This window comes from Triticum urartu, chromosome 1 (genome assembly GCF_003073215.2).
Source record: "Triticum urartu cultivar G1812 chromosome 1, Tu2.1, whole genome shotgun sequence".
NCBI lineage: Eukaryota > Viridiplantae > Streptophyta > Magnoliopsida > Poales > Poaceae > Triticum > Triticum urartu.
In genome coordinates, this window is record NC_053022.1 from 567,998,655 (window position 1) to 568,070,743 (window position 72,089).

Genomic DNA, 72,089 nt, shown 5'->3' on the forward strand with positions numbered 1-72,089 from the left:
CTTTTCCCTTGGGTTTGCAGAGCCCGAGGGTCATCTTATTTTAAACCCCCCCGGGCCAGTGCTCCTCTTAGTGTTGGTCCGAACCAGGCAGCCTGCGGGGCCACCTCGGGGAAACTCGAGGGTTGGTTTTACTCGTAGCTTGACCTATCTGAGTGTGCCCTGAGAACGAGATATGTGCAGCTCCTATCGGGATTTGTCGGCACATTCGGGCGGTGTTGCTGGTCTTGTTTTAACCTGTCGAAATGTCTTGTTGTACCGGGATACCGAGTCTGATCGGAATGTCTCGGGTGGAGGTCTATTCCTTCGTTGACCGTGAGAGCTTGTCATGGGCTAAGTTGGGACTCCCCTGCAGGGATTGAACTTTCGAAAGCCGTGCCCGCGGTTATGGGCGGATGGGAATTTGTTAATGTCCGGTTGTAGATAACTTGAACCTTAAATTAATTAAAATGAATCAACTGAGTGTGTTACCGTGATGGCCTCTTCTCGGCGGAGTCCGGGAAGTGGACACGGTGTTGGAGTTATGTTTGCGCAGGTTACTCTCTAGTTTCTCGCTCGCGCTTTGCCTCCTCTTCTCGCTCTCTATTGCGAATAAGTTAGCCACCATACTTGCTAGTCGCTTGCTGCAGCTCCACATATATTTACCTTACCCTACCTATTAAGCTTAAATAGTCTTGATCGTGAGGGTGCGAGATTGCTGAGTCCCTGTGGCTCACAGATTACTATTACACCAGATGCAGGGCCAGATGATACAGCTCCAGATGGCGCGCTCGAGCTCAAGTGGGAGTACGACGAGGACTCTCAGCGTTACTATATTTCTTTTCCTGATGATCAGTAGTGGTGCCCAGTTGGGGTGATCGGGACCATGTCGCTTGATGGGTTATCTTTTATTTTGGCGCTGTAGTCGGGCCATGAGTGTTTGGATGATGTATGTTATTTATGTACTTGATTGACATGGCGAGTGTAAGCCAACTATGTTATCCCTTTTCATTATCTATATTACATGGGATGTTTGTGATGATTACCCGACTTGCGACCTATGCCTTCAATGCGATTATGCCTCTAAGTCGTGCCTCGACACGTGGGAGATATAGTCGCATCGAGGGTGTTAAGCTTCCTCAAATGCCCTAGGTCTTCGTGAGCAAGCAAGTTGGATGCACACCCACTAGTTTTCTTTTGTTGAGCATTCATTTATAGCTCTAGTGCATCCGTTGCATGGCAATCCCTACTCCTCATGTTGACATCAATTGATGGGCATCTCCATAGCCCGTTGATTATCCTCGTCAATGTGAGACTTTCTCCTTTTTTGTCTTCTCCACACAATCCCCATCATCATATTCTATTCCACCCATAGTGCTATATCCATGGATCACGCTCATGTATTGCGTGAAGGTTGAAAAAGTATGAGATTATTTGAGTACGAAACAATTGCTTGGCTTGTCATCGGGGGTGTAGAATTTGGGAACATCTTTGTGTGACGAAAATGAAGCATAGCCTAACTATATGATTTTGTAGGGATGAACTTTCTTTAGCCATGTTATTTTGAGAAGACATGATTGCTTTGATTAGTATGCTTGAAGTATTAATATTTCTTTTATCAATATGAACTTTTATTTTGAATCATTTGGATCTGAACATTCATGCCACAATAAAGAAAATTACATTGAGAATTATGCTAGGTAGCATTCCACACCAAAAATTCTGTTTTTATCATTTACCTACTCGAGGACGAGGAGGAATTAAGCTTGGGGATGCTTGATACGTCTCCAACATATCTATAATTTTTTATTGTCCCATGCTATTATATTACCCCTTTTGGATGTTTGTGGGCTTTATTTTACATATTTATATCATTTTTGGGATTAACCTACTAAACGGAGGCCCAGCCCGTATTGCTGTTTTTTTGCCTATTTCAGTATTTCGAAGAAAAGGAATATCAAACGGAGCCCAAACGGAATGAAACCTTCGGGAGCATGATTTTTGGAACGAACGTGATCCAGAGGACTTGGAGTGCAAGTCAAGAAGCAATCGAGGCGGACAGGAGATAGGAGGGCACACCCACCCCTCCTGAGCGCGCCCCCTGTCTCCTGGGCCCCTCGAGCGGCCACCGACATACTTCTTCCTCCTATATATACCCACGTACCCCGAAAACATCCAGGGAGCCAACAGAAAACAATTTCCATCGCCGTAACCTTCTGTATCCGCGAGATCCCATCTTGGAGCCTTCGTCGGTGCTCCGCCGGAGGGGGAATCGACCACGGAGGGCTTCTACATCAACACCATAGCCCCTCCGATGAGTTTTGAGTAGTTTACCACAGACCTTCGGGTCCATAGTTATTAGCTAGATGGCTTCTTCTCTCTTTTTGGATCTCAATACAATGTTCTCCCCTCTCTTGTGGAGATCTATTCGATGTAAACTCTTTTTGCGGTGTGTTTGTCGAGACCCGATGAATTGTGGGTTTATGATCGAGTTTATCTATGAGAAATATTTGAATCTCCTCTGAATTCTTTTATGTATGATTGAGTTATCTTTGCAAGTCTCTTTGAATTATCAGTTTGCACTAGTAGAAAAGGGGGCAATGGCTCAGGCCGGTTCAGCCCATTAGTCCCGGTTCTGATACGAACCGGGACCAATGGAGGTATTTGTCCCGGTTCGTGAGCCCAGGGGGCCGGCCGGGCCACGTGGGCCATTGGTCCCGGTTCGTCCGGACCTTTTGGTCCCGGTTGGTGGGACGAATTGGGACCAATGGGCCTTGCTCCTGGCCCACCACCATTGGTCTCGGTTGGTGGCTTGAACCGGGACCAATGGCTTCCCTTTAGTCCCGGTTCATGCCACGAACCGGGACCAATGGTGTTGCCTATATATACCCCCCGCATAAGAGCAGAGCACACTGCTCTGTTTTTTGTCTTAGCCGAGGGCAGAGGGCTTGGTGGTGCTCTAGCTCACCTCCTATGCACACAAGGTGTTCGATGGAATGCCCGAGCCACACTACTTAAGCTTTCTCCTCTCCAAGCTCGACCTCGAAGCTCCATTTTCCTCAATATTTGTCTAGGTTTAGCGGTCCGTCACGCCCCGTCCCTGTCTTCACCGCCGTCGATCACCCGCGCCGATCTCATCGCCGGCACCACCGTGGTGAGCCTCTTGTTCTTATCTTCTTTCTGAAAGGAAAAATATTCTTACTTGTATGTTTAGATAGATACTTGTATTATTTTCTTACTTTTATTATTGCATCTTATATAGTGCGATGGTTTTGGTATCCGCCCCCGTCGGCCCTCGTCCTGTCTATGATTCGGATGTGGTATATATTATCTTTTCATAACTATTGGTTCATTTATTGTTTATGAAAATTATGCCGACCAACGTGACATAGATTTTATTTATCTAGGAGGTTGTTGAACCGGAAATTCAAACCGACCCTATTGTCGAGAGGTTAAATTTAGTTGAAGAAGAAAACAATTTCTTGAAGGAAAAAACTTGAGGAGGAGAAGATGATATTGGAGTTGCTTGTTGCGGATTTCGTCGATGATCACAAGATCAAGATGGATGCAATGCGCTTGAAGATTAGAAAGATTAGAAAATATGCCATTCATACCGAGGCTTGGTATCATTATGTCGTTGGATCAGTTGTTACCTTGGTTGCGATTATGATCGGATTTGTTTTCGCATTGAAATGTTTTACATAGTTTCAATGTATGGTTTAATTAATTTAGATGCTCTGCAGAGCTTTATGTTGTTAGATGAGAACTATATATGTATGTACTTTGGTTTTGATGTGATGATGAACTTCTATTAATTTGGTCACTTAATTATCTATTCATGATGTTCTGTAATGATTTTTGACACACTTAATTATATATAATGCATGTAGATGAACCGGCAATGGATGTACGGTGACAGACACACCTCCGAATACATTAAGGGCGTGCATGATTTTCTCGAAGTGGCTGAGGCAAACAAGCAGAATGGTTTTATGTGTTGTCCATGCCCTATATGTGGGACTACGAAGTCTTACTCTGACCGGAAAATCCTTCACACCCACCTACTTTACAAGGGTTTCATGCCACACTATAATGTTTGGATGAGGCACGGAGAAATAGGGGTTATGATGGAAGACGGCGAAGAAGAAGAGTACGATGACAACTATGTGCCCCATGAATACGGTGATGGTACTGAACATCAAGAGGAACCAAACGATGTGCACGATGGTGCTGCAACGGGCGAAGGTGCTGAAGATCAAGAGGAACCAGACGATGTGCCCGATGATGATGATCTTCGCCGGGTCATTGTCGATGCAAGGACGCAAAGCGAAAGTCAAAAGGAGAAGCTGAAGTTCGATCGCATGTTAGAGGATCACAAAAAAGGGTTGTACCCCAATTGCGAAGATGGCAACACAAAGCTCAGTACCGTACTGGAATTGCTGCAGTGGAAGGCAGAGAATGCTGTGCCTGATAAAGGATTTGAGAAGCTACTGAAAATAATGAAGAAGAAGCTTCCAAAGGATAACGAATTGCCCGACAGTACATACGCAGCAAAGAAGGTCGTATGCCCTCTAGGATTGGAGGTGGAGAAGATACATGCATGCCCTAATGACTGCATCCTCTACCGCGGTGCATACAAGGATCTGAACGCATGCCCGGTATGCTGTGCATTACGGTATAAGATCAAACGAGATGACCCTGGTGATGTTGACAGTGAGCCTCCCAGGAAGAGGGTTCCTGCGAAGGTGATGTGGTATGCTCCTATAATACCACGGTTGAAACGTCTGTTCAGAAGCAGAGAGCATGCCAAGTTGATGCGATGTCACAGTGAGGACCGTAAGAAAGACGAGAAGTTGAGAGCACCCGCTGACGGGTCGCAGTAGAGAAAAATAGAGAGAAAGTACTGGGATGAGTTTGCAAAGGACCCAAGGAACGTATGGTTTGCTTTAAGCGTGGATGGCATTAATCCTTTCGGGGAGCAGAGCAGCAATCACAGCACCTGGCCCGTGACTCCATGTATGTATAACCTTCCTCCTTGGATGTGCATGAAGCGGAAGTTCATTATGATGCCAGTTCTCATCCAAGGCCCTAAGCAACCCGGCAACGACATTGATGTGTACCTAAGGCCATTAGTTGAAGAACTTTTACAGCTGTGGAATGGAAACGGTGTACGTACATGGGATGAGCACAAAAAGGAGGAATTTCACCTAAAGGCATTGCTGTTCGTGACCATCAATGATTGGCCCGCTCTCAGTAACCTTTCAGGACAGACAAACAAGGGATACCACGCATGCACGCACTGTTTACTTGACACCGATAGTATATACCTGGGAAGCTGCAGGAAGAATGTGTACCTGGGCCATCGTTGATTTCTTCCGACCAACCATCAATGTAGAAAGAAAGGCAAGCATTTCAAAGGCGAGGCAGATCACCGAAAGAATCCCGCCATGCGTACCGGTGATCATGTACTTGCTATGATCAATGATTTACACGTAATCTTTGGAAAGGGTCCCGGTGGACTAGCTGTTCCGAATGACGCTGAGAATCACGCACCCATGTGGAAGAAGAAATCTATATTTTGAGACCTACCCTACTGGAAAGACCTAGAGGTCCGCTCTTCGATCGACGTGATGCACGTGACGAAGAACCTTTGCGTGAACCTGCTAGGCTTCTTGGGCGTGTATGGGAAGACAAAAGAGACACCTGAGGCACTGGAGGACCTGCAACACTTTCACGAAAAAGAGGGCATGCCTCCGAAGCAGTATGAAGGTCCTGCCAGCTACGCTCTTACGAAAGAAGAGAAAGAAATCTTCTTTGAATGCCTGCTCAGTATGAAGGTCCCGACTGGCTTCTTGTCAAATATAAAGGGAATAATAAATATGCCAGAGAAAAAGTTCCAGAACCTAAAGTCTCATGACTGCCACGTGATTATGACGCAACTGCTTCCGGTTGCATTGAGGGGGCTTTTACCGGAAAACGTCCAATTAGCCATTATGAAGCTATGTGCATTCCTCAATGCAATCTCTCAGAAGGTGATCGATCCAGAAATCGTACCAACGCTACGGAGTGATGTGGCGCAATGTCTTGTCAGTTTCGAGCTGGTGTTCCCACCATCCTTCTTCAATATCATGACGCACGTCCTAGTTCATCTAGTCGACGAGATTGTCATTCTGGGGCCCGTATTTCTACACAATATGTTCCCCTTTGAGAGGTTCATGGGAGTCCTAAAGAAATATGTCCATAACCGCGCTAGGCCAGAAGGAAGCATCTCCATGGGCCATCAAACAGAGGATGTCATCGGGTTTTGTGTTGACTTCATTCCTGGCCTTAAGAAGATAGGTCTACCTATATCGCGGTATGAGGGGAGACTGACTGGAAAAGGCATGCTTGGAAGGGACTCAATAATATGCAGGGACGGACATTCTTGGTCTCAAGCACACTACACAGTTCTACAGAACTCTACCTTGGTGACCCCGTATGTCGATGAACACAAGAACAGTCTGCGCTCCAAACACCCGGAGCAGTGCGACAACTGGATTACATGTGAACACATCAGGACTTTCAGCAGTTGGTTGGAAACACGTCTCAGAGGTGACAGCACTGTTTGTGATGAGCTATACTTGTTGTCCAGGGGACCATCTTTGACTGTAATGATTTGGAAAGGATACGAGATAAATGGGAATACATTTTACACGATTGACCAAGATCAAAAGAGTACCAACCAAAACAGCGGTGTCCGCTTTGATGCAGCAACCGACAAGGGAAAGGACACATATTATGGTTACATAGTGGACATATGGGAACTTGACTACGGAGTAGATTTTAAGGTCCCTTTGTTTAAGTGCAAATGGGTCAATCTGTCAGGAGGCGGGGTCCAGGTAGACCCACAGTACGGAATGACAACAGTGGATCTAAAAAATCTTGGGTACACTGACGAACCGTTCGTCCTAGCCAATGATGTGGCACAGGTTATCTATGTGAAGGACATGTCTACCAGACCGAGGAAAAGAAAAGATAAGGAAGCGAATACATCATACGATGAACCAAAGCGCCACATAGTTCTTTCAGGAAAAAGGGACATCCTGGGAGTGGAGGGCAAGACAGACATGTCTGAAGAGTATGAAAAGTTTCATGAAATTCCTCCCTTCAAAGTCAAGGCTGACCCAAGCATCCTGATAAACGATGAAGATTATCCATGGTTACGGCGCAATAAGCAAATGACACAAGCGAAGAAAAAGTGAAGACTTTCTCCCGCAACTATTATGATGATACCATGCCAACTTTGTAACAGACGAGAATGATACCATTGTCCGTTTTGTACATGCACATGCTATGCCAACTTTTTCAGAGTTCATTTGAAAACTATGCGGCTCTCATGCATATAGGTACATCTATGTTCATATATTAGTCCCTGGCCCATGCGGCTCGCCCCTGGCCCATGACCATTAGTCCTGGTTTGTGCCACAAATCGGGACTAAAGGGTTGGTCCTCGTTGCGCTCAGAGTTTAGTCCCACCTCGCCAACCGAAGGGCGCTCACACCGGTTTATAAGCCCATCCCTCTCTACCTTGTTGAGCTCCTCTCAAAGTGAAAATAGATGCCCCTATACAGGGAATTTGACCTAAATTCATAGTGAATTTCTCTGAAACTCATAGAAATTGATTATGAATTTAGGTTCAATTTTCTCTATAGGTGCATCTATGTTCATTTTTTTAGTAAAGTTAATCACAAACTTGTGATTCACACAAATATCAAAGAATTCAAATTTTAACTATTCAAATTTGAAAACTAATGGCACAAACAGAAAGTTTATAATTTTTCTAAAACTAATGGCACTAACAGAAAGTTTATAATTTTGTTGACCTAAAAGCAAAAAGAATTAAAAAGTAATGCAAAAAACCAAAAAGAAAATAAATAATGCAGAAAACAAAACAAAAAACTAGAAAAAAAATAAAAATAGCAACAATAAGTATTTTGTTGTAAGTAGAAACAAAATAAAATAAATAAAGCAACAAAGAAAACAAAAAAAGTGTTTACAAATTTGAAAACTAATGGCACTAACAGAAAGTTTATAATTTTTCTAAAACTAAAAGCAAAAAGAATTAAAAAATAAAGCAAAAAACAAAAGAAAATAAATAATGCAGAAAACAAAACAAAAAAACTGGAAAAAAAAATTAAATATAGCAACAATAAGTATTTTGTTGTAAGTAGAAACAAAATAAACTAAATAAAGCAACAAAGAAAACAAAAAAACAAAAAAAGTGCCACCTACTGGGCACCCACAACCTGAATACGACTAGAAACCCTACCATGGGCAAGGATTCAGGCCCGCGGGAGGCCCAGTAGGCCCACAGGCACGTTTTGCACGGTTAGGCCCGAAAGCATGCTTTAGAGAGGAGCTCGAGAGGGAAGGCGCACCGCACCTTATAAACAGGTGCGGCTCCCTCTCAACCAGCGAGGTGGGACTAAACATTTGGGCGCGGGGCAGCACAAGGCCTTTGGTCCTAGTTGGTGGCACCAACCGGGACTAAAGGGGGCATTGGTCCCGGTTCGTGGCACCAACCAGGACCAATGCCCCTCTTTAGTCCCAGTTGGTGGCAACCAACCGGGACCAATGCCCCTCTTTAGTCCCGGTTGGTGCCACCAACCGGGACCAAAGGTCGCCGCTTCCCGCCCTTTGGGCTGCTGAAAAGAGGCCTTTGGTCCCGGTTGGTGGCACGAACCGGGACTAAAGGGGGCATTAGTCCCAGTTTGTGCCACGAACCGGGACCAATGCTCTTGCTATATAAGCCAAGACTTAGGAAATTTTCACATTTCCCTCGCAGTTGCCCCCGACGACGCCGAGCACATCGACGCCGCCAGGCTGCCCCGACGCCGCCCGCCGTCCCCGCCGTCACCGTCGCCCGCGCCTGTCGTCGCCGTCGCCCCCGCCGTCACCGTCACCCGCGCCCTCGCCGCCCGCCGCCCCCGCCGTCACCGTCGCCCGCGCCCTCGCCGGTCGTCGTCCGTCGCCGCCCTCGCCCAACGCCGTCGCCGCGCGCCGCCCCTGCCCCGCGCCATCGCCGCCCCGGCCCACCCCCGTCGCCGTCGCCCGCGCCCCTGCCCCGACGCGCGCCGCCCTTGCCCGCCGTCGCCCGAGCCTCTGCCCCGACGCCATCCTCGCCGCCGACCCCGCGGTCCTCTCCTCAGCTTGGTCCGGCCGCCGGCGCCCTCCCTTTGCATTTTTTTCATATATATTCTTGTTTTATATATATATATGCTTGTTTATATATATATGCTTGTTTTTTATATATATGTAATGATTTTTTTATAGAATATGATGATTTTTTCATAGATGATCACATATATGATGTATGCACGAATGTGGATGAAATATAATGTTTTTTTGTTCATAGAACATGATGTTTTTTTAGTTCACATATTTTTTTGTTCATGAGAGAGGCGGGGACGTTGAGGGATCATAGATGTATTTTTTCAGAATTTTCTATCATGCATAGACGGATTTTAGAGCACGGGAGCACCCCCTCCCTATCATTGCAAAATTTGCTAAGTGATATTAAGAAAGGAAGGAAAAGAAGGATAGGAAAGAAGAAAATAAGAAGAGGAAAGAAAGAACAAGAGGAGAGGAAGAAAAGGAGAAATAAATAAGAAGAAAAAAGAAGAAAAAGAAGAGGAGAAGAAGAAAGGAATAGTGGAGAAGAATAGAAAATAGAATATTCTATTTTCTCTTCTTCTCCACTATTCCTTTCTTCTTCTCCTCTTTTTTTTCTTCTTTTTTTTCTTCGATCTTCTCCTCTAGCTATTCCTTTCTTCTTCTCCTCTTTTTTCTTCTTCTTCTTCTTCTTAATTTTTATCGGGAATGAGGGTGTCGAGGATCGCCAAGGGGTCGAGGGTCGGGAACTAGGGTAGAGGGTCGAGGGTTCGAGGGTTCTATAGGGTCGAGGGATCGAGGGTCGAGGGTTCCAGGGTCGCCTAGGGGTCGAGGGTTCTAGGGTCTTCGAGGGTTTGAGGGGTCGAGGATCGCCGAGGGGTCGAGAGAGGTTTCCTAGTGTCAAAGTATTGAAGAAATCCATGGCTTCATCATTAGCCGGAAGTAACCAGGGCATGATGGTACGAAGTCCTCCAAAGTTATTCTGGAATGGAGTCCCGGATAGGATAATTTGCCTTTTTGTACGAATTTCAGCAAAGGACATCCAAATAACGATATTTGGAAGGTTCTTGCTGAACTTTGTACCAAAAAGCGAATTATCCTATCTGGGACTCCGTTCCAAAATAATTTTGGAGAGCTTCGTACCATCATGCACCTGTTACTTTCGCCTAATGATGAAGACATGGTTTTGTTGAATCCTTTGACACTAGGCAACCTCCCGACCCCTCGGCGATCCTCGAACATGAGAGAAAGAAGAGGATAAAAAGAAGAGGAAGAAGAAAAAAAGGAGGAGAAGAAAGAATAGAGGAGTTAATAGAGGAGTTCTTCTCCTCTATTCTTTCTTCTCATCTTTTTTTTCTTCTTCTTCCTCTTTTTTTATTGGGAACGAGGGTCGTCGAGGGTCGCCGAGTGGTAGAGGAAACCCTAATTAAATAGCAAGTATCGTCGGTGTGAGATACATGTGGCCGTCGGTGTCGGACACTACATCCACGTCCCACAAGTGACGCGGGCATCGATGCCCATGTCACTTGTGGGACATAGATGTAGTGTCGTCGTTGTCGATATACCCCCTCCCGATAGCTTCAACACGTGGGGAGGGGTCGATATTACCCCCTCCTTGAAGCGTTCTCGAGGCCACCCCTAACCCTTGAAGCGTTGTCGACGCCACCCGAAACCCTAGAGAAGCAGCGTCGAGGCCACTAATTAATATGATTCCTTATTGTGATTAGCTAGCTAGCTCTACGTTTGCCACTAATATATCCATATCTGTCATGTTTGAATAATAATTGCCATGTTGTAAATATTTGTAGAAACTATGGACACCCCGCCCCAAGACGAAGCACAAGAAGCGTTGTTGAGGGACATAATCGCAGAAGGAAGTGATGCCGTCTGCTCGATGATGTTTCTCAACGACACCGATGGTCTGGAAGGAGAGGGTGAAGAAGCAGCTGGCTATGATTATGATGGCTCCGATGACCCAATGCCGGTGCAAGAAGGAGAGGGTGAAGAAGTAGACCATGAGGACGGCTCCGGTGATCACCAAACCGAGTCCGGCCAGGTATATATATTAGTTAAGCATGTGCTGACTAGCTAATTGATGCATTCATTGTTTTGGTATGTACACATATTAATTAACTCTCGTCTTTGTTTCTTTTTTCTAGCCCTCCAGATCGAGTACAACTTCGGTAAAGAGACAAGGCCCGAAGAAAGAGTTGAGCTCGGATGAAAGGTTTGAGATCATAGCAATCGCGCGCGATGGCCAACCGATTGAACCCATCCGGACAAAGAAGGCATTTGTTGCTCAATGCGGGGTTTTGGTTAGGGACAAGATCCCGATCAGCATCTAGCAATGGTATAAGCCTAAGAACGAAGACCCTGAGGTGTCTTATGTCAATGATCTACAGAAAAATGATATTTGGACTGAGCTGAAGTCAAATTTCACCCTACCGCCAGAGAATGATCCGGAGAAGCCAGTTATAGAGCCATTAATCAAGTCTTTTTCTCTTAAGAAGATGGCAGACCTATTCAGGAATTGGAAGAAAGACCTGAATAGGTTTGTCGATAAAAAAGAGACCCCAGAATTTAAGGGCAAATATGAAACGATCAGAGATGACTGGCCCGCATTTGTGGCCCACAAGACATCGGAAAAGAGTAAAAAGATGTCGGCGACAAACAAGCAAAATGATGCAAAGAAGAAGCTTCACCAACGCATGGGGTCAGGTGGCTACCTCATAGCCCGGCCTAAGTGGGCCAAGGCTGAGAGTGATCTGATTGATAAAGGGATCGAACCAGAGACAATGAACTGGCCAGACCGTTGCCGGACTTGGTTCTTCGGGGCTGGCGGAACCTTGGACCCTGTATCAGGGAAGTGCATTTGGACGGACGATCAAATGGACATACCAATCAAGAGGCTTCAGCAATATATCGAAGCAGCACAGCAAGGGACGTTCTTTCCAGACAGAGAGAAAGGCTGGTTTTCCGGACGCAGGCGGTTACAAATGCCAAGAGAGGAAGAAAAAAGTGCAGCAGACCGAACTGCAGGCGCTGCATGCAAGGGTACAAGCGATAGAGGAACGAGAAGCAAATCACAGCAAATGACCTACCGAAGCTTCCCCCGAAGCTACCCCGCCATCTCAGCGGAGAAGCAGCGTGGCTTCCACCGAGCTGCTTCAGCCGGAGCATGCCTTGACGGCTCCTGCCGGCTATCCCGTGGATTCTATCACGGAGGCTCAAAATTGCCACCTTATGGCGGAATGGAGCAATTTGATGGTCAAGGCAGTTGTTGGCTCTGTTTATCCTACTAAACTCGACGCAACTTTTCACTGCCGGCCGATTCTAGAAGGATATGCTAGGGTGATGGTGGATGAAATAACGGAGGGATTTGAGGACCTCCGGCTTGACCACCCTACCGGTGAAGGGGAGACTCGGCTGGGTTCTGCTCTGAAGACTCCATGCCTATGGCGGAAGGATCTCATCAACCTCCCGAACTGGACGCCTCCGCCTCCTCCTCCTCCTCCGGTGAGTCAGGGCACTCTGCCTCCTCCACCGCCTCCTCCTCCTCCGGCGAGTCAGGGCACTCCGCCTCCTCCACCGCCTCCTCCTCCGGCGAGTGATGATCAGGGCACTCGGCCAACTCCTTCTCCGGCACGTGGCGGCACTCCGCCTCCTTCTCCGCCTGCGCCGGCGCGCCCGAGCAGCCAGCCTCCTCCTTCTCCGCCTCGTCAGCAAGGACGGAAGAGACCCGCCGCCGCTCCGGCTGCTCCAGCGCGTCGTAGTCCTTCTCCTCCGCCTCGTAAGCAAGGAAAGAAGAAATCCGCTCCGTCTGCTCTGCCGGCGTCTAGCAGTACAGCCAAAGGAGGGAGGACATACAGATTCGGTCCTTCTCTGAAGACTCCAGAGAAGTTACCGTACGAGAGGACCGAGGAGGAAAACGCGAAGATCGCGCGGACCGAAGTGAAGGACTGGTTTGAAGGGTTGAAAGCAAAGAGACATCCACCTCCGGAGGAGATGGTAGATCCGGTGAAAGTGAAGCGCACTCTGGCTGCCCTGACAAAACCACCCAAGTCTCCGCCGAAAGGCAACTATGAGCACATTATTGGAAAGGCATTTGCCGAAGCGGAGAGGTCGGGAAGTACTAAAAGTGATCAAAGGATGAAAGAACGACGAGCTGGAAAAAAAATTGCCCAGCTCAGCGAACAAGCGAAGCAATCGTGCCCCCGCTCAAGGTGCCTACTAGCGACATCGTCGATCCGAGGATGGTGCCCGGTTATGGCAATCCTGAAGATTACCTGCCCGACGATGTGCATTATGATTTCTTGGAGGTGCAGATACAAAGATACGAGTACGGGAAGCCTCTCGTCAAAGATGAAAGATCTCTATCAACGATGATGCGAAGATTGCATGATTGGTACATGAAAACCTGCAGAGTGTTTGAGGGGAGGAGTACTTTGTATGTGAGAGTTCAAAAGGAGCATGACCTCGTTGGAATTGAACTGTTGCCTATTCCATTTGAGGAGTTCTATCAGTTTTTCAATCAATTGGCCCTCGATAAAGCAACGGTCACCTGCTGCTGTCTGTAAGTAGTACTACTTCTGTCATTAAGTCTCTCTATATAACTCAGCTCTTTCATTGCATGTATTTATAATTATCCTCACTATATTATGCAGATTGAAGATCGCCGAATTGAAGAAAAAACAAGTGGGTGATATTGGCTTCATTAACACATATCTCATAGATGAAACTGAGGTTAAATTTCATGCCGAAGATACCGAGGCCAACTTGCTACGATCGTTGGTAATAAATGAAAACAAAGATATAATACTCTTTCCTTACAACATCAAGTGAGTGTTACTGTCTAGCTTGTGCATATTCGGTTTCCCTTATATATTAGTCCAGGTTATAGTAATGTAATTGATGAGTTATGCATGCGTGCGCAGTTTCCACTATATTCTCCTAGAGATTAAGCTTGAGAAGGGACTAGTAACCGTCTTAGACTCGAGATGAAAAGATCCCCAGGAGTATGCGGACATGACTGAAATCCTCGAGAAGGAAGTTAAATCGATCATTATCCACCATATCAGCAACTTTGTTCATTTCTGATATCAAGTAATTGTTTTCTTTGTATGGCAAGGTTTGAAGAAAATTCACCAAAAAAGCTCCGGGACTGCCGAAGAAGCTGCAATTTAGACACCCGAAAGTAAGTACTATAGTAGCATATTCCACACATCTCCTAGTGATTCAAGCGCTAGTTTCATCAATACCATTTAGCATGCTTGCTAATTATCAGTTTGATTGACCTCTATTTCTTGTAAAGTGGTTGTGGCAGGAATAAGGGAATGATTTCTGTGGATACTACATTTGCGAGTCCATCCGCCACACGACCTGTGAGCGGGGCTACTCTGACAAACAATATGAAGTGCGTAAATAAAAATATTCACAATTTTATTTTATTACCATCACTTGTGTTGAGTTTCATTCATATATATATATATGTATTGACCCCCTTCTTAAAATTAGATGTTTTGGATGCGGGATGAACTCCTAGCACAAGATCGCATGCGAGCAATTCAAGAGGAATTGGCGGCATTCTTTCTTGACCACGTGATCGCTGAAGACGGAGAATACTATGTGGACCACGCGTCCGTATGTTAGGAGATCATATTTGTAAAAGATAATTATTGTATATATGTAGCCGGTAGTGTCGGATAGATATACGAGAACTTGTTGTTCGACCAATCTCTCGGAGAAGGAGAGGTGGTCGATATCACTTCTCTCTGTATGCATATATGTTCATGACAATCTTCTGTTTCCTTCGTTTGCTTACTAGCTAGCTAGCGTGTCTAGCTAGTCCTCTCTATACGTATGTATAGTACGTAGCGTCGACCAAGCACGGACAAAAGAGAGGACACTTCTCTCTATTAATTAGCTAGCTAACACAATATATGAAACACCTAAATTAACCCCCCAAAACCCGCAACCCCCCCCCCCTTTCAAAAAAAAACCCAGCCACAGAAATGCTGACGCGTGGATGCCTATTGGTCCCGGTTGGTGCCACCAACCGGGACCAAAGGCCCTCCTGCCTGGGCTCAGCGCACAGGCCACGTGGAGGCCCATCTGTCCTGGTTCTGGATTGAACCGGGACTAAAGGGCCAGGGCATTAGTACCAACCCATTAGTCCCGGTTCATGAACCGGGACTAAAGGCCCTCACCAACCGGGACAATAGGCCCTTTTTCTACTAGTGTTGGTTTGGCCTACTAGATTGATCTTTCTTGCCATGGGAGAAGTGCTTAGCTTTGGGTTCAATCTTGCGGTGTCCTTACCCAGTGACAGAAAGGGTTGCAAGGCACGTATTGTATTGTTGCCATCGAGGATAAAAAGATGGGGTTTATATCATATTGCTTGAGTTTATCCCTCTACATCATGTCATCTTTCTTAATGCGTTACTCTGTTCTTATGAACTTAACACTCTAGATGCATGCTGGATAGCGGTCGATGTGTGGAGTAATAGTAGTAGATGCAGGCAGGAGTCGGTCTACTTGAAGCGGACGTGATGCCTATATACATGATCATGCCTAGATAATCTCATAATTATTCGCTTTTCTATCAATTGCTTGACAGTAATTTGTTCACCCACCGTAATACTTATGCTATCTTGAGAGAAGCCACTAGTGAAACCTATGGCCCCCGGGTCTATATTTTATCATATAAGCTTTCAATCTACTTTTATTTGCATCTATATTATAAAATACCAAAAATATATTTATCTTATCATACTATCTCTATCACATCTCACTTTCTCAAGTGGTCGTGAAGGGATTGACAACCCCTTTATTGCGTTGGTTGCGAGTTCTGTGTTTGTTTGTGTAGGTGCGTGGGACTTTTGAGGAGCCTCCTACTAGATTGATACCTTGGTTCTCAAAAAACTAAGGGAAATGCTTACGCTACTTTGCTGCATCACCCTTTCCTCTTCAAGGAAAACCAACGCAAGCTCAAGACGTAGCACCTCTCCGTCATACGGAGTGACAAATCCCAGTCTCGATTCATGCCAACCCAACAGACACTTCCGGAGATGCCTGTAGTGTACCTTTATAGCCACCCAGTTACGTTGTGACGTTTGGTACACCCAAAGCATTCCTACGGTATCCGGGAGTTACACAATCTCATGGTCTAAGGAAATGATACTTGAAATTAGAAAAGCTTTAGAAAATGAACTACACGATCTTGTGCTACACTTAGGATTGGGTCTTGTCCATCACATCATTCTCCTAATGATGTGATCCCGTTATCAATGCATCCAATGCCCATGGTCAGGAAACCATGACCATCTATTGATCAACGAGCTAGCCAACTAGAGGCTCACTAGGGACATGTTGTGGTCTATGTATTCACACATGTATTATGGTTTCCAATCAATACAATTATAGCATGAACAATAGACAATTATCATGAACAATGAAATATAATAATAACCATTTTATTATTGCATCTAGGGCATATTTCCAACAGTCTCCCACTTGCACTAGAGTCAATAATCTAGTTACATTGTGATGAATCGAACACCCATAGAGTTCTGGTGTTGATCATATTTTGCTCGTGGAAGAGGTTTAGTCAACGGATCTGCGACATTCAGATCCATATGCACTTTACAAATATCTATGTCTCCATCTTAAACATTTTCACGAATGGAGTTCAAGCGACGCTTGATATGCCTGGTCTTCTTGTGAAACCTGGGCTCCTTGGCAAGGGCAATAGCTCCAGTGTTGTCACAGAAGAGAGTCATCGGGCCCGACGCATTGGGAATAACTCCTAGGTCGGTAATGAACTCCTTCATCCATATCACTTCATGTGCTGCCTCCGAGGCTGCCATGCACTCCGCTTCACATGTAGATCCCACCACGACGCTTTGCTTGCAACTGCACCAGCTTACTGCCCAACCATTCAAAATATACACGTATCCGTTTTGTGACTTGGAGTCATCCAGATATGTGTCGAAGCTAGCATCGACGTAACCCTTTACGACGAGATCTTCGTCACCTCCATAAACGAGAAACATATCCTTAGTCCTTTTCAGGTACTTCAGGATATTCTTGACCGATGTCCAGTGTTCCATGCCGGGATTACTTTGGTACCTCCCTACCAAACTTACGGCAAGGTTCACATCAGGTCTGGTACACAGCATGGCATACGTAATAGACCCTATAGCTGAGGCATAGGGGATGACACTCATCTTTTCTCTATCTTCTGCCGAGGTCGGGCTTTGAGCTGTTCTCAATTTCACACCTTGTAATACAGGCAAGAACCCCTTCATGGACTGATCCATATTGAACCTCTTCAATATCATATCAAGGTATGTTCTTTGTGAAAGACCTATGAGGCGTCTCGATCTATCTCTATAGATCTTGATGCCTAATATGTAAGCAGCTTCTCCAAGGTCCTTCATTGAAAAACACTTATTCAAGTAGGCCTTTATGCTTCCCAAAAGTTCTATATCATTTCCCATCAATAGTATGTCATCCACATATAATATGAGAAATGCTACAGAGCTCCCACTCACTTCTTGTAAACGCGGGCTTCTCCATAAGTCTGCATAAACCCAAACGCTTTGATCATTTCATCAAAGCGAATGTTCCAACTCCGAGATGCTTGCACCAGCCCATAGATGGAGCGCTGGAGCTTTGATACCTTGTTAGCATTCTTAGGATCGACATACCCATATCTAGTTAAGTCATCAGTGAGGGTGAGAACATAACGATAGCCACCGCGAGCCTCAACGCTCATTGGACCGCACACATCAGTATGTATGATTTCCAACAAGTTGGTTGCTCGCTCCATTGTTCCGGAGAACAGAGTCTTGGTCATCTTGCCCGTGAGGCATGGTTCACATGTGTCAAATGATTCATAATCAAGAGACTCCAAAAGTCCATCTGCATGGAGTTTCTTCATGCGTTTGACACCAATATGACCAAGGCGGCAGTGCCACAAGTATGTGGGACTATCATTATTAACCTTACAGCTTTTGGTATTCACACTATGAATATGTGTAACATCACGTTTGAGATTCAATAAGAATAAACCATTGACCAGCGGGGCATGACCATAAAACATATCTCTCATATAAATGGAACAACCATTATTCTCGGATTTAAATGAGTAGCCCTCTCGCATTAAACGAGGTCCAGATACAATGTTCATGCTCAAAGCTGGCACTAAATAACAATTATTGAGGTTTAAAACTAATCCCGTAGGTAAATGTAGAGGTAGTGTGTCGACGACAATTACATCGACCTTGGAACCATTCCCGACACGCATCGTCACCTCGTCCTTCGCCAGTCTCCGCTTATTCCGCAACTCCTGTTTTGAGTTACAAATATGAGCAACCGCACGGGTATCAAATACCAGGAGCTACTACGAGTACTGGTAAGGTACACATCAATAACATGTATATCACATATACCTTTGGTGTTGCCGGCCTTCTTGTCCGCTAAGTACTTGGGGCAGTTCCGCTTCCAGTGACCATTTCCCTTGCAATAAAAGCACTGAGTCTCGGGCTTGGGTCCATTGTTTGGCTTCTTCCTGGCAACTGATTTACCGGGCGCGGCAACTCCCTTGCCGTCCTTCTTGAAGTTCTTTTTACCCTTGCCTTTCTTGAAACTAGTGGTCTTATTCACCATCAACACTTGATGTTCCTTTTTGATTTCCACCTCCACTGATTTCAGCATTGAATATAACTCAGGAATGGACTTCTCCATCTCCTGCATATTGTAGTTCATCACAAAGCTCTTGTAGCTAGGTGGGAGCGACTGGAGGATCCTGTCAATGACCGAGTCATCTGGGAGATTAACTCCCAACTGAGACAAACGGTTGTCTAACCCGGACATGGTGAGTATATGCTCACTGACAGAACTGTTTTCCTCCATCTTACAATTGCAGAACTTGTTGGAGACTTCATATCTCTCGACCCGGGCATGAGCTTGGAAAACCATTTTCAGCTCTTGGAACATCTCATATGCTCTGTGTTGCTCAAAACACTTTTGGAGCCCCGGTTCTAAGCTGTAAAGCATGCCGCACTGAACCAGGAAGTAATCATCACTACGCAACTGCCAGGCATTCATAACGTCTTGAGTTGCTGGGAAAATGGGTGCTTCACCTAGCGGTGCTTCTAGGACATATGCTTTCTTGGCAGCTATGAGGATGATCCTCAAGTTCCGGACCCAGTCCGTATAGTTGCTACCATTGTCTTTCAGCTTGGTTTTCTCTAGGAACGCGTTGAAGTTGAGGGCAACATTAGCGTGGGCCATTTGATCTACAAGACATATTGCAAAGATTTTAGACTAACTTCATGATAATTAAGTTCATCTAATCAAATTATTTAATGAACTCCCACTTAGATTGACATCCCTCTAGTCATCTAAGTGATACATGATCCGAGTCAACTAGGCCGTGTCCGATCATCACGTGAGACAGACTAGTCATCATCGGTGAACATCTTCATGTTGATCGTATCTACTATACGACTCATGTTCGACCTTTCGGTCTCTTGTGTTCTGAGGCCATGTCTGTACATGCTAGGCTCGTCAAGTCAACCTAAGTGTTTTGCATGTGTAAATCTGGCTTACACCCGTTGTATGCGAACGTTAGAATCTATCACACCCGATCATCACGTGGTACTTCGAAACAACGAACTTTTGCAACGGTGCACAGTTAGAGGGGACACTTTCTTGAAATTTTATGAGGGATCATCTTATTTATGCTACCATTGTTCTAAGCAAATAAGATGTAAACATGACAAACATCACATGCAAATCGTAAAGTGACATGATATGGCCAATATCATTTTGCGCCTTTGATCATCATCTTCGAGGCGTGGCATGATCACCTTCGTCACCGGCACGACACCATGATCTCCATCATCGTGTCTTCATGAAGTTGTCTTGCCAATCATTACTTCTACTACTATGGCTAACGGTTAGCAATAAAGTAAAGTAATTCCATGGCGTTTTCAATGACACGCATGTCATACAATAAATTAAGACAACTCCTATGGCTCCTGCCGGTTGTCATACTCATTGACATGCAAGTCGTAATTCCTATTACAAGAACATGATCAATCTCATACATCACATATCATTCATCACATTCTTTTGGCCATATCACATCACATAGCATACCCTGCAAAAACAAGTTAGATATTCTCTAATTGTTGTTGCATGTTTTACGTGGCTGTTATGGGTTTCTAGCAAGAACGTTTCTTACCTATGCAAAAGCCACAACGGTTATATGCCAATTGCTATTTACCCTTCATAAGGACCCTTACATCGAATCTGATCCGACTAAAGTGGGAGAGACTAGCACCCGCTAGCCACCTTTATGCAACAAGTGCATGTCAGTCGGTGGAACCTGTCTCACGTAAGCGTACGTGTATTGTCGGTCCGGGCCGCTTCATCCCACAATATCGCCAAAACAAGATAGGACTAGTAACGGTAAGCAAATTGAACAAACCAACACCCACAACTACTTGTGTTCTACTCGTGCATAGAATCTACGCAATAGACCTAGCTCATGATGCCACTTTTGGTGAACGTAGCAGAAATTCAAAATTTTCTACGCATCACCAAGATCAATCTATGGAGATTCTAGCAACAAGAGAGGGAGAGGATGAGCATCTTCATACCTTTGAAGATCGCTAAGCGGAAGCGTCACTAGAACGCGGATGAGGGAGTCGTACTCGCGGCGATTCAAATCGCGAAAGATCCGATCTAACGCCAAACGGACGGCGCCTCCGCGTTCAACACACGTACAACCCGGGGACGTCTCCTCCTTCTTGATCCAGCAAGGGGAGAGAAGTTGAGGGAGAGCTCCGGCAGCACGACGGCGTGGTGGAGGAGCTTGCAGTTCTCCGGCAGGGCTTCGCCAAGAACTACTATGGAGGAGGAGGTGTTGGGGAGGGAGAGGACTGCGCCAGGGGAAGGGGTGCGGCAGCCCTCCCACCTCCCCTCTATTTATAGGGGCAAGGGAGAGGGGGCGGCCCCCTCCAGATGGATCTAGAGGGGGCGGCCAAGAGGGGGGAGGCTTGCCCCCCAAGCCAAGGGGGGCGCCCCCTTTAGGGTCCCCCCCCAAACCCTAGGCACGTGGGCCCTAGGAGGGTGGCGCCCAGCCCACTTAGGGGTTGGTTCCGCTCCGTATTCAGCCCATGGGCCCCTCGGGGCAGGTGGACCCTTTCGGTGGTCCCGGTACAATACCGATATACCGCCGAACTTTTCCGGTGACTGAAACTGGACTTCCCATATATATAAATCTTTACCTCCAGACCATTCTGGAACTCCTCGTGACGTCCGGGATCTCATCCGGGACTCCGAACAACATTCGGCAACTCCATACTAATTCCCATAACAACTCTAGCGTCACCGAACCTTAAGTGTGTAGACCCTACGAGTTCAGGAATCACGTAGACATGACCGAGACAGCTCTCCGGCCAATAACCAACAGCGGGATCTGGATACCCATGTTGGCTCCCACATGTTCCACGATGATCTCATCGGATGAACCACGATGTCGGGGATTCAAGCAATCCCGTATAAAATTCCCTTTGTCAATCGGTACGTTACTTGCCCGAGATTCGATCGTCGGTATCCCAATACCTCGTTCAATCTCGTTACCGCCAAGTCACTTTACTCGTTCCGTAATGCATGATCCTGTGACTAACTACTTAGTCACATTGAGCTCATTATGATGATGCATTGCCGAGTGGGCCTAGAGATACCTCTCCGTCATACGGAGTGACAAATCCCAGTCTCGATTCGTGCCAACCCAACAGACACTTTCGGAGATGCCTGTAGTGTACCCAGTTATGTTGTGACATTTGGTACACCCAAAGCATTCCTACGGTATCCGGGAGTTACACAATCTCATGGTCTAAGGAAATGATACTTGACATTAGAAAAGCTTTAGCAAACGAACTACACGATCTTGTGATATGCTTAGGGTTGGGTCTTGTCAATCACATCATTCTCCTAATGATGTGATCCCGTTATCAATGACATCCAATGCCCATGGTCAAGAAACCATGACCATCCATTGATCAAAGAGCTAGTCAACTAGAGGCTCACTAGGGACATGGTGTGGTCTATGTATTCACACATGTATTACGGTTTCCGGTCAATACAATTGTAGGATGAACAATAGATAATTATCATGAACAAAGAAATATAATAATAACCATTTTATTATTGCCTCTAGGGCATATTTCCAACAACATGACTAGTCCTAGTAGGATTAGGATTACTCTATTACAAGTGGAGTCCTAGTCTTGCTTCCTTTGTAAGGGGATATTCCTTATGCTTTCCTCTTAAACCGGCCCATCATAACATAAGCCGGCCTTCTGGGCCTTGGGCCTAGTCTTCTATCTGACCCGCCGTCGGAACCATTAATGTGTCACCAGGCTCGTGAGTCATCAGACCAGTGAGCCGCCAGACTCGTGAGTCACCAATCCTCCGGCGGGTTACCAATGAAACGCCAAGTCCGGCCGGGTCATACCGCATGGTGTATCCCCGACACCAAAGCAGATTCATATTCATAATACTCAATCCAACACAAAGAACTTCAAAGAGTGCCCCAAGATTTCTACCGGAGAAACAAAGATAAGAACGTGCATCGACCCCTATGCATAGATTACCCCAATGTCACCTTGGGAATCCGCGAGTTGAGTGCCAAAACATATATCAAGTGAATCAATACGATACCCCATTGTCACCACGAGTATTCAATTGCAAGACATATATCAAGTGTTCTCTAATTCATAAAAGTATTCAATCCGATAACAATGAAATCTCAAAGGGGAAAACTCAATTCATCAGAACAAGATAGAGAGGGGAAAACACCATATGATCCGACTATATTAACAAAGCCCATGATACATCAAGATCATGACATCTCAAGAACGCGCGAGAGAGAGAGATTAAACACATAGCTACTGCTACAAACCCTCAACCCCGAGGGTGGACTACTCCCTCCTCATCGTGGTGGCCGCCGGGATGATGAAGATGGCCACCGGTGATGATTCCCCCCTCCGATAGGGTGCCGGAAAGGGTCTAGATTGGTTTTCGGTGGCTACAGAGCATTACGGCAGTGGAACTTCTGATCTAGGTTAACCCCGAGGGTTTTTGGAATATTTGTGAATTTATAGGGTAAAGAGGGGGTGCGGGAGGCCACCGAGGTGAGCACAACCCACCTGGGCGCGCCTGGGCCCCCAGGCGCCCTGGTGGATTGTGCCCCCCTCAGGGCACCCCCAGGTGCTGCTCTGGCCCATCTTGGGTGCTCTGGTCCATAAAAATTCTCCAAAAAGTTTCACGGTGTTTGGACTCCGTTTGATATTGATTTTCTGCGATGTAAAAAACAAGCAAAAAACAGCAGCTGGCACTGGGCACTGGGTCAATAGGTTAGTCCCAAAAAAGATATAAAGTTGCTATAAAATGATTGTAAAACATCCAAGAATGATAATATAATAACATGAATACTTCATAAATTATAGATACGTTGGAGACATATCAGTCCGCGGCGGACGTTCCTCCTCGCGCCTCCGCTATTGATTCCCTTCCGCCGTGACCTACTACTCCTCGCGGCAGACGTCCCTGGCTATCCTTCCCTTCTCCGCTTCTCCTCTTCCGGAAAACGCCGCCCGCCCTAGAGGTGGTTGCACACCCCTGCTCGCCCTATCCCCCTCCTGTCACCGCACAGGCTGAATAGCTCCACCTACGGCGCAAAATCGGCCGCGGAATCGCTGAACACCCCGTCCACCTCGCTTGATTGGATTGAAGATAGCAGAATCGGAGGGGCGGAAGAGGGAGAAATTGGGGAGAGCGGTTTCAAAATGTAGTGGGAGAGAGACGAAAGAGGGAGAGGAAGTGGTTGGACCCGGGAACCACTCATCGAACCCAACAGCCGTCGGCCTTGATGACCCGACGAGGTGACACCTGGGCCACATCTGGGCGCGCGGGGCGAAAAAACAGACAGCCCGGACCGCGCGCGCCAGGGCGCCTCGCGGACGGATCGAACGGCAGCGACAAGTGTGTGTGCTCTAGAAGGCGACGTATCCAGTGGAAATGGACATTCGGTAAAAATCTGAAAACTATTGTTTGGGGCGTGAGATCAGCAACATCTGGAAGCAATCCCACCTATGATCTGTCACCGTACGTTCTTGATCTCACGCCCGAGAACAATAGTTTCCATGATGGGTCTAATGATATTTATATGGTATCGTGAATGCTGGTACTTTTTTCTATAAAGTTGGTCAGAATTCAAAAGGTTTGGCTTAAAACAAACCTAATACGGGGAGTAAAATGAAACGGGGGACTACATGAAACCGGCCATCACATGTTTGATAGTTAGCATTTTATCAATACCAACTCCATCTTTGTGCACAGTTGTGACACAACACGCCTTATTTGGAAGCATATACTCAAAGAGGTAATTCTATTAAAGTAGCAGTAAACCGAGGCATCCAATCTTTGCAAGATATGTTTAGTTGTGTTGGTTAAAATTGTCGTCTTGAAGGTGCACTAGAAAAATATCAGTAAATAGCAATTGAAGTCATTAGCACAATCGGAAATACCATGTTCACCTGGGTGCTTTCCACCTCATATCTCACCTTTGGTGCAATTTTTTTTTATTGTCAGGGTGCTATCCGAAGGAACTCATAGACGACATCGTGACCAATTGCCAGGATTCCTCACGCCCTACAGAGAAGTGTTGTATTGTTGCCGTCGGCACTGTCGCTCGGCCTGCTTGTTACTGCTTGGTGAAGCAGGAGCTAGCATTTAGACTATCGCCGCTCTTAAACAAGACGAACATGGTGAAATTTATTGCTAATTGTGGAGCTAGTCCACTGCTGGATAATAGTTTGGACACTCCGTGTGGGGGTTCATCACATGATGACCAGATCATGGGTTCATCACATGGTGAGCGGACCATGGGTGATTATGGCTGTGCCGTCCTTGAGACGGCGACAATTTTAAATGGGTGCTCACTCTACAAGATCGCAGCATTCATCTTGTGGCCTCTTGTTGCTGTACTGATGATAGCAGTTGTGTTCTGGAGGCCAGTTCCACTTGCACCTGTGATCGAAGGAAAGGAAGCCCTGATCGAGGGAAAGAAGGACCTACGTTGATGAGGAGAGAGCTTGCTGCTAGTGAACAAATGGCCAGTCAGTCCTACTATTTTGGTGCTGATGTTACTAGATAATCTGGCCTATTTCTTTTTCATGTTGGACCAGACCTATTTGTTGTGATTTGCTTCGTTGACTGTTGAAGTGCAATGAACCGAACTGCAACTATTCTCCCAAATTATGCAGTAGTTTTACTTGGCTAAATCAATATTTGGCGTTCCTAGCATTGATGCCTTCTGTTTCTGCAAAATGGTTAGATTCTGTATCTGTTTTTTTGCAACTATGCGTGGATGCAAATTTGCTCCAGTTTGATTGATTGTTCAATCTTAATGGTCAGTATGAAATTATTATGTCTAATGCCGTTTGAAGGCTAACTTACAAAATGCTCTTACCTGGGGTGAAAATGGCTGGGAGCTCTGGTGTTTAGATATTAACACTTTGGAGGGTGTGTGACATTCCCATTGTCTTCTGTGGTAACAACTAAGATTGGGGCGTTATTTCACACGGTCGATCCTGCGCACCCAGGATGTTGTGGCTGGGAGAAGCGTTTGGGCGCTTGAATTCAGATTTTTAAGCTGCATGGTGAGACTTCAATTTCAACTCTGCTGACAGAATTCCCATACCTGCGCAAAGGGCACCAAAATTAGACAAAAGAATGAAAATTGCAAACGCTCTACTGATTGGCTTTCTTGGCAGCCAGAACTTGTCTTGGATCCTTGCTTATTACATCCATTTAGATATCATGGTTTTCATCTAATGAAGAGCAAACTAATTGTGATTAAATTTCTGCATGTAGAAAACAACAACGTATATAATGCTCAGTCCAAGGATGTCGATAGAACACTTTCCTCAAATATTCACAGCAGGTATCAATAACATCAATTTTTTATATGCTTTGCTCCTCCAAAAATGGAGCACAGAAATATACTGAATTAATACACATTACCTAACAACTGTAATTGTAATACCCATGCTCTCTACATACTGAAAGCTAGAAGAAATCATCTCAACTAAAATGGGTAAATTAGCTAGAGTACCCGTGCACAATGGCGTATATATTTTGCCTATCATGGTATGAACCTGCATGTGAAAGTGGGGCTTTGGAAGCCGAGGAACTTGTAGGATCCTTCAAGCGAGCTTAGCTAGAGTACTTGTCGAGGCTCTGCACTTACACTGCTCTCCATGGCGTACTCAAGTGCCATTTCATAGTCAACCTGATGATTTGACTTCGATCTAACAATCGCAATAACACCTGAAAAGCAATGAAAGACAGTGGGACATCCTCGAGAGCAGTTTTTTGGCTCCCAAACTCCAATGATACTTTCATTTCTAAAAATAAATCGAAGACGTGCAAAGAGATTTGACTAACCCAGAATATTAATCAAGTGTGGTACTTAATTTGATAGTGATTTGATAAGGAGAAGATAAGGGTTGTGCAGGACTATGTGGTTTTCTAAATGTGCACAAATCATAATCTTCTTCAGGCAAATGGCTTCAAATATTAAACTTCCATAATAGTCTAAAATAACAAATGCAAACTCCAGCAGACTATCTGTATTACCCATCATTAAAAAGGGCTCAATTAGCTTGGCAAACAGAAAAACTCTATGCTGGCCATATAGGCAACAGAGAAATTGTTCTCATGTTTGTATCTAAAATTTCTCCTTGACAGCTTGCAAACAGCCTAATTCAGGATCATGGTTCTAGTAAATGGTTAGGATAATAATAGAGCCAACATCAGAGCCCGAAATTTAGAACACTCCACTCAGAAGGGGAAAACCAAGGCATACCTAGCACCCTGAGAAATGATGGTTGGCTGCACATAAATGTCTTGGCTGGCCATTAGAGAGAACTAGAAAATACCCCGCACATTGCCACGGCATTCAGACTACTCACAATGGGAGTAATATAGATAGTAACATCACACATATCTAGATAAAATATATGATGTGGCAACCTGAAACATGGAACTATGGACATGTGCACAATGTTATCAGAATCTGCAGAATATTATGGCGGTAAAACAACAATACATTAGTTGGGGGAATTTGGACTAACCTGATACATTAGAGAATGCAAATAGGCAGTGGCGGAGCTTAGTGTGTTGAGTGTGTTGTGCTGGGGGGGGGGGGGGCCAATTGGCACATGCAGGCATAAGTTTTTTTTAGAGAGGGAGCTTAGGATTTTGTGTGTTTGCCCCCTCACTAGTTCATATATTCTATTTGGCCCCCCCAAAGGACTTGGTCAAGCTCCGCCACTGCAAATAGGCACCGGCAAACACTGAGGGCTCCAGATTCATCCCATCCAGCTTCTTTTCGCTATGAGCTCCAAGAGATTGGATGACCTGCAACTGCAAGCATGTTGACTTCATATGGTGGCACTTACAAATCAAAAACTAAGCTCACGTTGGAGATAAAGTGGAGAAGCCGAAAGGGATGGCTCCCCCATAGCGGTTGAGATTTAGATCGGGAGCACAGGCAGGCTAACCAGCTACAGTGGATACAATGAACATGGAGTAGCTCTGCTGATTAATGGCACGAACCGCTCGCTTCCGTTGTTCCCTGGAGAATAGAGAAGGCAGAAGGAAGTCCATAACCCGTTAGTCATTGTGCTCCAAACTTCACCGATCCTACTTGCAAACTCATCATCGAAAGAAAGCAGTACCCTGGTCGGCTTCCCTCCCCAGCTGCAAGGAACTGAGCTTGATAAAAAGGGCTACCATTGCTGCAGTAATCAGCTGAGGCGACACATCGTTAAACGCCGGTGGATACAACGCTCCTCCAAACCATCGCTGTCAAAGGAGGCCCTGCTTGGCCCTTCCGGCCGAAAATAAAGCCGGCTCTGAACTCCAGTCTCCCTAGCGACCGGTCCGGTTCTGGTGGAACCGAGAGGTTCCCAGCAGCGAGCCGACGACGCCCATACCTTGCCAGAAAAAGACGTAGAGATGGAGGGGACGACCAGGTCACCGCGGCCGCCGTCTAGACGATGCAGGGCAAACACCAGCAAAGTGAACGTAGTCCGATAGAATAACGGAGAGCCGCGGAGGCCTGCCGGATCACCAGATCGGCAGTCATGCCAAAAGAGCGCCCTGACGCAGAGATCGTCATCCATCCTGCTGCTGTAGACAGGGGAATATATTGGTGCTTGAGCGAGCGAAGGATCATCGTCTAAATTTTGTTGGATATAAAAAAAGTCCGTGGTTTACGGCAGGAAACTGGTGAGAGCATCTCCAATAGCTTGTCTATATGGATGTCTATACTCATTTTCCACGACGTGAGCTCAAAACAGGCGTTCAACATCTTGTCTATATGGTCGTCCAAATATACACATCCTCTAAATCGACCTCGGCAATGTCCACGCCTTGACAATGTGAAGGTGTCGTCTAAACTCAGCTGCAGTCATGATTTCTTTCTCTCCGCAGCGATGGCCCACCTGTCATGGTCCCTATATTTAGACGATCTGATGCAAAACTGGATGTGTATATGAGGGAATCTTTTTAGACCATTGTCTATATATTCATATAGACATCCAAATATACACATGCTAGTATTGGAGATGCTGTGAGGGTTAATAACGGAGCGTTATGCATTCACTTCGTTGTAGGAGTCCGTGATTTAAGGCTGGAAACAGATGATGGCTGGTAACGGAAGATAGTGCTTCGGTCTGTTCTGTACGCAACGCCATGACCGGAAAAAACACGAAAGGCCGCATCTGAACGCCGTGTCTTCTCTCCCGTTCCCCTCTCTCTCGTAGACAGGAGAAAGGGAGGAGAAAAGTTTGCCCCCGCTCTCCGCCGACGAGGCCGTGGGTTCCCGTCTCCTGCGTCCGCCGCTCCGGCCACGGGAGGAGGGGGGAACCCGGGGGCTCTGGCTCGGCTGTGTACATAGGGTAGGGCTTAGTTGGTCTTGCGCCGGCGTTTTGGAGGTGGCTTCGCCGGCGTGGAGAATAAAGATGCCCAGATCCCAGCCCCTTCTCGATGGCGTGATGCGTTGCGGGATCTGCGGGCTTTTGCTGTCCAGGCGGTGGCGCCGAGGTAGCGGCGGCGTCGCAGCCAGGGACTTTTGTTCCCCTTTCTCCGCTCCTTCTCCGGCAGAGGAAGCAGGGGGATTTGTATAGGAGCGTCGCGAGCTGGCTGCTTGTGCAGGTACTCGGTCTGCGGCTGGATGGTGGCGGATCTGGTGTTTGGTCTAGTCGATCTCGACGGGGACGGCCGGATCCGGAGCTGGAGATGCACGGGGACGATCCCCGGTCGACGTTCCACAGTGGCAGAAGCTCCGTGGGCGACGGAGCGATTTTTCGACTCACAAAGCCGCTTGACGGCGATGGTGCGCCTCCGGTTCTTGGTGCGCAGGCGGCGTGTCTTCTTCCTTCTCGACGGACGCTCGGCGGAGTCGAGGAGAGGCGACGGCCATGGCTGCGGTGGGGCTTGGGGACCCAGGAGGGCCTTGTTGTATTTTTCTTTTTCTTGGGGTCTTTTTGCTTTTGTGCCTGGACAGGTGTCCTGTCTCTCGTTGTTTCGCGAGGTGTCTGTGTGTGTGCTGTTGTATTCTCTGGTTGATCTAATGCGCAGGTACTTCCTAAAAAAAAGTGATAGAAATTCTTCAATATATCAAAAGTTGTTCTGTAAACATCAATCAAAGGGTGTTAACAAAATTGACATTCCAACCATAACCAGGTCAAATGTTGAGAGTCAAGAGAAGAGCACCATTAGTAGAACTGACAATAAAAATCATGAAGCTTACCGCAATTAAAAGTCAGCTGATATAACCAAAAGCTAGGGAAATGCATATAACACCTACCTTGAATGAACCAGGTCAAGATATGTATGCTAACAACCTACAACACTCTAATTCTTGAACGAATGACACCAATGAAGAGCGCCATGCTAAAGGAAAATACTCTCCAATTCAATAACACACGTGGCAGAACACGTTGAAATCGAACGGAACACTGAAGCACACGACAAGCTGCAAGAGGCAGAACGATCCCATTATGGAACAAAATGAAGAACAAGAGTACAAGCATCGAAGGTGCAGCTTCCAAAACACTGAAAACAGACATTTTTTTTTCACTGGCATTTTCAGGCATCCATAAAATGATCACAAGCCACGATAATTAATCAACTGCCCAGACAAATGGGCACAAAAGAACACTCCTCTACCTATGATTGACACCACCTCACGAAGTTGAAACGATCACATGTTGCACAAGGGCCAAGCAGCATGCCAGATCGACATTTCACATGTCCGACATCGAAAGTACAGATATGAGATACCAGCAGTTATTGATTCCCAGTAAAAACATCATTGCAAAAATACCAGCAGCAATTGTACGAATCTTGAAAGATGGCTGGCAATAACAAAGATCACAAAAAAGCAAGCTCAGGGCATACAGGTAACAACTTGGATGAACAACACAGAAATGCGACACCACAGATTATTGATTCCCAGTAAAATAGCATCGCGGAAATACCAGTGGTAATAGTAGGAACCTCAAAAGTTGAGCGACAACAAAGATCACATAAAAGTGAAGACACATAAGCGCAAGCTCAAGGATATACTGATAGCGAACTGGGATGAACAATGCCAAATACGTATGCAGTGGCGGAGCTTGAACGCGATTTGAGAGGGGGCTAAATGAGTCCTAAATAGAGTTGAGGGGCCTAATCTAGTGTATTCTATTAAAGTTTGTCCAAATATTATTAAATATTACTATGAGTTTATACAAAGAAATAAATTTGGAGGGCCATTGCCCCCTTTGGGCTTTGGCCCTCACTAAGCTCCGCCACTGTACGTATGCACATCACCTAAAATATGAAACACTAAAAGTGAGTCTACCTGAAAAATTTAGCCACTGTGAGCCCATTGTTGAACAACAGAAGCATGCCCAGTGAAACTTTGAAATCATTGATGGCAAGACGAGATATTCCCCAATTATAGCGATTACCGAGAGGCATCCAGATCATATCACACACCTCTGATGATTTGCCTGAAGAACATGAACAGAGAACACAAATCCCTGCTGCATGTTATGCCCACAGCATCTCATGAGGACGCAAAAATGATCGCCTTTTCACAAGCGATGCAGCCACCAAGATCCACACCCCCACATCACAGACCAGAATCCACACGGACATCAACAATCACATCACCCCAATCATCACCGAAATTTTATAATTTATACTAGTACTATGTAACAGCGATTCAGGTTCAATTTGATCCAGAGCAGAATAGCAGGTGCAGCACAGATAATTCTAGCAAGTTCTCTGATGATGACAACTAACTACCACGGACACAACTGACTGCTTCATCTCTCGAACGAACCCTAGCGAAGCGCGATCACGCGGACGGTGGCGGGGATTGATCAGAACGGGGCGAGGAGCTGGAACAGGGAGGGCTTGGGGTCGGACTTGATGACGCCGACGGCGATGACGAGCGGGATGAAGCCGTAGTGCGCCACCACCTTGGCCGCGCCCATCGCCCACTCGCCCCACACGCGCCACTCCCGCGCCGCCGCCGACCGCCTCGCCGCCGCGTCCGCCGCCGCCGCCGCCTCCGCGCGCGACATGCCCCTCCGCCCCAGGGCCCTCCCCGGCTTCGGCTGCTTCGCGGACGCGCGGGTCGGGGGCGCCATGGGCTGGGTTGGTTCGCCCGCCTGGTGCTGGTGGTGGAGTCGCCGCCGGTGCTGGCCGCCGCGCGATGGAAGGTGGGGCGGGGTGGGGACTGGAGTAAAACCCTACCTGATATGGCCGTGCGAATGGGCCGTTGTTGGGCTGCTCACAGGGACGGGCTGCCTTCCGGGCACGTACGTGGGCTGCTGTATACTTTTTGCGCTCCTGCAAAAAGTGTTTGAAGTTACTAAAAAAATGCAAAAAGTGTTTGAAGAATTTGAGTATACCCACCCAGTGTTTGATTTTTACAACATCAATCAAGTGGAGGTGATTAATTTTGGGGAGGCAGTCATAAGATGCTCGAGAAAATGGCGGAGAGAGAGGAAGAGGTTTTCATAAATAAAAAAATCACCATCATCTTGTTCCTCGCCAAGGTGTTGTATAATGGCATCCTTGACCGACCTCTTAGTATCGCTTCTCTTGATTGCAGAGGCAACCATTGCGATATTTTTGCATCTGAAATTATTGACACACTTTTAAAAAGAATATAGAATTAATGGCACAATATGTTGAAAGTTATTTAGAAAGATTATACAAACCGAGTGTATGGATCTAACAAATTTGCAAATACTAATGCATACTAGCCCGATATGCACATTAATTGTTTCTAGAATTCATCTCAGCACGCACATTAATAGCGCGCGTGCGCGCGCGCACACACACACACATTTTGCAAATACGCCACATTAATATCTGGAGATTTCTTCTCACTATGAGGCTGGTTGTAATGGAGAGTATCATATACTAGTATCATGCATATGATACTAGTGTATGATCTACCTCCCTAATGCATAGTATTATATATTAGTATCATGTAGTACTATATTTATTGTCATGCATGATATAAACTAGCATATCATTTATTATGATACGGTATCATGATATGATACTGCACCTTCTCTTTCTTCATTTAATGCTATGCCACCTCATCAAAATTGCCTAGTTGACATGTATGATACTAGTTACGATACTACCATTACGACCAGCCTGAGCATCAAAGAAACCAAAATGCATATATTGTTTCATGTAATTAATCTTAAAACAAGATATGGCAAGATCACATATCTCATTTATTTGTTAGAAAAAATATCATGACATACCATTGGTGGGATGTGTATAAATTGAGAGCACCGAGTGTCTAAAAGAATCACCATCATCTTCTTCCTCGACTAGGTATTGTACAATGGCATCATTAGCCAACATCTTAGTATCACTTCTCTTGATTGCAATCTTCTTTCCTACACCCATACTATGCTATCTTAAACAAGCTCCTGTAAGGGTACAACAGGGTGCTACCGATACCTCTGCCTACCACACTTACATCGTGCTCGTTGAGCCACCACCCTTTAATGCCGATGAAGACATGTACTACCATTGGTATGAGTCTTTTTTGCCCAGTTCGCGTGATGGCGACTCGGGCAAGGCACGTCTTGTGCACTCTTACACCAAGGTGTTTAGCGGCTTCGCCACAATGCTCACTGATGGGGAGCTTGATGCAGTTGCCAAGAAACCGGGGTTCGTGCGGGCATTCAAGGAGAAAACACGGTACCTCATGACCACACACACACCAAAGTTCCTTGGGTTGAGGAACGGCACCGGGTTTTGGAGGGACGCTAGCTACGGAAAGGGGGTCATTATTGGGTTGCTTGATACTGGCATCTATGCGAAGCACTCTTCATTCGGTGATCACGGCATTCCGTCACCCCCGGCAAGGTGGAAGGGTTCGTGCAAGGCGACCCGATGCAACAACAAGCTCATCGGTGCCAAGTCATTCGTTAAACACGAAGACACTAACGATGAAGATGGGCATGGCACACACACCTCATCCACGGCGGCCGGTAACTTCATCATCGATGCCTCATATCATGGCATGGCAGCGGGCACCGCATCTGGGATTGCTCCCGGTGCCCATATCGCCATGTACACGGTGTGCAATATTGTGGGATGTTATGATTCCGACATATTAGCTGGCCTCGACGCAGCAATCAAGGATGGGGTGGACGTGCTCTCAATCTCCATTGGACTCGATGTCAAGTTCGATAAGGACCCCATCACCATCGGCTTATTCAGTGCCATGTCAAAGGGTATTGTTGTGGTTTGCAGTGGTGGTAATGAAGGACCCGAGCCACATTCAATTAAAAACGATGCACCATGGTTGCTCACAGTTGCTGCCGGCTCGGTGGATCGAAGTTTTGATGTTGGCGTCAATCTCGGCAAGGGCATGAGCCTTCACGGTGAAGCGCTTAACCAGGTGGCAAAGCCGATGTCAAAGATGTATCCGCTCCTCTACTCCGAGGCAGAGCGGGACTGTAACTACGTACATGGTTAACCATGTTGTCGCCCAGAAGATCGTGGTTTGTGACTCAGAGGCTCCTTGGCTTGTCGATTCCATACTGCAAGACGGCGCGGCCGGTGTAGTGCTAGTCAACAAGGCATCCGATGGATACACGGTTTCTCTTGATGATGACAACTCCGGTGTGGTGCAAATGAGCGCGCGCGACGGCGCCGTCCTCAGAGCTTACGCGGCATCGTCAAGCAGATGGGCACGCGCTGGCTTCTCGTACCACAAGACATTCCTTGGTTATCGTCCGGCCCCTGTAGTGGCATCGTTCTCTTCTCGAGGTCCAAGCAAGCATTTCCCCGGCGTGCTCAAACCGGACATATTGGCGCCGGGGCTGAACATCCTCGCTGCATGTCCATGGACGGAGTCCAAAATAGGCCCTTTCAACATATTATCCGGCACATCGATGGCAGCGCCACACATCAGTGGTGTTGCAGCGCTTATCAAGAGCTTGCATCCTCATTGGTCCCCGGCAGCCGTCAAGTCGGCCATGATGACGACTGCGTACGTTGTTAATAGCACTGGTGGCTCGGTCCTGGACGAGAAGCACGGGAAAGCGGACGCGTACGCGATGGGTGCAGGCCATGTGAATCCAACAAGAGCCGCTGACCCTGGCTTGGTGTATGACCTGGGTGTCACCGACTATGCTGGCTACATCTGCTGGCTCCTCGGTGATAGAGGCCTGACGACCATCGTGCGTAACAAGAGCTTGACCTGCGCAAAGCTACCCAAGGTCAGAGATGTTGAGCTCAACTACCCAACTATAACCGTGCCATTGAAGCCGAGTGCCTTCATGGTGAATCGGACGGTGACGAACGTCGGGCCGTCATCATCGACATACATTGCGAAGTTGGACATGCCCAAGTCACTCACAGTACGCGTCACCCCGGACAAGCTGGTGTTCTCGAAGGCCGGGGAGAAGAAGACATTCAGCGTGGAGGTGAGTGGCAAGGGCGTTCATGGACAAAAACATGTGGAGGGAAGCTTGAGTTGGGTGTCCACGCGACATGTTGTGAGGAGCGTAATCATCGCTGTTCCTAATCTTCCCGAATCTCCACCGTCTCAAGAGAGTTTTTAGGTGTGTTATGGAAATGGCTGGAAGTGAATGCTTTAAGTGTCATTCTTTTTATATACCGATAAATTATAAGTTTCTTATAAAATGTTAAATCGATCAACTTCCTGCGCATTTACATTAATACTACCATTTATAGTATATTATCATCCCGTCGTCACTACATACATAACATGCAGGTTCGGATGTAGTAACATTTTACAAATACAATTGCAAGCCAAGTGATGTCCAACTTTAGGTCACCGGATTATGTTAGAACTTAGCAGAGCCGTTTTTATCTTTGGGGAAATAGTTTGAAATTTTATCAATTGCGTTGTAATAGTATAATCAGGAAACATAAAATATAGTAGTTCAGGGCAGTACAACCGGACCATACACCGGGTTCTCAACTGTCTGATGATTATGATATATATCCCGCTAATTGATAGTCTCTATTTTAGTTTTGCTTTCTGCCCGTACGGGCACAGGAACCTTCCGCTGATCAAAAAGTCACATCCAATGGAACTGCGAGCTGCTGGGGTCGCCCTAAGCCAACCACAGACGTACTCGGTGAGACATATTTTTGTTGCTATATGGCACCGTAAGTAGTAAAGTGGTGTTAGGATGAAGTATAGTTCAGAGCGTATTTTTATATATCCGATCCACATCTCACATTTCTCCTAATCTCCTCGCTGCCGCCTGATCGCCGTTAGGCAAAGGCTGGCGGTGGATGACGGCGGCGGCGGGGCCTTTCCCGTCATGGCTCTAGGGCGCGGCCACGTCAGATTCTCGTGCGGATGCCCCGGTCTTCCCTCGCGCGTTTGGTCCCCACCACAGTCCACAACGGCGAATTGATCTGGCGGGGGTGGTTCGACCCGGTACGCGGCTCGGTGCTCCTTCAACCGCGGCCAGTAACCTTCCTCGTGGCGGGTGGCGGCGTTGGTGACGTGTCGCGATGGGCTGGGATGGCATCTCCCCCATCCCTGCATATGGAGGTCTTGGCTATGGAGGTGTTGTTGCGTCATGTTTGTCTGGGCCGGGTCCGTCCTAATCTGACCCGCCGGTGGCTGCCGGCGGCGAGGATGCGGAGGCGCGACTACCGTTGAAAACTGAGCCGACCTTGGTCATGGCAGACGATGGCATCGTCTTTGCGTTGGTACCCTGATGAAGGCATCATCTTGTAGTTCTCGTCTCCTCGCTCGGGCTACTCTAGGGGAAACCCAAGATCTGGAGTTTCTGGATCCGACGATGGCGGCGCGCAACGTCGTTCTTCCTCCCGGGGCATCGTCTTGGAGTAAGCGCTTGTGGGGTCAGAAGGTGGAGTGGTGTGGCACTTACCGCAGCAACAATGGCGGGTCTCGGCGGCGTGGCGCGGCGGGGTCTCGACGTCAGATGCGCGATGATGGACGTGCGCAAGGAGGTAGTGTTGTCTGACACCGTGGCGGCGTCGACAGCAGTACGGCCCCGCAAGATGAATGTGTTGGTCGCTCCTGAAGATGGGGCCGCGGAAGATGGTGGCGGCAGATCCAGAGCGTGCGCATGCGGTGCGTGCTGCTGGTCGGCAAGATTGGGAGGTGCTCTTGGCCCGATGCGGGGCAGCTGCGTGAGACCACCAGATTAGATAGTGCATGTTTATGCGGTTCGAACATGAATATTGAAATTATCAATTTTAACTTTTTAAGGTAGCATGCCATCCGTGCGGAAGCATTAGGGATTGACCCCCTAATGACGAGATGGCGCACCTATGATGTTGACCTGGGTCGGTGGACAGGACGATGGAGCGCCAGGGGAGATAGAATCGTGACCGTGAAGCAAAATTGGTGATGGTGAGATTGAAAAGAATCGACAGCAATGCCCAGGTCCGGCGATGGTCTCCTACCATACTACAGATAAAAAAGTGTTTGACTTTTTGAAAAGAATTGAAATGTCTATATTTAGAATGGGTGTGGCTAGGTCTCAGTAGACCGAGACTTGGATCTCAGTCAAGCGCATAACATGTAAGAGAAAAAAATCTAAAAAAATTGCATGATCTTAAATAAGATCTCACGGATATAATATCGACTGAGGCTTATTGAAGTCCCAGTTGACCGGGACTTAGCAAGGCTGATTTAGAATACTACTCTCATATGGCGCACGCCCATAACGTTGCAGCATTCCGTGCACCGGACCGCACCGCCCAGCCCACGGTACGAGAACTCTTTTCTTTGGCACGAAGGAATCGGTGCAGAAGGCGTGCGCGCACGACTGAAAGACGTAGATAAGATATGATCGAGCGGATCACGGGACAGACACCGATGGAGCATAGAGCGCCGCCCACCACCACGTACGTACGTGCTCCTACGAACTACTCCGGCTTCCATCCATCGACCCTGGCTAGACCTACGTACTCCTACGAACTACTCCGGTGCCACGCCGGACGCACGTCGTCGCCTCCGCCGGCCTCCGTGCACGTCGCGCTCGTCTTATCGCGGCGGCCGCACATATGTACAGCCGCACGCCTCAGTTCATACGCACCGACGGTCCTACCTCATTATGAGCACGTGCCACCAATGAGGCCACCGACGACTCCACTGGTGGCTTCACCTCCACGCACACATATGTACTCCCCCTGCTTTAAAATAGTTGAGCCAACTTTGTTCTAAAATTAGTACCTACTTGACGGCCAGCGGTGTGGTCGTGTGCGCATTTGTCACGGGCGGGCGTGCGTGCGTGCGTCCGGAGACTTGGACCGCTGACAGAGAGGGGGCAGCGGGCCGGCTGGAATCGATGGCCATGCGTAGCGTGGCACACACGGCTCGATCGCAATGGTGCTAACCAAAGCATGAAATGTTCAAAAAAAACCGAAACATTTGGAAACTTTTTTTGTTGTTGAGGAAACTAGTTTTTTTTGCGGCAATTTTTTTTTTGTTGTTGAAAAAATACAGGACCATCCCGGACTAGTCCTTGGAGGTGTATTTTTATAGAAGAAAATCTCTAAGCACTCAGGTCACCTCCGGACTCGAATTCGGGTGGGCTTGCTCGCACCGAGCGAGCCAAGCCAACAGGATGACACCCCACTCTCTTTTTTGTTGTTGAGGAAACTAGATTTTGCCTTTGCGACAAGTTCGAGTTTGATATGATATAGAGATAAATGCACCAGTGGTGTTTTAGCTTGCCACGCATGTTCACTTTGAGGAGTACTCGGAGCCAAGTTTTGCACCAGTTTTTTCTTTTGATATTCCGCAACCAAGAGAAACTCTAACTGATCCACTAAAACTTAAAAACTTAAGAGTAGTATACGAGCCGAGTATCCTTTAAAGAAAGTACTTTTGCTTCTCTAAAAAATAGCTGTTTCTAACTGATTTGGCCTATACATTTCGTCAAACACTTACTATGCACCGAGCAGCGACCACACCGGTAACAACAGAGAACACGTCGGACATGCCTGTCGCAGTGGGTCACGTGCGCTGTCACCGCCATTGGTGTTGTCGATCACCGTCGGGGCGACCACCCACACAAACGCCGCGCCCGTTCTAATGACCCACACGTTGCCCGTCCCGGCAACAAATTACACGCCCGCCCATCGTTACCTCCCCTACATCATCATTGTCACGCCGCTTGATGTCCTCCTCGTCCATGCCGCTCCATGCGATATGTGATTCCTTGGATGCCCCAAGGCAAGAAGCATGATGGCGACGATTGGCGTCGGCGGATAATGCCTATACAGCAACAACAGCAAGGGCCGTAGTTGCGGCCAAGAAGCAGCAAGAGGCCGCTCTGCATTGCTACTACTACAAGCCCACCTTGGCCGCGAGCCACCCTACTCCAGAGAAGATGGCGAGGAAAAAGAAGCCGACGACCGCCACTGCATTAGGCCGGCATCCCCGACATGCGGTTCTCCAGCTTGCTCAACTTCATCTTTGCTAGAAAGCGGCCTTTGGCTCCGCGGACGACCCTGACGGATCAAGAGCCCATGTGCTCCACAGTGTCGTTGCACGCGCGGTCCTGCCTGTCCAAGACATCGCACCATCTGGGTCGCGGCGCAAGTCAGAGTCGAAGTACTCGGACCGTGAATTCCGATGGGGGAGGTGGAAGATAAATTGCTCCGGCCGTGGACCGCCCACTCGTCGCCCAAACACAAAAGGTTGCCGCCAAGGTCGCCAGCGATGTTGCCACCGAGGCCCAAAGCAACCTGGGGGCTTCACGCGCGTCGCCAGGCGGCCACGAGGGGGCCTTCACACGAAAAAAAATCTTACTTCAGCTAGACACGGTTGAGTACATTTACTCCTTGGTGAGGCTATGGAGTAAATTTTTTCCTCCTCTCTAACCTTTATAAGGGATCGGTTAGGTTTCGGTTAGAGAACAAAAAGTAAAATTTTACTCTTCTAAATCTTTTTAGAGAATTGGTTCGAGTTACTCCAAGAGCAGCAAAGTGAAACACAACAAGTTCAAGCACCGCCGATGCATTTACGCCTATATCATATACATATAAGATCCTCGAAGAAAAAACAAATTGCCAACCAACCCCAACGCGGCAACGCCTACCAACCCCATCAACGTGTACGCACAGGGAGTGTACTCGTGTACAGCCCGGAAAGCATTCACATTTCGCATGGAAAATGAATAAAACGCGCAGCTGGAGACGCGTGTACACATGATAATATCTCGAGGCAGGATGGGGATCGATCATCCTCCCTCCCTATGCTCATCAACGGTTAGGCTAATTCAAGCACGTACTACCAGCTACGAGAAGTATACTTTAATACCACGCGCGTGCAAGCACACAAGTTTCGTCCCAAAGGTGAAGGTCATAGTCGTATCTTGCTTGCTTGCACCTCCCCAAAGGGGCAAAGACGGCTACTGCGCCTCAGTTCAACGCCCGCCGGCCTTTCCCTTCGTCTCCCATTCAACGCTTGGCCTCCATCTCACCAGCTCCCAAACCTCGCGTGCACCACTCCATGTCCGGATCAGCAGCAGCAGGCGGAGAAGACCACGGCGCCGGTCAGCTCTACGGCAACCATCGGCATGCCGCCGACGGCGGCGACGTACTGGGGAACAACGTCTTCTTCCAGAGTCATTCGGCGTGTGCCGGTGGGGACGATGGTGGTGTCATCCCGTCGACCTACTCCAGCATCACCGACTACCTGCAGGGGCTCCTCGACCCCGCGGAGCTCGCCAGGCACCTGGACGCGCCTCCGTACTTCCCGGCGCCGGGAGATGTGATCGGCGAGGCAGCGACTCCAGTCACGCCCAACTCGTCGACGTCCGGCGAGGCGACGGGGGCCGAGTCCCACGGGTGCAAGAGAGGCAGTCCATCGCCGGAGGAGGGGGACGAGGATGGATCGGCCGATCATGGCAGCTGCAGGTACGTGAGCCATTTTATCAGGATGGATTCGATCTCGATGCATCCGTGTGCTAATTAAATCCAGCTCGATGTTGCTGGATTTCTTGTCCGTCGATCGACCATTAATTATATGCGTGCATATGCTTTGTCGATTAGAGGGAACAAGTGTAGGTCCATCCACTGGTAGTATGTGTTCTTCCCATCAACGCAAAAACAAAAAAGTATGTGTTCTTCCCAGATCGATATCGGTCTACAAGACTACAACTCTCCATTGATACTCTCCGCCGCTCTAAACCAAGGTTTTGGCTACCAAGTACCAAGTTGCACTTTTTATCTGGTGGGTCACCGAGAAACTCGGATACCACGGTTACCGCAAAATTCTAAGTAAATTTCAAGCGATTTTTTTTTGATGAATTTTGAATCCGAACAAATTTCGTCCATTTTTTTGCATGGGAAGTTGATTTCTTGTAGGGTACTGGGAAACGCGAATACCGGGTGGTACCCAAAACCCTGCTCTGAACGTGAAGATCATGCTGCACATGGCATCATCGCGTGAGGTGAGATGTGAACAATGGGATTTAGGGTTCGCCATCCGTCAACTTCCCACCTACCTGCCATTCCAAACAAACAAAACTTATCCTATCAGTTCCCTGGGTAGCAAAGGAAGAACCGGCCGCTCAATGCATATCAACTTGCAATGATTGAGCAACACGGCATTTGATAGCTATATCCAGGCAACCCTCTTGTTTAGTTCCATGTTGTTCTTTTTTTTGGCTAAAGTTGTTAGCTCTTCTTAAGTGAGACTCTGAATAATGGTGGACGATCGATGGGTGTTGCTGTCGCTGATTGTTATCACCTAGCTTATGATTTTCCTCGCACTATCTTTGATCATCATAACAGAGAAGGAAAATTTGTAGTGCATGAGCTAGCTCAGATGGAGAGCTCCTGCTTGTGCTTGGATGGCGGATGAGCATCCAGTTCTTGTCCTTTTTTTTTTTGCAACTGGGCATCCCGTTTTCATTAATTGCTTAACCGAAATACAAAGTTCGCCAGAGACTTGCAAGCAAGACAAGGATGAGGGAAATAGAGGGAAGCGAGTTGATGCATTACAAGGAAACCCGCCACGAGTGCCCAATATCGAAACACTCGTTACGGGACAAAAACCAGGCAACAGAAAGTACTATAACAAAACGCCCAATCGTGAAAAGTTAAATCAGCAGCAGATGACATTATCCAAGTCTTTTTTTGTGCGGGTGACATTATCCAAGTCTTGACATGAAGATCAACGCTAACCAAGGGATCACATAACCCACACCCAAAATAGTGCGACAGGGAGAAAGGAAAGATCAACCACCAGCGATGTGTCCCACACCCAGTTCAGCAGCTGCTGGCTTCATATGCCGAGCGAGCATCCCAACCTCGTTCAGCAGCACTCGGACCCCTCCTTGGAACACCTCCTCATGAAAGAACAAACTATGAAATAGCCTCCATAGGAGATTGCACAACTCCAGCTCTTGTCCCCCGCTTGCTTAATGATGCAATAATTAATACTTTTTTTGCGAGGATGCAATAATCATTACTGACCAATAAAAAGAGAGGATTTTATGTCAGAAATGAAGTCCTACTTTGTTCTTAGTCAGTTATATCCTAGTGATTAGTTACCAAACAAAATCATCTACTCATGTACACATGATTAAGAATCACCAAGGACGTTCCTCATTGTGCTGATCCACTGACTGATCCAGGAGCGAGAAGAAGAAGATGAAGGAGGGGAAGAGGGAGAAGAAGCCGCGTGGGTCCCGTGTGGCATTCGCAACCAAGAGTGCGGTCGACCACCTCGACGACGGCTATCGCTGGCGCAAGTACGGCCAGAAGGCAGTCAAGAACAGCTCCTTCCCAAGGTACAACCATGGACATGCACATCTTTTCTTATTTCTCGCACACATTCCTCGTTTGGTATATATTGCAGTAACCGTCAAGATCATATACTTGTACTTTTCGTTGTGCAAGCATCTTTTTAAGTTTGAGCAACACGGTCTTGTCTGGAATGATTACCTACGTGAATTCTACAGGGAAGATTGCACAGCGCGCAAAATCAACCGCAACATGTGTAACATCTGCCCGGTGCGTTCATCAAATATCGTGTTCACCGATCTAAAAAAACACGATATATACTCCTTCTGTTTCATGATATAAGAGCGTTCTTGACACTTATGAAACGAAGGGAATAAGTAGTAGCAGTTAAGCAATCTAGGTAGCATCAGACTGAACAAATATGTATATGTATATGCATCCTGCACGGTCAGACAGCTATATATATACCGGACAGGACAATTTACTGATAGTAGCAATGCATGTGCGCAGGAGCTACTACCGGTGCACGGCGGCGCAGTGCGGGGTGAAGAAGCTGGTGGAGCGGTCACAGCAGGACCCGTCCACGGTCGTCACCACTTACGAGGGTCGCCACGCGCACCCGAGCCCCATCGCCACCCACCGTGGCTCGCGCATGCTAATGGCCACTGGTGTCGACACTGTCTACTCACTCGACGTGCTCCAGCATCAACATCATGGATTTTTCCCGGCCGGTACCGACGTCTATGGGCGCATGTACGCACTGCCCAGTACCGACGCCTCGGTGGTGGCACACCGGTCGTCCGAGTACGGTGGCATGCAGGTGCATGCCGGTGTTCTTCCCGATGCCGTGATGAGTTATGAGCATGTTCATCGTTAACTCGGTCACTCTGTTTATGTACATAGTACTGTATGTCTGTAGCTTCGGTTTGGCCTTAATTAGCGAGGCATGCATGGAGCTAGCCAATGGGCACACACGTTCTTTTTCAAACTGACAGGTACAAATTTTTGTTGTTCTGAATTTGTTTTGGATGTTGGAATCAAATTATTTATAGTTTTTCTAAATTCTTTATAACTAGCTTTTCCTGGTACATCAAAGCCCATTTCTATACGGCAAGGATTATACATTGTGCAATTCAGATATGTCACGGGGAATTTGTAACACTAGTCGATACTCTGCACGTTGCAACGGGATATTTTTCTTAGAAATCTTTTGAAGGAGTATAACACTAGTTCAGCCATAAGTTGGAGGCTACGTTAGGAACCTCAAACCCAACAAACACGTGGGACTCAGTTTGACACTTAACCTGTCACGTACAATTAGATGTAATAAGATCGAGGTCAACTCTGATAGTGTGGAGGTTGTTGCTGCCCTAATCGATGGTTGCTCTTCTTAAGTAGTTTCTGCTATCTTTGATGACTATTATTTTCTGTTGCTTGACTTTACTCATGTCATCTATAATCAGTGTAATTGAGAAAGAAATCAAGTAGCTCATGAACTGTCTAGGAGAGCTAGATTTTCTCCTCCAAATATCTATGGATACCACCCAGGATGTGGTTATTCCTCTTATTGTAAGCAATGCTACTATCCTTATGAGACGCAATCATAGTGCACAACAGATATTTAACTCCCAAATGAACTCAATAAATAGAGCTATGCTTCCCGGCAAATGCGCCAGAAAATAGTCTTGATGCCCCACAAGTATAGGGGATCGCAACCGTCTTCGAGGGTAGTATTTCATCCAAATTTATTGATTCGACATAAGGGAAGCCAAAGAATATTTATGAGCCTGAACAGTTGAGTTGTTAATTCAACCGCACCTGGAAAGTTATTTCTCTATAACAAAGTGTTTAGTAACACTGTAGTATGATACTTTGGTAGTAGCAGTAATAGTAGCAATAGTAACGGTAGCAGTGACAATACCAGTTTTGTAGTAATTGTAACAACACCAGCAATAGTACTAACTTAGCAAAGACAATATGAGCAAAGCATAGGTATTGGATCAGCGATGGATATTTATATGGATGCTATTCATCATGCAACAGTCACAACCTAGAGCGATACACAATAGCTCCAATTTATCGATTCAATGTAGACATGTATTCCGTATATGTAGTTTAGGGTTTGTGCTTAGTGAGTACTAGGATTGGATTGGATTCGATCTGACTGCAATCGAATCAATTCAAATCCAATTGATTGTTGTTAACTGATAGTGTAGATGGCAACCGCCTCGGGTGTGGATGCAAAATTGTTGCATGATCATTTATTCATGCTAGATTGTTACATTACTGCTCCTCGGGTGTTGATGCTAGATTGGTGCTGGTAATGCGTTGATGCTAAATTAGTACTAAATTCTCGCCTCCATCTGGTCCATCGGTCCTGAAAAAAAATCATATAAGATCAGGTCTCACGGTTAGCAGGTGAAACCCATTTTGATAGATGACACGTGACATTCACGAATCCCAAAGCATCTAATCTCTCCCCCTGATTTCTAGTGAGGGATAAGATAGATGCTTTGTGATTTGTGAATATCATATGTCATCCATCAAAATAAATCTCGCGTGAGATCTGGTCTCATGTCCTTTCCATCGGTCTAGCTAGGTCCCGTCGTGCGCGCGCGTCCCATCCGGCACGGCGCTCCAGTTCACAGCGCGCGCCGTGTATATTCAGTTCAGACGCCGCACCGACACGCCTCTATCGCTATGTCACCGGCACGTGCCACCTACCCAGCCGGCAGTGCCACCGACGACTCGGCCGGTGGCTCCACCTTCACGCACACATGTATAGCGCCGACGTCGACGGACTTGTTCTCTACTAGGATGGCGAGCGCGGTGTCCGGCGTGGTCGTATGCACATTAACGATGACGGGCGCGCGTGCGTCCGGCGACTGACAGCGACCGAAAGCGAGGGAGCAGCGGGACGGGACGGAGCACTCGCCGTTCAATCCACGCGTGCCGGCCGGTGTCGATAGCCTCGTCCGTACACATGGCTCCATCACCAACCGCTTGCGATCGGGTAGCGGCCAAGAACGATCTATACATAGGAAATTAAAAGCAAGAAATGTTCGCACTGATCGATCTCAACTGTACATTTTGGCCTTGGCGATACGGGTATGCAAGACCCTCCCACAAAAAACAAATCGCGTACCAACCCCCAACGTGTACCAACTACCAAATGTATCCACGTGTAAGCAAAGCAAGTGCACGTATACGTACGTGTAAAAAAAAGCGTACATATACGTATGTGCTGCAATCGGCAATTTTCTTTTTCTGCGGGAGAAAGGAATGTGGAGCAGGGCTGCAAGCGAGTCGAGTTCGAGCGAGTTTGCCTAGGCTCAACTCAACTCATACTAAAATTCGAATGAGCTCAAAATGTGCAAAGCTCAAGGCCAAGCTGCAGAAAGTGGCTCATGCTCAGCTTGTAACGATCTCGAATTGATCTCGAGCTAGTTTCGAGCTAAATAAGATGATTTTTCAAATTATTTTAAGGCCAATTTTAAAGTAAGATAGGCCACACTAGAAAAAAAATACTATAAATTCGACTTATTCTTTCTCAAGTGAAGACTAGTATTTAATAACAAGAGATCGTGAGTAGAAGACGACGAAGGTGCGTCTGCTCTCAAACTTTGACCAAAATAACAAGATATTGAACACACGATTGGCTACGTGATGAGAATACATTTTCTTCATGCTTAATTTCCATGTTTGCTAGTAGGTAAAGTGAAGAAAAAAAATCATACCGAACATATATGGAAATGAATGATCGTAATTCTCGGCAATAGATATGAAGGTTATTTAATATACTTATATGATATGGAGCTATCGAGCAAAAATTGAATGAGCCAATGCTGGCTCAAAATTGGCTCGTTTCTCGATCAAGCCTCAGCTCATACGGATATACAAGATTCTTGCAGAAAAAACAAATTGCGTACCCACCCCCAAGGCGTATCAACTACCAAGAGATCAAAGCCTATGCACGTGTAAGTAAAGCAACTGTACGTATAAAACAAGCCAAGAGCTACGTATGTGTTGCGATCTGCGATTTTTTTTTCCGTCGGGGGAAAGGAATAAGTGTACTCGTGTACCGCCCAGAATAATTCACGTCTCACATGGAAGATGAGTAAAATGCGCAGCTGGAGACGCGTGTGCACATGTGAACATCAAGTACTTTCCGCACCTAATATGACAAAAGTACTACGTATATATATATATATATGCCCCTAAAAGACTAAAATACACCGGTGGTCATATATATACCTACGTACTTCCTTCGTTTTTATTTAGTTCGTGTATTAGTCTTGATTAAAATCAAATTTTGTAAACTTTGACACAGTTTAAAAATAAAAATATTAACATATACAATAACAAATCAATAGCATTAGAATCATTATTGATTTGTTATAATAAAATGTTTATATTTTTTTATAAAGTTGATCAAATTTTACGAAGTTTCTTAATATGCAGAGTAAATAAAAATGAAGAGAGTGTATATATGCACCACTGGATGAGGATCGATCACACTCCCTCCCACCCTCCCGTACGTGCAAACTCACTATATATGCTCATTAATGCTTAGGCTAATTCAAGCACTGGTTTACTACTAGTAGTAGTTTAGAGCATCTCCAACAGACGCCTAAAAAGAGCTCCGCGCACTAAAATTAGTTTTTTGGGGCGCCCAACACCTCCAGCAGATGTTGTAGCGCTAAAAGGTTTTGGGCGCGCGCTGAAAAACGCTATCGCGTGCAGCATATTTTAGGCTCTGGATTGCGCGCGTTTCACAATTTGCACTGTCTACTTTTTGGGCGCGCGTCTTTGGGCGTCTGCTAAAGCAATATTGGTCCCGGCGCACTAAAAATGCTAAAGTGGCACACTATAATTTTTATTGGACGTGAGATTTTTGTGCGGCCGTTGGAGATGTTCTTAAGAGCAACTCCAACGCAATGACCCAAACGGACGCGGATTTTGTCCGCATTTTGTCCGTTTAGGTCGCATATACGCCTAGCGGACATGAGGCGGACGGGGGCTGGCGGTGGATGAACCCAACGCAAGGTCAAAAAGTGGATACGCAAGAAGCGGAGGAGGAGTCCTCGACATAGGCGCTGCTGGCCAGGAGCTACGACGGGAGCTCGTCCTCTACCTCTCACAGGGCCACCTTGACCGGCCCCGAGCCTGGCCCCGAGCTCGCTGCGCCGCACCCGGCCCGAGCTCGCTGCGCTGCGCCGTGGCCCAGGCGTGCCGCGGCAAGGAGCCCGACGGCGACTGACCCCGCGACGGCCAGCCGGCAGTGGATAGACACGCCAACGGCGACCCCTCGCCCGGCGAACACAGTGACCTGGACCACGGCGGAGAGGAAGGAGATCAAGCGCGGCGGAAAGGAAGGAGATCCAGCGCAACGCGAGCGTGTCGAAGACCCTGGTGGCCATGGGAGGGAGCTCGATTCCCTCCCCGAGCTCTGGTCCAGGAATGCCGCGCCTTGGTTTGTGGGAAGAAAAGGCGAAGGCGCGGGTCGCTGATTTGTGGGGCCATGGCGGACACGAGAGGCCACCAGGCGGATGGGAGCGGACGACGGGAGCGCTCGCTTTTGTCCGCCGCGGGCCCATTTGTTCCCATATTTGCGTTTAATTTGGGTCCGGAACGGACAATAAGCGGACAGCGGGCGGACGCCATGTTCGTTTGGATCGTCCTGTTGGGCCATATTTTCTGTCCGGATAATCCAAATGAACAAAATGGGTCGCCTCATTGGAGTTGCTCTAATACCACGACGCGCGCGAGCACACAAGTCTGGTCCCAAAGGTGAAGGTCATAGTCGTATCTTGCTTGCACCTCCCAAAGGGGCAAAGACGACTACTGCGCCTCCGTTCAACGCCCGCCGGCCTTTCCCCTCGGCTCCCATTCAACGCCCGACCTCGATCTCACCAGCTCCCAAACCTCACCTCGCGCATGCACCACTCCATGTCCGGGTCAGCAGCAGCAGGCGGAGAAGACCTCGGCGGCGGCCAGTTCTACGGCGACCATCCGCCTGCCGACGACGGCTTCTTCCAGAGTCGTTCGGCGTGCGGCGGTGAAGGCGATGGTGGTGTCACGCCGTCGGTCTACTCCAGCATCACCGACTACCTGCAGGGGCTCCTCGACCCCGCGGAGCTCGCCAGGCACCTGGACGCGCCTCCGTGCTACCCGGCGATGAGAGACGTGATCGGCGAGACGGCGACCCCGGTCACGCCCAACTCGTCGACGTCCGGCGAGGCGGCGGGGGCTGAGTCCCACGGATGCAAGAGAGGCAGTCCGGTGCCGGAGGAGGGAGACGAGGACGGATCGGCTGATCATCACAACCACAGGTACGTGTGAAATTCAATCTTGGTGTACAACCGTTTGCTAATTGAATCTAGCTCGAATTTGATGGATTTCTTGCCCATCCACCGACCATCTATCACATGTGTTCGTATGACTTGTTGATTAGAGGGGAGAATTGTAGATCCACTGGTACGTGTTCTTGGCAGATCGATCCCGGTCTCCATTGATCTTCTCGGCCGGCCGGTCTGAACGCGAAGATACTGCCGCACGTGGCATACCGTGTGAGATGTGAACACTAGGATTTAGGGCTCGCCATCCGTCAACTTGCCACCTACCTACCTACCATTCCAAACAAACAAATATTATCCTATCATTCTTGGATGAGGCATGTGTCTGTTAGATGTCTATCTTTTGAATTGTTGTTTTCCCTACCCCTTGAGTTCATCTTGTTATTTTACTGATTGTAGCGGTGCTGCTTTGTACCGAGAGACAGAGGATGTTGTTGTTGTTGGCGCTGTGGCTTCATCTGAATGAAATGGAAGTAGGGGTTTCACCCCTGTTTTTCAATCAAAAGAAATAAAACAAGAACCGACCGTTCGATGTAGATCAACTGGCAGTGATCGAACGGCAGATAACTAGCTAGTTTTCCCGGCAACTTCTTGCTTAGTTCCACTTTGCATGTAGAAATTGAACTGGCGGTTACCATGGCGAAATTATCAAGTCAAAAACGAATAATTTAAAATTACTAATGATGATCCTCATTGCGTTGACCGACTGATGCAGGAGCGACGAGAAGGAGCAGAAGAAGAAGGGGAAGGGGGAGAAGAAGGCGCGCGGCTCCCGTGTGGCCTTCGCAACCAAGAGCGAGGTCGACCACCTCGACGATGGCTACCGCTGGCGCAAGTATGGCCAGAAGGCCGTCAAGAACAGTTCTTTCCCAAGGTACTACCTCCTTACATTCACCCCTATGCGTATGTGTTTCGAAAAGAAAAAACATGCCTTCCACTTCTCAGTTTTGCTCCTGTAGTGAGCTTGCAACTTCAGTTTAGAGATGGTACCCCAAATGTTCTGAGTCGAATTGCAGGACTGTAATATGACCGCAACTTGCTTTCGTTAGTGAAATCGGAGAGAAACAAATAACTTCTACAAAAAAATAACATTTCACTTTCGTTGCGATGATCATCTTTCTAAGTTTGAACAACACAATCTCTTGCTTGAAATTAAAGTTTCTACGACACACAACACATGTAATCATCTTGATTAGGCATCACGATATGCATATTTAGACAGCAATTAATAAATCTTGCTAGAATCCTCATGAAAAATATGTATGTGTGCATGCATGCATGGTGAGGGCAGCCATATGCTACGACAACAATTTAGCAATGCATTGCATTGAAGTGAGATTCTGAAACACGTGCAGGAGCTACTACCGGTGCACGGCTGCGCAGTGTGGGGTGAAGAAGCTGGTGGAGCGGTCGCAGCAGGACCCTTCCACGGTTGTCACCACCTACGAGGGCCGCCACGGGCACCCAAGCCCCCTCGCCGCCCACCGTGGCTCAAGGATGATAATGGCCACCGGCGCCGACACTGCCTACTCGCTTGCCGCGCTCCAACATCAGCAACATGGCTTTTTTCCAGCCGGTGCCGACGTCTATGGGCGCATGTGCATACAGCCCACTACCGCCGTCTCTCCGTCGCTGGCACACAGATTGTCGGAGTACGGTGGCATGGAAGTGCATGCCGATCGCCTTCCCGATGCCGTGGTGCACTATCAGTCTAGGCATCATTAATTCAGTAACTCTGCGTATGTAGGAGTACATATATAGTACATCTGCAGCTTCGGTTTGGCCTTAATTTAGCGAGGCATGGAGCTGCCCGATGGGCACACACGTTTTTTTATTCGAACCGACAGAGACACAGGGTAACAGGTACAAATGTTTCTTGTGCTGCATTTGTTCTGGATGTTGAAATCATTTCTTTATAGCTAGCTATTCTAGTTACAATACCAAAGCACAATTCTCTACGGCAAGGATTATACAGTGTGCAACTATTCAGGTCTGTAATCAGGATTTTCTTAGCAGAAAGTATGCAATTGTGTACATCTTGTGCTATGTATAAGATATGCTGCAAAATACCCCGTTTGGTAGCTCAGTATTTTTAAAGTATTCTAAGAATACTGCAATTTTTTCAGATTACCATAGTTTTAGTTACAACAAGGTGTTTGGCTGCCATTGGAAATTGTCTTTTTAATACTGCATTATTTGCAAAACCGTGGTATTATCTCTGTTTTAAAAAAACAACCCCGGACCTCTTTTTTTTAAAAAACTGAGCTTGAGAAAGAAAGGGGTCCCTGTTATCTTCTTCCTTGCTTCAAACCGTTGCTGCCCCTCCTTCATTCTCCCATTGCTTCCGCTCGGAGACCTTGTTCTGCCGGATCTCGTCCTTGAGCTATGCTACGTCAGTGTGGTCCGCCTGGAACTTGCTGCCCTGAAGCGCTTTGCCTCTGCTGTGCTAGCTGCAACGATGAACTATACATTGGCAGCTTGTTGGGTCGTCGTACACTGCCTCTCCATGTCGGCCCCGTCTAACTCCACCAAGGTAGCCGGGAGGAACGGGGCAAGAAAATCCTGCTGGGCTCAAGCTTGCTACTCTGCAAAGCTGAGTTGTTGTTGTTCTTGCTCGTGCGATTTTTGTCTATCGATGTCGGCCACAACATACGAGTGTCCATACCCAACTAATCAACTCTGATCAACCAAACCAATAAGTGATTGCAACTAGCTAGGAACATGCGTGTTTGTAGCTGCTATCAACTGGCTAGCTAGTTAGCTAATTACGTTGTTGCATAATAAAGCACCGGCCAAACAGGTCACAGTATTCCCAATACTGCAAAATACTTTGATATGTCAAAACTGTGGTATCTTCCACCAACGGGCTAAAATACCGTAGTTTTTCAATACTTTGGTTTTTGTAACACCTTGCTATCAAACGCAGACTTAACTACACCAACCAGCCTGTACATATATGTTTGATCCAAAAGGATGTGGTGTGTGCATGCGGGTTAGTGAGGGGATATACTTCTTTGGTACTGTTGACTACTCCCTCTTTTCCGGTTTATAGGACTCAATTCAAAAATCTCACTAACCAAGGTAGATGGTGAGTGGTGAAATACTTTTTGTAGTTTGAAAAAGCACCAAATTAATGCTCTTGTTTTTCTCAAAAAATTATGTTTACCAATGCATTAATTGTGATACATGCATGTATAAAGTATATGCATTGGTAAATTTTCTCCTAATACTTGCATGCAATGATTTAATGCACCTCGGAATCTGAACTTGTGATGAGGAACAACCAAATTGAGCCTTATAAAACCGAAAAGGAGGGAGTACCAATGAATGGATTGGTTTTAAATTGTTCAACATTGCAGCAACGTATCTTCAACATGCGGTGGGCAAAATCTAGAATACCATTGTTCTTTAAACAAAATATTTATTGAAGCCAAACACAAAATTTAAAATTATGATTTTAGGATCAATGGTAATTCTAAAAACTATAAAAATTTCCATGCCAATTTAGCTGTAACCGTCTCCAGCCCAATTTATCCCTATCTCCCCTCTAAGTTTGCATGTTTTTTGCTACATTCTCCGAGTCATCATGGTGGATGTGTGTCAAATGAAGAGATGGTCTCCCATGCTTATTGTTAGCAGCTGATGTTGCATGATGAATACGCCCCCTTGAAGGTAAGAGTTTCAGGTAAGAGTGCCAGTGCTAACATTATCGCCACAAGCTCCTTCTCGTACATGGATGACCCCCGGTTTTCTTGGGCCCCAACACCTTGCCGAGGAAGGAAAGTGTGTGCACATTTTGAATGAGCACTTCCCCAACACCAGAGTCTGATGCATCTGTCTCTATTTCAAAAGGCTCATCAAATTGTGGTAAATCAAACACGAGCGCTCTGACCAGTGTTGATTTAAGATGTTGAAATGCCTCCTCGACCTCCGGACTCCACACAAATATTGAGACCTTCTTCAACAGATTTGTCAAAGGCCGGCCGACGAGACCAAAATCTTGGACAAACCTTTTGTAGTACCCTGCCAAGCCCAAAAATCCCCACACCTGTTGGACACATTTGGGAGTGGGCCAGTCCTTAATAACAGGGATTTTTTTCACATTGGTGGACACTCTCTGGGTACTAATGACATGCCCCAGATATGTCAATTCTTGATGAGCAAACTTGCACTTGGATCTTTTGATTTTAAGCCGATGTTTCTCCAACAGTTCAAACACTTATTTGAGTAGCCTAACATGTTCCTCCAATGTGTGGCTATAGACCAAAATGGCATCAACAAACACCAGTACTCCTTGGCGAATAAGTGGTGAGAATACAAAATTCATCACTCCCTTAAAGGTTCCTGGCACACATGCAAGCCCATACGACATGACTTTGAATTCATAGTGCCCCAAATCTGTTTTGAAAGTCGTTTTGAACTCATCTTCCAGTGCCATCCCAATATATATGGTGGTAACCCATATTGAGATCCAAGCTAGTGAATTACACTTCCCCAGCTAATTCATGCAGTAACTCCTCAACAACTGCATAAGGGATATGTTCTTGACTGCAATGGCGTTGACGTGACGGTAATCAGCACATAATTGTTGGGGAACGTTGCAGAAAACAAAAAATTTTCTACGGTTTCACCAAGATCTATCTATGAGTTCATCTAGCAACGAGTGATCAGAGTGGATCTACATACCCTTGTAGATCGCGTGCAGAAGCGTTCAAGAGAACGTGGATGATGGAGTCGTACTCGTCGTGATTCAAATCACCGATGACCAAGCACCGAACGGACGGCACCTCCGCGTTCAACACACGTACGGTTGGGAAGACGTCTCCTCCTTCTTGATCCAGCAAGGGGGAGGAGAGGTTGATGAAGATCCAGCAGCACGACGGCGTGGTGGTGGATGCAGCAGTGATCGCAGCAGGGCTTCGCCGTTCTTCTGCGAGAGGGAGAGGTGTAGCAAGGGAGAGGGAGGCGCCAAGGCTTGGGGTGCGGCTGCCCTCCCTCCCCCCTCCTTTATATAGCCCCCCTAGGGGGGTGCGCCGGCCCTAGGAGATGGGATCTCCTAGGGGGGCGGAGGCCAAGGGGGAGGAGTGCCCCCCAAGGCAAGTGGAGGCGCCCCCTCCCCTAGGGTTCCCAACCCTAGGCGCATGGGGGGGGGACCCAAGGGGGGGCGCACTGAAGGAAATATGCCCTAGAGGCAATAATAAAGTTATTATTTATTTCCTTATATCATGATAAATGTTTATTATTCATGCTAGAATTGTATTAACCGGAAACATAATACTTGTGTGAATACATAGACAAACAAAGTGTCACTAGTATGCCTCTACTTGACTAGCTCGTTAATCAAAGATGGTTATGTTTCCTAACCATAAACAAAAGAGTTGTTATTTGATTAACGGTATCACATCATTAGGAGAATGATGTGATTGACATGACCCATTCCATTAGCTTAGCACCCGATCGTTTAGTATGTTGCTATTGCTTTCTTCATGACTTATACATGTTCTTATGACTATGAGATTATGCAACTCCCGTTTGCCGAAGGAACACTTTGTGTGCTACCAAACATCACAATGTAACTGGGTGATTATAAAGGAGCTCTACAGGTGTCTCCAAAGGTACATGTTGGGTTGGCGTATTTCGAGATTAGGATTTGTCACTCCGATTGTCGGAGAGGTATCTCTGGGCCCTCTCGGTAATGCACATCACATAAGCCTTGCAAGCATTGCAACTAATGAGTTAGTTGCGAGATGATGTATTACGGAACGAGTAAAGAGACTTGCCGGTAACGAGATTGAACTAGGTATTGAGATACCGACGATCGAATCTCGGGCAAGTAACATACCGATGACAAAGGGAACAACGTATGTTGTTATGCGGTCTGACCGATAAAGATCTTCGTAGAATATGTAGGAGCCAATATGAGCATCCATGTTCCGCTATTGGTTATTGACCGGAGACGTGTCTCGGTCATGTCTACATTGTTCTCGAACCCGTAGGGTCCGCACGCTTAAGGTTTCGATGACAGTTATATTATGAGTTTATGAGTTTTGATGTACTGAAGTTAGTTCGGAGTCCCGGATGTGATCACGGACATGACGAGGAGTCTCGAAATGGTCGAGACATAAAGATTGATATATTGGACGGCTTATTCGGACACCGGAAGTGTTCCGGGTGATTTCGGAGAAAACCGGAGAGCCGGAGGGTTACCGAAACCCCCCCGGGAGAAGTAGTGGGCCATATGGGCCTTAGTGGAGAGAGAGGGGCAGCCAAAGGTGGGCCACGCGCCTCCTCCCCCCTGGTCCGAATTGGACTAGGAGAGGGGGGGCGGCGCCCCCCTTTCCCTCTCCCTCCCCACTTCTTTCCCCCTCCTAGTAGGAGTCCTACTCCTACTAGGAGGAGGACTCCTCCTTGGAGCGCCATAGAGGGCCGGCCGGCCTCCTCCCCTTGATCCTTTATATACGGGGGCAGGGGGCACCCCTTGACACACAAGTTGATCCACGTGATCATATTCTTAGCCGTGTGCGGTGCCCCCTTCCACCATAATCCTCGATAATATTGTAGCGGTGCTTAGGCGAAGCCCTGCGACGGTAGAACATCAAGATCGTCACCACGCCGTCATGCTAACGGAACTCTTCCCCGACACTTTGCTGGATCGGAGTCCGGGGATCATCATCGAGCTGAACGTTTGCTAAAACTCGGAGGTGCCGTAGTTTCGGTGCTTGATCGGTCGGGCCGTGAAGACGTACGACTACATCAACTGCGTTGTGCTAACGCTTCCGCTGTCGGTCTACAAGGGTACGTAGATCACACTCTCCCCTCTCGTTGCTATGCATCACCATGATCTTGTGTGTGCGTAGGAAAATTTTGAAATTACTATGAAACCCAACAGTGGCATCCGAGCCTAGGTTTTATATGTTGATGTTATATGCACGAGTAGAACACAAGTGAGTTGTGGACGATATAAGTCATACTGCTTACCAGCATGTCATACTTTGGTTCGGTGGTATTGTTGGACGAAGCGGCCCGGACCGACATTACGCGTACGCTTACGCGAGACCGGTTCTCCCGACGTGCTTTGCACATAGGTGGCTTGCGGGTGACAGTTTCTCCAACTTTAGTTGAACCGAGTATGGCTACGCCCGGTCCTTGCGAAGGTTAAAACAACACCAACTTGACAAACTATCGTTGTGGTTTTGATGCGTAGGTAAGATTGGTTATTGCTTAAGCCCGTAGCAGCCACGTAAAACTTGCAACAACAAAGTAGAGGACGTCTAACTTGTTTTTGCAGGGCATGTTGTGATGTGATATGGTCAAGACATGATGCTAAATTTTATTGTATGAGATGATCATGTTTTGTAACCGAGTTATCGACAACTGGCAGGAGCCATATGGTTGTCGCTTTATTGTATGCAATGCAATCGCGCTGTAATGCTTTACTTTATCACTAAGCGGTAGCGATAGTCGTGGAAGCATAAGATTGGCGAGACGACAACGATGCTACGATGGAGATCAAGGTGTCGCGCCGGTGACGATGGTGATCACGACGGTGCTTCGAAGATGGAGATCACAAGCACAAGATGATGATGGCCATATCATATCACTTATATTGATTGCATGTGATGTTTATCTTTTATGCATCTTATCTTGCTTTGATTGACGGTAGCATTATAAGATGATCTCTCACTAATTATCAAGAAGTGTTCTCCCTGAGTATGCACCATTGCGTAAGTTCTTCGTGCTGAGACACCACGTGATGATCGGGTGTGATAGGCTCTACGTTCAAATACAACGGGTGCAAAACAGTTGCACACGCAGAATACTCAAGTTATACTTGACGAGCCAAGCATATACAGATATGGCCTCGGAACACGGAGACCGAAAGGTCGAGTGTGAATCATATAGCAGATATGATCAACATAGCGATGTTCACCAATGAAACTACTCCATCTCACGTGATGATCGGACATGGTTTAGTTGATTTGGATCACGTAATCACTTAGAGGATTAGAGGGATGTCTATCTAAGTAGGAGTTCTTAAGTAATATGATTAATTGAACTTAAATTTATCATGAACTTAGTCCTGGTAGTATTTTGCAAATTATGTTGTAGATCAATAGCTCGCGTTGTTGCTTCCCTGTGTTTATTTTGATATGTTCCTAGAGAAAATTGTGTTGAAAGATGTTAGTAGCAATGATGCGGATTGGATCCGTGATCTGAGGTTTATCCTCATTGCTGCACAGAAGAATTATGTCCTTGGTGCACCGCTAGGTGACGGACCTATTGCAGGAGCAGATGCAGACGTTATGAACGTTTGGCTAGCTCAATATGATGACTACTTGATAGTTTAGTGCACCATGCTTAATGGCTTAGAATCGGGACTTCAAAGACGTTTTGAATGTCATGGAGCATATGAGATGTTCCAGGAGTTGAAGTTAATATTTCAAGCAAATACCCGAGTTGAGAGATATGAAGTCTCCAACAAGTTCTATAGCTAAAAGATGGAGGAGAATTGCTCAACTAGTGAGCATGTGCTCAGATTGTCTGAGTACTACAATCGCTTGAATCAAGTGGGAGTTAATCTTCCAGATAAGATAGTGATTGACAGAATTCTCTAGTCACCATCACCAAGTTTGTAGAACTTCGTGATGAACTATGATATGCAAGGGATAACGGAAACGATTCCCAAGCTCTTCGTAATGCGGAAATTGACGAAGGTAGAAATCGAGAAAAACATCAAGTGTTGATGGTAGACAAGACCACTAGTTTCAAGAAAAGGGCAGAGGGAAGAAGGGGAACTTCAAGAAGAACATCAAGCAAGTTGCTGCTCAAGTGAAGAAGCCCAAGTCTGGTCCTAAACTTGAGACTAAGTGTTTCTACTACGAAGGGACTGGTCACTGGAAGCGGAACTACCCCAAGTGATTGGCAGATAAGAAGGATGGCAAAGTGGACATAAGTATATTTGATATACATGTTATTGATGTGTACTTTACTAGTGTTTATAGCAACCCCTCAGTATTTGATACTAGTTCAGTTGCTAAGATTAGTAACTCGAAACGGGAGTTGCAGAATAAACAGAGACTAGTTAAGGGTGAAGTGATGTGTGTTGGAAGTGGTTCCAAGATTGATATGATCATCATCGCACACTCCCTATACTTTCGGGATTCGTGTTGAACCTGAATAAGTGTTATTTGGTGTTTGCGTTGAGCATGAATATGATTTGATCATGTTTATTGTAATACGGTTATTCATTTAAGTAAGAGAATAAATTGTTGTTCTGTTTACATGAATAAAACCTTATATGGTTACACACCCAATGAAAATAGTTCGTTGGATCTCGATCGTAGTGATACACATAATCATAATATTGAAACCAAAAGATGCAAAGTTAAAAATGATAGTGCAACTTATTTGTGGCACTGCCGTTTAGGTCATATTGGTGTAAAGCGCATGAAGAAACTCCATGCTAATGGGTTTTTGGAATCACTTGATTATGAATCAGTTGATGCTTGTGAACCATGCCTCATGGGCAAGATGACTAAAACGCCGTTTTCCGGAACTATGGAGCGAGCAACTGACTTATTGGAAATAATACATACTGATGTATGAGATCCGATGAGTGTTAAGGCTCTCGGCGGGTATCATTATTTTCTGACCTTCACAGATGATTTGAGCAGATATGGGTATATCTACTTAATGAAACACAAGTCTGAAATATTTGAAAAGTTCAAAGAATTTCAGAGTGAAGTGGAGAATCATCGTAACAAGAAAATAAAAGTTTCTACGATATGATCGCAGAGGTAGAATATTTGAGTTACGAGTTTGGCCTTCAGTTAAAACAATGTGAAATAGTTTTACTACTCACGCCACCTGGAACACCATAGCATAATGGTGTGTCCAAACATTATAACCGTATTTTATTAGATATGGTGCGATCTATGATGTCTCTTATCGATCTACCACTATCGTTTTGGGGTTATGCATTAAAGACAGCTGCATTCACGTTTAAAAGGGCACCATCTAAGTCCGTCGAGACGACACAATCTGAACTGTGGTTTGGCAAGAAACCAAAGTTGTCGTTTCTTAAAGTTTGGGATTGTGATGCTTATATGAAAAAGTTTCATCCTGATAAGCTCAAACCCAAATCGGAGAAATATGTCTTCATAGGATACCCAAAGGAGACTGTTGGGTACACCTTCTATCACAAATTCGAAGGCAAGACTTTTGTTGCTAAATTCGGAGTTTTTCTAGAGAAGGAGTTTCTCTCGAAAGAAGTGAGTGGGAGGAAAGTAGAACTTGATGAGGTAACTGTACCTGCTCCCTTATTGGAAAGTAGTTCATCACAGAAATCTGTTCCTGTGACTACTACACCAATTAGTGAGGAAGCTAATGATGATGATCATGTAACTTCAGATCAAGTTACTACCGAATCTCGTAGGTAAACCAGAGTGAGATCCACACCAGAGTGGTACAATAATCCTGTTCTGGAAGTCATGTTACTAGACCATGACGAACTTGCGAACTATGAGGAAGTGATGATGAGCCCAGATTCCGCAAAATGGTTTGAGGCCATAAAATCTGAGATATGATCCATGTATGAGAACAAAGTATGGACTTTGATGGATTTGCCCGATGATCGGCAAGCCATAGAAAATAAATGGATCTTCAAGAGGAAGACGGACGCTGATAGTAGTGTTACTATCTACAAAGCTAGAATTGTCGCAAAAGGTTTTCGACAAGTTCAAGGTGTTGACTACGATGAGATTTTCTCACTCGTATATATGCTTAAGTCTGTCCGAATCATGTTAGCAATTGCCGCATTTTATGAAATCTGGCAAATGGATAAACAAAACTGCATTCCTTAATGGATTTCTTAAAGAAGAGTTGTATATGATGCAACCAGAAGGTTTTGTCAATCCTAAAGGTGTTAACAAAATATGCAAGCTCCAACGATCCATCTATGGACTGGTGCAAGCATCTCGGAGTTGGAATATACGCTTTGATAAGTTGATCAAAGCATATAGTTCTATACAGACTTACGGTGAAGCCTGTATTTACAAGAAAGTGAGTGGGAGCACTACAACATTTCTGATAAGTATATGTGAACAACATATTGTTGATCGGAAATAATGTATAATTTTGTAGAAAGCATAAAGGAATATTTGAAAGGAGTTTTTCAAAGAAAGGCCTCGGTAAAGCTGCTTACATATTGAGCATCAAGATCTATAGAGATAGATCAAGACGCTTGATAAGTTTTTTCAATGAGTACATACCTTGACAAGATTTTGAAGTAGTTCAAAATGGAACAGTCAAAGAAAGAGTTCTTGCCTGTGTTGCAAGGTGTGAAATTGAGTAAGACTCAAAGCCCGACCACGACAGAAGATGGAAATAGAATAAAAGTCATTCCCTATGCCTCAGCCATAGGTTCTATAAAGTATGCCATGCTGTGTACCAGATCTATTGTATACCCTACACTGTGTTAAGCAAGGTAGTACAATAGTGATCTAAGAGTAGATCACTGGACAGCGGTCAAAATTATCCTTAGTGGAATAAGGAAATATTTCTCAATTATGGAGGTGACAAAAAGGTTCGTCGTAAAAAGTTACGTCGATGCAAGTTTTGACACAGATCTGGATGACTCTAAGTCTCGATCTAGATACATATTGAAAGTGGGAGCAATAAGCTAGAGTAGCTCCGTGTAGAGCATTGTTGACATAGAAATTCGCAAAATACTTACGGATCTGAATGTGACAGACCCGTTGACTAAAATTATCTCACAAGCAAAACATGATCACACCTTAATACTCTTTGTGTGTTAATCACATAACGATGTGAACTAGATTACTGACTCTAGTAAACCCTTTGGGTGTTGATCACATATCGATGTGAACTATGGGTGTTAATCACATGGTGATGAGAACTATTGCTGTTAAATCACATGGCGATGTGAACTAGATCATTGACTCTAGTGCAAGTGGGAGACTGAAGGAAATATGCCCTAGAGGCAATAATAAAGTTATTATTTATTTCCTTATATCATGATAAATGTTTATTATTCATGCTAGAATTGTATTAACCGGAAACATAATACTTGTGTGAATACATAGACAAACAAAGTGTCACTAGTATGCCTCTACTTGACTAGCTCGTTAATCGAAGATGGTTATGTTTCCTAACCATAAACAAAAGGGTTGTTATTTGATTAACGGGATCACATCATTAGGAGAATGATGTGATTGAAATGACCCATTCCATTAGCTTAGCACCCGATCATTTAGTATGTTGCTATTGCTTTCTTCATGACTTATACATGTTCCTATGACTATGAGATTATGCAACTCCCGTTTGCCGGAGGAACACTTTGTGTGCTACCAAACGTCACAACGTAACTGGGTGATTATAAAGGAGCTCTACAGGTGTCTCCAAAGGTACATGTTGGGTTGGCGTATTTCGAGATTAGGATTTGTCACTCTGATTGTCGGAGAGGTATCTCTGGGCCCTCTCGGTAATGCACATCACATAAGCCTTGCAAGCATTGCAACTAATGAGTTAGTTGCGAGATGATGTATTACGGAACGAGTAAAGAGACTTGCCGGTAACGAGATTGAACTAGGTATTGAGATACCGATGATCGAATCTCGGGCAAGTAACATACCGATGACAAAGGGAACAACGTATGTTGTTATGCGGTTTGACCGATAAAGATCTTCGTAGAATATGTAGGAGCCAATATGAGCATCCAGGTTCCGCTATTGGTTATTGACCGGAGACGTGTCTCGGTCATGTCTACATTGTTCTCGAACCCGTAGGGTCCGCACGCTTAAGGTTTCGATGACAGTTATATTATGAGTTTATGAGTTTTGATGTACCGAAGTTAGTTCGGAGTCCCAGATGTGATCACGGACATGACGAGGAGTCTCGAAATGGTCGAGACATAAAGATTGATATATTGGACGGCTTTATTCGGACACCGGAAGTGTTCCGGGTGATTTCGGAGAAAACCGGAGAGCCGGAGGGTTACCGGAACCCCCCGGGAGAAGTAGTGGGCCATATGGGCCTTAGTGGAGAGAGAGAGGGGCAGCCAAAGGTGGGCCGCGCGCCTCCTCCCCACTGGTCCGAATTGGACTAGGAGAGGGGGGGCGGCGCCCCCCTTTCCCTCTCCCTCCCTTCACCAAGATCAATCTATGGAGTCAACTAGCAGCGAGAGGAGAGTGCATCTACATACCCTTGTAGATCGCGAGCGGAAGCGTTCAAGAGAACAGGGATGATGGAATCGTACTCGCCGTGATCCAAATCACTGATGACCAAGTGCCGAACGGACGGCACCTCCGCGTTCAACACACGTGCGGTTGGGGAAGACGTCTCCTCCTTCTTGATCCAGCAAGGGAAGGAGAGGTTGATGGAGATCCAGCAGCACGACGGCGTGGTGGTGGATGCAGCAGTAATCGTAGCAGGGCTTCGCCGTGCTTCTGCGAGAGGGAGAGGTGTAGCAGGGGAGAGGGAAGCGCCAAGACTTGGGGTGCGGCTGCCCTCCCTCCCCCCCTTTATATAGACCCCCTAGGGGGGCGCCGGCCCTAGGAGATGGGATCTCCTTGGGGGGGGGGCGGCCAAGGGGGAGGCTTGCCCCCCAAGGCAAGTGGAGGCGCCCCCCACCCTAGGGTTCCCAACCCTAGGCGCAGGGGGGCCCAAGGGGGGCGCACCAGCCCACTAGGGGCTGGTTCTCCTCCCCACTTCAGCCCACGGGGCCCTCCGGGATTGGTGGCCCCACCCGGTGGACCCCCGGGACCCATCCGGTGGTCCCGGTACAATACCGGTGACTCCGAATCCTTCCCGATGGCCGAAAATGCACTTCCTATATATGATTCTTCACCTCCGGACCATTCCGGAACTCCTCATGACGTCCGGGATCTCATCCGGGAATCCGAACAACTTTCGGGTTGCTGCATACCAATATCTCTACAACCCTAGCGTCACCGAACCTTAAGTGTGTAGACCCTGCGGGTTCGGGAGACACGTAGACATGACCGAGACGACTCTCCAGTCAATAACCAACAGCGGGATCTGGATACCCATGTTGGCTCCCACATGCTCCTCGATGATCTCATCAGATGAACCATGATGTCGATGATTCAAGTAATCCCGTATACAATTCCCTTTGTCAATCGGTACGTTACTTGCCCGAGATTCGATCGTCGGTATCCCAATACCTCGTTCAATCCCGTTACCGTCAAGTCACTTTACTCGTACCGTAATGCATGATCCCGTGACCAAACACTTGGTCACATTGAGCTCATTATGATGATGCATTACCGAGTGGGCCCAGAGATACCTCTCCGTCATACGGAGTGACAAATCCCAGTCTCGATCCGTGTCAACCCAACAGATGCTTTCGGGGATGCCTGTAGTATACCTTTATAGTCACCCAGTTACGTTGTGACGTTTGGCACACCCAAAGCACTCCTACGGCATCCGGTAGTTACACGATCTCATGGTCTAAGGAAATGATACTTAACATTGGAAAAGCTTTAGCAAACGAACTACACGATCTTGTGCTAGGCTTAGGATTGGGTCTTGTCCATCACATCATTCTCCTAATGATGTGATCCCATTATCAATGACATCCAATGCCCATAGTCAGGAAACCATGACTATCTATTGATCAACGAGCTAGTCAACTAGAGGCTCACTAGGGACAGGTTGTGGTCTATGTATTCACACATGTATTACGATTTCCGAATAACACAATTATAGCATGAACAGTAGACAATTATCATGAACAAGGAAATATAATAATAATCCTTTTATTATTGCCTCTAGGGCATATTTCCAACAGTCTCCCACTTGCACTAGAGTCAATAATCTAGTTACATTGTGATGAATCGAACACCCATAGAGTTCTGGTGTTGATCATGTTTTGCCCTAGGGAGAGGTTTAGTCAATGGATCTGCGACATTCAGATCCATATGTACTTTACAAATATCTATGTCTCCATCTTGAACATTTTCACGAATGGAGTTGAAGCGACGCTTGATGTGCCTGGTCTTCTTGTGAAATCTGGGCTCCTTGGCAAGGGCAATAGCTCCAGTGTTGTCACAGAAGAGAGCGATCGACCCCGACGCATTGGGTATGACTCCTAGGTCGGTGATGAACTCCTTCATCCAGATTGCTTCATGCGCTGCTTCCGAGGCTGCCATGTATTCTGCTTCACATGTAGATCCCGCCACGACGCTTTGCTTGCAACTGCACCAGCTTACTGCCCCACCATTCAAAATAAACACGTATCCGGTTTGTGACTTGGAGTCATCCAGATCTATGTTTAAGCTAGCGTCGACGTAACCCTTTACGACGAGCTCTTCGTCACCTCCATATACGAGAAACATGTCCTTAGTCCTTTTCAGGTACTTCAGGATATTCTTGACCGCTGTCCAGTGTTCCATGCCGGGATTACTTTGGTACCTTCCTACCAAACTTACGGCAAGGTTTACATCAGGTCTGGTACACAGCATGGCATACATGATAGACCCTATGGCTGAGGCATAGGGGACGACACTCATCTTTTCTCTATCTTCTGCCGTGGTCGGACATTGAGCTGAGCTCAATTTCACACCTTGCAACACAGGCAAGAACCCCTTCTTGGACTGAACCATATTGAACTTCTTCAATATCTTATCAAGGTATGTGCTTTGTGAAAGACCTATGAGGCGTCTTGATCTATCTCTATAGATCTTGATGCCTAATATATAAGCAGCTTCTCCAAGGTCCTTCATTGAAAAACACTTATTCAAATAGGCCTTAATGCTGTCCAAAAGTTCTATATCATTTCCCATCAAGAGTATGTCATCCACATATAATATGAGAAATGCTACAGATCTCCCACTCACTTTCTTATAAACGCAGGCTTCTCCATAAATCTGCATAAACCCAAACGCTTTGATCATTTCATCAAAGCGAATGTTCCAACTCCGAGATGGTTGCACCAGCCCATAAATAGAGTGTTGGAGCTTGCATACCTTGTTAGCATTCTGAGGATCGACAAAACCTTCCAGCTGCATCACATACAATTCTTCCTTAAGAAAGCCATTGAGGAATGCCGTTTTGACGTCCATTTGCCATATCTCATAATCATAGTATGCGGCAATTGCTAACAAGATTCGGACGGACTTCAGCTTCGCTACGGGTGAGAAGGTCTCATCGTAGTCAACCCCTTGAACTTGTCGATAACCCTTAGCGACAAGTCGAGCTTTATAGATGGTAACATTACCATCCGCGTCCGTCTTCTTCTTAAAGATCCATTTATTCTCTATCGCTCGCCGATCATCGGGCAAGTCTGTCAAAGTCCATACTTTGTTTTCATACATGGATCCTATCTCGGATTGCATGGCTTCAAGCCATTTGTTGGAATCTGGGCCCGCCATTGCTTCTTCATAGTTCAAAGGTTCACCGTTGTCTAACAACATGATTTCCAGGACAGGGTTGCCGTACCACTTTGGTGTGGAACGTGTCCTTGTGGACCTACGAAGTTCAGTAGCAACTCGATCTGAAGTTTCACGATCATCATCATTCACCTCCTCTCTAATCGGTGGAGGCACCACAGAAACATTTTCTTGATCTGCGCTACTCTCCGGTTCAAGAGGTAATACTTCATCAAGTTCCACTTTCCTCCCACTTACTTCTTTCGAGAGAAACTCTTTCTCTAGAAAGGACCCGTTCTTGGCAACAAAGATCTTGCCTTCGGATCTGAGGTAGAAGGTATACCCAATGGTTTCCTTAGGGTATCCTATGAAGACGCATTTTTCCGACTTGGGTTCGAGCTTTTCAGGTTGAAGTTTCTTGACATAAGCATCGTATCCCCAAACTTTTAGAAACGACAGCTTAGGTTTCTTCCCAAACCATAATTCATACGGTGTCGTCTCAACGGATTTAGACGGTGCCCTATTTAAAGTGAATGTAGCTGCCTCTAGAGCATATCCCCAAAATGATAGCGGTAAATCAGTGAGTGACATCATAGATCGCACCATATCCAATAGAGTGCGATTACGACGTTCGGACACACCGTTACGCTGAGGTGTTCCAGGCGGCGTGAGTTGTGAAACGATTCCACGTTTCCTTAAGTGCGTATCAAATTCGTGACTTAAATATTCTCCCCCACGATCTGATCATAAGAACTTGATTTTTCTGTTACGTTGATTCTCAACCTCACTCTGAAATTCCTTGAACTTTTCAAAGGTCTCAGACTTGTGTTTCATTAAGTTGACATACCTATATCTACTCAAGTCATCAGTGAGAGTGAGAACATAACGATAGCCACCGCGAGCCTCAACACTCATTGGACCGCACACATCAGTATGTACGATTTCCAATAAGTTGGTTGCTCGCTCCATTGTTCCGGAGAACGGAGTCTTGGTCATCTTCCCCATGAGGCATGGTTCGCATGTGTCAAATGATTCGAAATCAAGAGACTCCAAAAGTCCATCTGTATGGAGCTTCTTCATGCGTTTGACACCTATGTGACCAAGGCGGCAGTGCCACAAGTATGTGGGACTATCATTATCAACCTTACATCTTTTGGTATTCACACTATGAATATGTGTAACATTACGTTTGAGATTCATTAAGAATAATCCATTCACCAACGGGGCATGACCATAAAACATATCTCTCATATAAATAGAACAACCATTATTCTCGGATTTAAATGAGTAGCCATCTCGCATTAAACGAGATCCAGATACAATGTTCATGCTCAAAGCTGGCACTAAATAACAATTATTGAGGTTTAAAACTAATCCCGTAGGTAAATGTAGAGGTAGCGTGCCGACGGCGATCACATCGACCTTGGAACCATTCCCGACGCGCATCGTCACCTCGTCCTTCGCTAGTCTTCGTTTATTCCGCAGCTCCTGTTTTGAGTTACAAATATGAGCAACCGCACCGGTATCAAATACCCAGGAGCTACTACGTACTGGTAATGTACACATCAATTGCATGTATATCACATATACCTTTAGTGTTGCCGGCCTTCTTGTCTGCTAAGTATTTGGGGCAGTTCCGCTTCCAGTGTCCCTTTCCCTTGTAATAAAAACACTTAGTCTCAGGCCTAGGTCCATTCTTTGACTTCTTCCCGGTAGCTGGCTTAACGGGCGTGGCAACTTCCTTGCCGTCCTTCTTGAAGTTCTTCTTCCCCTTGCCTTTCTTGAACTTAGTGGTTTTATTCACCATCAACACTTGATGTTCCTTTTTGATTTCTACCTCTGCTGATTTCAGCATTGAATACACCTCAGGAATGGTCTTTTCCATCCCTGCATATTGTAGTTCATCACAAAGCTCTTGTAGCTAGGTGGGAGCGACTGAAGGATTCTGTCAATGACCGCCTCGTCCGGGAGGTTAATGTCCAGCTGGGACAAGCGGTTGTGTAACCCAGACATTTTGAGTATGTGCTCATTGACAGAACTATTTTCCTCCATCTTACAACTGTAGAACTTGCCGGAGACTTCATATCTCTCGACCCGGGCATGAGCTTGGAAAATCATTTTCAGCTCTTCGAACATCTCATATGCTCCGTGCTTCTCAAAACGCTTTTGGAGCCCTGGTTCTAAGCTGTAAAGCATGCCGCACTGAACGAGGGAGTAATCATCAGCACGCTGCTGCCAAGCATTCATAACGTCTTGGTTCTCTGGGATGGGCGCTTCACCTAGCGGAGCTTCTAGGACATATTGTTTCCTGGCAGCTATGAGGATGATCCTCAGGTTCCGGACCCAGTCCGTATAGTTGCTGCCATCATCTTTCAGCTTGGTTTTCTCTAGGAACGCGTTGAAGTTGAGGTTGACATTAGCGTGGGCCATTTGATCTACAAGACATATTGCAAAGTTTATTTAGACTAAGTTCATGATAATTAAGTTCATCTAATCAAATTATTTAATGAACTCCCACTCAGATTAGACATCCCTCTCGTCATCTAAGTGTTACATGATCTAACTCAACTAGGCCGTGTCCGATCATCATGAGACGGACTAGTCAACATCGGTGAACATCTTCATGTTGATCGTATCTTCTATACGACTCATGCTCGACCTTTCGGTCTTCTGTGTTCAGAGGCCATGTCTGTACATGCTAGGCTCGTCAAGTCAACCTAAGTGTATTGCGTGTGTAAATTTGTCTTACACCCATTGTATTCGAACGTTAGAATCTATCACACCCGATCATCACATGGTGCTTCGAAACAACGAACCTTCGCAACAGTGCACAGTTAGGGGGAACACTTTCTTGAAATTATTACGAGGGATCATCTTATTTAAGCTACCGTCGTTCTAAGCAAATAAGATGTAAAACATGATAAACATCACATGCAATTAAATAGTGACATGATATGGCCAATATCATTTGCTCCTTTGATCTCCATCTTCGGGGCTCCATGATCATCGTTGTCACCGGCATGACACCATGATCTCCATCATCATGATCTCCATCATCGTGTCTTCTTGAAGTTGTCTCATCATCTATTACTTCTACTACTATGGCTAACGCTTTAGCAATAAAGTAAAGTAATTACATGACGTTTATGTTGACACGTAGGTCATAAATAAATAAAGACAACTCCTATTGCTCCTGCCGGTTGTCATACTCATCGACATGCAAGTCGTGATTCCTATTACAAGAACATGATCAATCTCATACATCACATATATCATTCATCATTCATCACAACCTTTGGCCATATCACATCACAAAACACTTGCTGCAAAAACAAGTTAGACGTCCTCTAATTGTTGTTGCAAGTTTTTACATGGCTGCTATAGGTTTCTAGCAAGAACGTTTCTTACCAACGCCAAAACCAGAACGTGAATTGCCAATTTCTATTTACCCTTCATAAGGACCCTGTTCATCGAATCCGATCCGACTAAAGTGGGAGAGACAGAAACCCGCCAGCCACCTTATGCAACTAGTGCATGTTAGTCGGTGGAACCGGTCTCACGTAAGCGTACGTGTAAGGTTGGTCTGGGACGCTTCATCCCACGATGCCGCCGAATCAAGATAAGACTAGTAACGGCAAGCAAATTGACAATATCGACGCCCACAACTACTTTGTGTTCTACTCGTGCATAGTAACTACGCATAGACCTAGCTCATGATGCCACTGTTGGGGAACGTAGCAGAATTTTAAAATTTTCTACGCATCAACAAGATCAATCTATGGAGTCATCTAGCAACGAGGGAGATAGGAGTGCATCTACATACCCTTGTAGATCACGAGAGGAAGCGTTCAAGAGAACGGGGATGATGGAGTTATACTCGCCGTGATCCAAATCACCGATGACCAAGCGCCGAACGGACGACACCTCCGCGTTCAACACATGTACGGAGCGGATGACGTCTCCTCCTTCTTGATCCAGCAAGGGGGAAGGAGAGGTTGATGGAGATCCAGCAGCACGACGGCGTGGTGGTGGATGCAGCAGTGATCGCAGCAGGGCTTCGCCGAGCTTCTGCGAGAGGGAGAGGTGTAGCAGGGGAGAGGGAGGCGCCAAGACTTGGGGTGTGGCTGCCCTCCCTCCCCCCTCCTTTATATAGGCCCCCTTGGGGGGGGCGCCGGCCCTAGGAGATGGGATCTCCTTGGGGGGGGGGCGGCGGCCAAGGGGGAGGCTTGCCCCCCAAGGCAAGTGGAGGCGCCCCCCACCCTAGGGTTTCCAACCCTAGGCGCAGGGGGGACCCAAAGGGGGGGCGCACCAGCCCACTAGGGGCTGGTTCCCTCCCCACTTCAGCCCACGGGGCCCTCCGGGATGGGTGGCCCCACCCGATGGACCCCCGGGACCTATCCGGTGGTCCCGGTACAATACCGGTGACTCCGGATCCTTCCCGATGGCCGAAACTGCACTTCCTATATATAATTCTTCACCTCCGGACCATTCCGGAACTCCTCGTGACGTCCGGGATCTCATCTGGGACTCCGAACAACTTTCGGGTTACTGCATACTAATATCTCTACAACCCTAGCGTCACCGAACCTTAAGTGTGTAGACCCTACGGGTTCGGGAGACAAGCAGACATGACCGAGACGACTCTCCGGTCAATAACCAACAGCGGGATCTAGATACCCATGTTGGCTCCCACATGCTCCTCGATGACCTCATCGGATGAACCACGATGTCGAGGACTTAATCAATCCCGTATTCAATTCCCTTTGTCAATCGGTACGTTACTTGCCCGAGACTCGATCCTCGGTATCCCAATACCTTGTTCAGTCTCGTTACAGGCAAGTCACTTTACTCGTACCATAATGCATGATCCCGTGATCAACCACTTGACCACATTGAGCTCATTATGATGATGCATTACCGAGTGGGCCCAGAGATACCTCTCCGTCATGCGGAGTGACAAATCCCAGTCTCGATTCATGCCAACCCAACAGACACTTTCGGAGATACCTGTAATGTACCTTTATAGTCACCCAGTTACGTTGTGACGTTTGGCACACCCAAGGCACTCCTACGGTATCCGGGAGTTGGACAATCTCATGGTCTAAGGAAATGATACTTGACATTTAGAAAAGCTACAGCAAACGAACTACACGATCTTTGAGCTAAGCTTAGGATTGGGTCTTGTCCATCACATCATTCTCCTAATGATGTGATCCCGTTATCAATGACATCCAATGTCCATAGTCAGGAAACCATGACTATCTTTTGATCAATGAGCTAGTCAACTAGAGGCTCACTAGGGACGTGCTGTGGTCTATGTATTCACACATGTATTACGATTTCCGGATAACACAATTATAGAATGAACAATAGACAATTATCATGAACAAAGAAATATAATAATAACCATCTTATTATTGCCTCTAGGGCATATTTCCAACAGAATTAGCTCAATTAATTAGTTGAACTAGTTGATTTAACAGAATTAGTTGAATTAATAGAACTAATAACTGTTTAATGTTTCACCTATGAACATAGGAATGTCGTCTGATGAAGAACACGATTTCATTATGTGCGAATACTGCGAAGACCAGCGCGGCCTGTGCGGCAGAAATTTTCTAGTTGATGATAGACGCTTCAGCATCAAGCTGGATGAGAATTTCGAAGTGGATACAGTAAGTCACAACGACAAGTCTTTTTTGTAATTAAGCATGACTTATGCTTCATTTGCTTCAACTTTTAATTTTAATTTTTCACTATTCTACTAGCGTATCCCCTGCCATGCAAGAATTTTTGTCTTGGATAAGATAGGTTTCAGTCCTAACGAAACTATGGAGGTAAAAAGAGTTTACTTGAAGACCGAGCATGGTTATACCTTTAACGTCAAATTATACAATGCAGACACATACACCTATTTTGAATGCAAAACTTGGCAAGCACTATGCAAGGCTTATGCATTTGAGCCTGATATGGTTATCACCTTTGATATTCGTCTGGAAAATGATATTGAAGATAATAGAGACATCTGGGTCGATGTGCAGACGCCTCCAGTTCTATCATTATGTGAGTTTCTCAACCATATTTATGTCTTCGATATGAGATTATTTGAACTAGTTGAATAATTAATAGATTTCAATTTATATTGACAGCTTATTTCCAATCAAGCAAACATGTCCGGCGCTTGGTAGACAGGACCGTCCACTGTCCCGGGGCTGAACTAAATTGCGAGGAGACAAGTCATTATGTTTCATGGCTTGAGGATCTTGATGCTGTCAAGACAATTTTTTTCCTGCACTTAGAAATGTTAGTACTCAAAACATGCGACCAATAGTGTTCGTACTGAACTACGGTCACATATATTTAGGAGAGATGGTAAGATTTCTATTATTTCTCCTCAGTGCATCTTTTGCATACATTATTTTTTTAAGCTAAACTTCATTGCTAAGTATGTTACTATACGATGTTCTTCAATTGGGACTCCCGATGAATGTTGTGCCTGATTAGATCGAGACTAAAGTACCATGAATATTGTTAGCTTACGACCAAGATATCCTACAATGCACTTTAGTGCATTCATGATTTCTAATAGCGAGGAATGATTAATAGTAAAAGACTGGAGAAAAATTGTGAACGATCGCAGAGAAGTACTAGGGGGCAGCAATCAGAAGCGCAACCCAGGATTAGGAGACAGGTTCATCTGCATGCTCCAATATGATGAATCATGAAAGCGATACATGTTCTATGCTATTTTACCTGAGAGAGAGCAGCGGGAGTGATTAATTAGCTAGTTCATGCTCTTAGT

General features: G+C 46.4%; 3 protein-coding genes and 1 pseudogene across 3 annotated transcripts; 3 read left to right on the top strand and 1 right to left on the bottom strand.

Annotated features, from left to right (window-relative positions):
* Positions 1-31,430: 31,430 nt before the first annotated feature.
* Positions 31,431-32,020, bottom strand: LOC125539899 (mitochondrial import receptor subunit TOM7-1-like). Its single transcript, XM_048703439.1, has one exon. It carries the CDS (start codon positions 31,914-31,916, stop codon positions 31,647-31,649), a length of 270 nt encoding a protein of 89 aa, XP_048559396.1. The 5' UTR covers positions 31,917-32,020; the 3' UTR covers positions 31,431-31,646.
* A 1,116-nt stretch (positions 32,021-33,136) lies between these two features.
* Positions 33,137-35,847, top strand: LOC125539908 (annotated as a pseudogene).
* Positions 35,848-40,096: 4,249 nt separating this feature from the next.
* Positions 40,097-43,612, top strand: LOC125539914 (WRKY transcription factor 71-like). The gene is made up of 3 exons (XM_048703449.1): positions 40,097-40,689; positions 42,414-42,569; positions 43,033-43,612. The coding sequence occupies exons 1-3, from the start codon at positions 40,283-40,285 to the stop codon at positions 43,397-43,399; spliced, it is 930 nt and encodes a 309-aa protein (XP_048559406.1). The 5' UTR covers positions 40,097-40,282; the 3' UTR covers positions 43,400-43,612.
* A 4,705-nt stretch (positions 43,613-48,317) lies between these two features.
* On the top strand, positions 48,318-51,003 carry LOC125539923 (WRKY transcription factor 28-like). The gene is made up of 3 exons (XM_048703460.1): positions 48,318-48,854; positions 49,594-49,752; positions 50,234-51,003. Exons 1-3 carry the CDS (start codon positions 48,460-48,462, stop codon positions 50,601-50,603), a joined length of 924 nt encoding a protein of 307 aa, XP_048559417.1. The 5' UTR covers positions 48,318-48,459; the 3' UTR covers positions 50,604-51,003.
* The last annotated feature ends 21,086 nt before the right edge of the window (positions 51,004-72,089 follow it).

Coding starts and splice junctions, on each gene's coding strand:
- LOC125539923 (XM_048703460.1), top strand. CDS start 48,460: ATGCACCACTCCATGTCCGGGTCAGCAGCAGCAGGCGGAGAAGACCTC. Junction 48,855..49,593: donor GCTGATCATCACAACCACAG/GTACGTGTGAAA, acceptor CGACTGATGCAG/GAGCGACGAGAAGGAGCAGA. Junction 49,753..50,233: donor AAGAACAGTTCTTTCCCAAG/GTACTACCTCCT, acceptor AAACACGTGCAG/GAGCTACTACCGGTGCACGG.
- LOC125539914 (XM_048703449.1), top strand. CDS start 40,283: ATGTCCGGATCAGCAGCAGCAGGCGGAGAAGACCACGGCGCCGGTCAG. Junction 40,690..42,413: donor GCCGATCATGGCAGCTGCAG/GTACGTGAGCCA, acceptor TGACTGATCCAG/GAGCGAGAAGAAGAAGATGA. Junction 42,570..43,032: donor AAGAACAGCTCCTTCCCAAG/GTACAACCATGG, acceptor GCATGTGCGCAG/GAGCTACTACCGGTGCACGG.
- LOC125539899 (XM_048703439.1), bottom strand. CDS start 31,916: ATGGCGCCCCCGACCCGCGCGTCCGCGAAGCAGCCGAAGCCGGGGAGG.